The 58,506-nt window shown below is 44.3% G+C and overlaps 5 protein-coding genes across 9 annotated transcripts in view; 2 read left to right on the top strand and 3 right to left on the bottom strand.

Annotated features, from left to right (window-relative positions):
- Positions 1 to 7,536: 7,536 nt before the first annotated feature.
- On the bottom strand, positions 7,537 to 28,891 carry LOC311506479 (zinc finger protein 646). The gene is made up of 5 exons (XM_084570448.1): positions 28,749 to 28,891; positions 19,331 to 22,122; positions 17,697 to 18,806; positions 15,794 to 16,656; positions 7,537 to 10,541 (listed from the first exon to the last, which is right to left on the bottom strand). Exons 2-5 carry the CDS (start codon positions 21,895 to 21,897, stop codon positions 10,117 to 10,119), a joined length of 4,965 nt encoding a protein of 1,654 aa, XP_084426574.1. The 5' UTR covers positions 21,898 to 22,122; positions 28,749 to 28,891; the 3' UTR covers positions 7,537 to 10,116.
- A 1,642-nt stretch (positions 28,892 to 30,533) lies between these two features.
- thoc6 (THO complex 6) lies at positions 30,534 to 35,724 on the top strand. Its single transcript, XM_084570468.1, has 13 exons — positions 30,534 to 30,653; positions 31,332 to 31,423; positions 31,522 to 31,586; positions 32,155 to 32,258; positions 32,351 to 32,388; positions 32,473 to 32,521; positions 34,172 to 34,243; positions 34,409 to 34,511; positions 34,599 to 34,648; positions 34,755 to 34,817; positions 34,992 to 35,102; positions 35,205 to 35,333; positions 35,581 to 35,724. The coding sequence occupies exons 1-13, from the start codon at positions 30,639 to 30,641 to the stop codon at positions 35,659 to 35,661; spliced, it is 972 nt and encodes a 323-aa protein (XP_084426594.1). The 5' UTR covers positions 30,534 to 30,638; the 3' UTR covers positions 35,662 to 35,724.
- A 145-nt stretch (positions 35,725 to 35,869) lies between these two features.
- On the bottom strand, positions 35,870 to 47,988 carry med15 (mediator complex subunit 15). 5 transcript variants are annotated; one of them, XM_084570449.1, is made up of 18 exons: positions 47,836 to 47,988; positions 46,591 to 46,684; positions 46,204 to 46,255; positions 46,083 to 46,106; positions 45,754 to 45,918; positions 45,355 to 45,551; positions 44,691 to 45,254; positions 42,200 to 42,322; positions 41,515 to 41,631; positions 41,134 to 41,252; positions 40,872 to 40,999; positions 38,662 to 38,796; positions 38,362 to 38,425; positions 37,996 to 38,062; positions 37,720 to 37,877; positions 37,483 to 37,649; positions 37,081 to 37,179; positions 35,870 to 36,448 (listed from the first exon to the last, which is right to left on the bottom strand). In XM_084570449.1, exons 1-18 carry the CDS (start codon positions 47,901 to 47,903, stop codon positions 36,312 to 36,314), a joined length of 2,478 nt encoding a protein of 825 aa, XP_084426575.1. In that variant the 5' UTR covers positions 47,904 to 47,988; the 3' UTR covers positions 35,870 to 36,311. The 5 variants fall into 5 exon arrangements, with proteins under 5 accessions (XP_084426575.1, XP_084426577.1, XP_084426576.1 ...); XM_084570451.1 differs by having other exon boundaries at positions 41,515 to 41,610; XM_084570450.1 differs by having other exon boundaries at positions 45,355 to 45,548.
- A 304-nt stretch (positions 47,989 to 48,292) lies between these two features.
- Positions 48,293 to 52,309, bottom strand: LOC311506494 (mediator of RNA polymerase II transcription subunit 15-like). The gene is made up of 6 exons (XM_084570471.1): positions 52,179 to 52,309; positions 50,836 to 50,929; positions 50,316 to 50,367; positions 50,173 to 50,196; positions 49,884 to 50,009; positions 48,293 to 49,559 (listed from the first exon to the last, which is right to left on the bottom strand). The coding sequence occupies exons 1-6, from the start codon at positions 52,244 to 52,246 to the stop codon at positions 49,279 to 49,281; spliced, it is 645 nt and encodes a 214-aa protein (XP_084426597.1). The 5' UTR covers positions 52,247 to 52,309; the 3' UTR covers positions 48,293 to 49,278.
- Positions 52,310 to 53,323: 1,014 nt separating this feature from the next.
- nr1d1 (nuclear receptor subfamily 1, group d, member 1) overlaps positions 53,324 to 58,506 on the top strand; it is a 9,671-nt gene continuing 4,488 nt past the window's right edge. The window contains exon 1 of the mRNA XM_084570454.1: positions 53,324 to 53,598. Coding sequence (XP_084426580.1) covers positions 53,550 to 53,598 — 49 coding nt within the window. The 5' untranslated portion in view covers positions 53,324 to 53,549. The remainder of the gene's footprint in view (positions 53,599 to 58,506) is intronic.

The following is a 58,506-nucleotide window of genomic DNA, read 5'->3' as shown; positions in this document are numbered from 1 at the left end:
GAATGTTTAGTTTTGTTGATTATAATGAGGTCTGTGTTGAGAAGAAACTGGACACATGGCTGGGTTGAAAACTATCACACTGTAGCTTTAGAATGAGAAGGGTTTCGTCAGTGCTAAGGCTCTGTGATACGGAGGTTCGTCTTCTTCTGTTGAGGCCTACACGGGACGACAACAACCACAAACACCACTCCATGAGCTCACATTACACTCGGTGTCAAAGCAATAAGACAGAAAACGTGTAAGCTAGCTAGCTAGCTAGCTCACTCTGTCTGGATACAGCCTCCAGTTTAGCAGCTGTGCTTTCTCTGGTCATTTCTGCATGTTAATGTCCTTAGATTGTTTTTTTTTTTTTTTTTGGTTGGGTGACTAACAGTTGACTTTTTAATAAGTCGCTATGCAGCTCTGTTTCTCTAGAAGGCCACGCTCTGGCAAGAAGCTAACATGACGTGTTGTTGCTTGGTCGTGGCTAGTATGAGCGAACATGAGTACGTAGTCACTGCTTTGTGGAATCGTGTGTTTTCTCAGGAGTCGTAGTTGTTAGCGCCATTAGTTTTAGATGTCTGTGATGCTGTATAGATGAAAAAAGAGGATGTTTAACTTCTGGTGTGGAGAGGAGCTTTTGTTTTATTCTTTGGATTCCCAAAACCAAAACTTGACTTATGTGTTCGCCAAAGCTTCACAGATGCCCCCGACTCCTCGAAGCAGAAAACTCCAGCAGATGTCTGTTCAAATGAAGTTTCTGTAAACAATTTCTCTGCTGTTGTACTGTCAACATTTTCGGCTGCATTCTGCCGTTACAAGTGTTTTCCATCTGTTTTTTAGATTGGTGGTAGATTAAATATGCATTCTCCTTTAAATCAAACCAGTCTGCATGTTCTACCTACATCTCCACAACTCTTCTGACTTTTTAGAGTCAGTAACACACAATATTTAATCCAGCTTCATGTTCGCGATGGTCGATGGTTGTCCAGGTGGCGTCACAGTCGTCGCGGTAGTCTCGCAATGGTTCGGCGGTGGATAAAGATCAACAATGAGAGGATGCCGTCGTAGCACCAGCCAGTCTGTTGACACTGATATTGCTTTGCCGTGTGTGTGTGTGTGTGTGTGTGTGTTTTCTGTCAAGTTCCTGCTCCTGTCTTGTAGCTATCCATCAGGCCCTGCCACCATCCTCTTAAAAACAAAGACAAACATCACAAAACCACAGAGGCAGTAAGGCTAAATGGTTAAAAAAAACTGCTCGGTGAAGGTTCGATGGTTTGTCCAGGTGTTCGGCCCCCTGTCCTCTTGTCTTTCCTGTTCCTGTTGCGTTGTAGTTGTTTGGTACAAAAAGACGTCCTTGAGGGCCGGGAGTCTGCCAATCCCCTTCCCCTGCAGACCCCGCCCATCCTGCTGTGTGTAATAATTATAATAATAATAATAAAAAAAAAGGCATGCAAAAGCGTTGTGGAGTTTGCATGATGGTGTTTTTTGTACCCCACCCCACGCCCCGCCCTCCATGTCGTGCACTTTATCGCCCATGCAAACAATTTGGTTAGCACATCAGCTGTTACCGATGAAATACTTGTTCCTAACTACTCTGCATTTTTATGTAAAAGTCAATCACGTGTTATTTTAAAGACTGGATTCATATTTTAATGTGAAAGGCTACATTTTCAAACACCCCACCTTAACACACCTCCGAATCTCCCGCTAGGTTTCATACCACCATTATCCATTGACGTGTGTTTTCGCTGCTGCATTTGTGTTTTGTCAAAGAATTGTCTGAGCACTCCCTCCACCCAGCGTTGTGTGTGCAGCATGACTCCCTTCCTCTTCGGTGAAACAAGACGTCCAAATGTGTGCATGAGTGTGTGTGTGTGTGTGTGTGTGTTGGAGCAGCACAAGTTTGTTTAGATGTGCAAAGTGTCTGATCACAGGTCGACGGCTCGCAGGCCGTTTAAAAAATTCCACTATGATTTTTTTTTTTTTTTTAAATTGCGACAGAGGAGAGATCAGACATATTTAAGGACGCCATGATCACTGTTACTGTTGTATTTATTTCAATTCAAACCAAAGCGTTTTCGCCCCTCCCTCATGTGTTCTCAAAATGTTCGCCGCTACTTATCAAAGAGCACAACGCAAGTCAAGTTTACACTAAGATATTTGTAACGGTAATTTGTAATGGTGAAGTACTAACAAAATACAAAACCACTAATGCAATCACAACTACAAAAAAAACAAAAAGCCCAGCCCCCCCTCGCCCACCACCAGCCCTCACTGCATGTTGGTCTGTCCATTAATCAAACCCACAAACCTGACACTTATCTTATGCCACAACAACGATGTCTGCCTCCGCCCCTCCTTCTCTTTCCTTTCTGCCTGTAGCTGTTAGTTTAGTGGAAAAATATGATGCATATTCATAATCTTGTCTTTCACTTGAGGCACATGCGGAGACAATGGTGGTGCTTTCTTCTTCTATTTATTAATTGCTGTTATCCATGTTATTTTATTGTCATTATTTTCTTTAAGACCAGCCGTGTCAACACTTCAGGATCAACGGCTGCCTGCAGGTTTTAAGGCTCTGCTAGCTAGAACATGGCTGACTAGTCGACGCCAACCAATCAGATGATTGATCCTAAAACTGGGCGCTGACAAATCATCGTCATTTATTGTCCAGCACTTTCTAATTAACTAGCTGGCTGCCAAAAACCTACAGGGTGCATTTTCCTGGGTGAGAAACGGCTGCGGCCTTGTCTACTGAAGTCACATATATAGGCAAGAACATATATAAATCTTACACCAACATACTGCATTTCTCTACCTGTATGTATGTGGCTGTGTAGCCTTTACTGCTTCTGTTGGTTGTGTACAGTTCCTGTCAGAGCGGGGTGCAGAAAGCAGGAAAAAATCATCCGGAGAGAGTTTGAGTGCGACACCTAGACCCAAAGATTGATTTACCGTTAGCTGTTAGCCATTAGCCCAAGTTTGGAAGTAACGTGGCTTGTTGTTTCACACTGATATTGACTAGCGACTAAAGGCTGTCTCTGTGTGGAGGCAACATGCTCAGTCGTTATTTCCGCAAATGAACTTTTCAGACCAGCAGCGCAGCGTCTGCAGATGAGTGTCTGTCTTCCAGGTTTGTCGTCAACAGACACAGAGTTCAGACGGAGAGACAGGAGGTTTTTGTTCCTCCGCTGTCGGACAGTTAAACTCTTCTCTGCGATGATTTTTGTCTTCCTGAAACAATTTTCAAAAACCAAAAGCTGTTCAGCGTCCTGCTCTGGATCATGACAAAATGAAAATGTTTGTTTGTTTGTTGTGGCTTCAACCTGCTCTCGTCAGCAGTCGCAGCTGCAGCTTGATATTGACTGTTGTTTCTGATGATGATTTTGTTGATGTTCCGCCCAGACGTCTTTGTGCTCTCTTCATCGTAAAAACAGTATTTGGTTTGTATCAGTGTTTTTTTTCCCTAGTGGGAGGGGTGGGAGGAGTTATGGGAGGGGTCACATTGATAGGCCACACCCACGCAATCCCTGCCATAGCAAGTAGGAAAGACACTTAAATAACATAGTTATCATCATTATGATTATTGTTATTATTATTATTATTACTACCATAAATTACAAATAAAATGCAGTAAAACATTTGCAAAAACCCAGGAGGAATGAGAACGGCTTCACATGAAGAGATCTTTAAAAAAGGGAGGTCATGATGATTCTATAATAGCAATGATTTAAAGAAGTACAAACGGAGTTATGTTATCATAAATAATAGTAGTAATATTGAATATTGAATGCTCGCAATTTTGTCAAACTGAAACTGGATTCTTTGTGTTATGTAATTATTGTAAATAACTTCAAAGAGAGAAAAAATGACTTGCATGTCTATGTATAAATCTACTGAGATATCTATTCCCGTCAAAGTTGACAAGTAGTTCGATCTCTGTCCTTTTTTGTCACTCCCCCCCCTCCCCCTCGTCAACATCACCCGTCCTCACCCTGCCATCTGCACACTCCTTTTTATTCTTTAAATGTGGGAGGGAGACGACAGCAGGGAGACAGAGAGACATAGCTTCCAGCGTCGTCGTCACCCGCCACGCTTTCGTTCAGACGCTGTGCGAGAAAAGGTACAACGGTGTTTTCCGACGCACTGCTGGGCCTTTTCAAAACACTCTGATCATTTTTCTTTGCGTCTGGAACGACCTGGAGAGCTCCGGCTAGTTCAGACAGAAATGAAAAGACCTCCTTTATCGACAGGTGTTTGTGGAGTAAACGCAGACACAACCACACCTTCATCCATCACCCCAGTTCCAGAGGCTCCACCCACTGGCTCCTCTGATGAAAGTGCTTCCCTCCATATTAGGAAAATTAATCCCGCCTCCAGGGCTTTCCAGGGCACGCCCCCGATCACTTTGGAAGCCCTGTTAGCGGTTTCCGGACTCTCTCTCTCTCTCGCTGTTTGGCTGTCTCTCAACCGCAGCTAGCTAGCCGAACAACACACCGAAAACCTGGTCTCTCTTCCCGCCTGTTTTCCACAGAGATTAGCTCAGCCCAAAACAACGTACTTTCTCTGCCAGTTAGCAGCCATAGACAGCCTGAGTTACCATCAACCTGAGACAGAATATCAACGACAAAGTGTCGTAGTGCCATGTTGCTTATGCCCGTCAGATCAAAGCCACTAAATTGAGTTTCGCTATAAGTTGCTTATTGGTTTTAACACACGTCCATCACGCTGTTTCCCAAAGAGGTTTTGGTCTCCATATGTTTGATGAGATAGTTAGCCTTTGAATGCTTTTAGGAAAAGACCAGTTTTCTTTCCGCGTCTGCTAAACCGTCGTGACAAACCTCAGAATACTACTACAGTCTTCCTTCTACGTTTCTTTTTCCGTCTTTCAGTCCTCACCGAGTTCCTGGAGGAGATCTTAGCGCCATTTCCTCAAAGGTGTCCAAGCACAAGAGATCACTCAGAGGTCTGAGAGTCAGATTTAAGCTGCTTGTGTCTCTGGACAAAGGAAACCTTCTGGTTTTAGTTGCTCAGACGTCTGAGCGCATCTCAGCTTCACGCCTTTGACGGGTTTGAGGAACATAGGTCCTCCCAGAGTCGCCACCTAACTCGTGGCCCGGTCTCTTGCCTCACACAGGCCTATCGTAACAAAGCGTGCAATATTCAGAGAAACAAGGGCTTTCTTTATCATGCAGAGGCGATCAGGCCGGCCACAGAGCGCAGACCTCCTGCAGGAACCCCTTTAACCAATTTATATGATTTAGAAAATGGACCTAATGCAGCGTCCATAAGACCCTGGGCAAGTACGTTGTTTAGGGCAGAAATAACGAGAGGAGCTCTCTGGTTGAAAACGGCAGGCGAGAGACGGCGATGTGACGTTAGAAAGGAAATGTCCAAACTCTAAAAAAGCTACAGAAAGAGGACAGGGCCATCGCTCTGAAAACACAACTTTGACCGGAAATGCAACTTGTGTCCCGTTTTTTTTGTGTGTGTGTATGTGTGCGTAGCGTAATGTAAAAGCGATCTGTCCCCCCTCCCCTCCCTCCCCCTCTAAAAAAATGAAAAACACGCTCCGCCTCCCTCCCTTCTAGCCCTGTCTCCCCCTCCTCCCCCCTCTCTCGTACTGCTGTTGGCTGTTCTGTTTAGTTCATGTGACGTGCCAGTATTCCCCCTCCCCCCTTCTTTTCCTATTTGATCCGCCCCCTCCCCCCACTCTCCCCTTTCCTCTCTCTTGCCCCCCCTCCCTTCCCCTCCTCCCTCTCTCTTCATGGATCTTTAAGATGACAACTCTATGCAGATGCTGTCTTTTATAAGTGTGTCAAAATTTTAATTTAAAATAAAAACTTAAAAAAACAAACCCTGACAGACATATTGAAATGATAACAAAAAATGAATAAAGAAAAGGATTGTTCAGTGTACTCCTCTGATGTGACGGGATCTTTATTGCTTTGTGTCTTTCTGATCAATCTCTGTTCTCGCTTCAGTATCACGTCCATGTTTTTCTGTTGTTCATTTAAATCTGCGCTCTGATGAAACATTTAACCTTTTCTTAAATGTCTGACATGATGAGCTCATGTCTGTTTCCATCAGTACGAAGACATACGCTGCTTTCTCATCACTAGTTAACTGTTTTTATCCCACTTCCTTCAGATGAACACTTCCTGCAGATGTTTCAAATTAAAAGTACAACTTAATATTTTTTTGTTTTTTTTTGTTTTTTGCATTTCATAAAAACAATAAGGTTTTCAAGTAAATTAGATCATTTTATACTGAAATTTAAAGAATAGTCCGGCTCGTTATAAGTATGAGGAACATTGAATAAAGGAAGATGATGTGCTCACAACAAACACAAAATGTTTATAAAAAAAATAGCAATTGATAAGTAATTAATTTGCTGTAAGTTATTTGACTTTCACTTCAAAAAGTCAGTTCATGTGTGGGTCCCTCCTACGACTCGCTGGGACCTCTACAGTTAACAGGAAGTATTGCACAGTTGTGTCCACAACCATTTGATTCGATAGAAGACTAAAAGCTGGTCCACAAAGGAACAGACCAGCAGTGATGTGTTGACCAGAGACCATGAATGTTAATGAAATTCAGAGAATGGTAGAGATGATGAGGGAGAAAAAAAAATCTGGAGATGTCAGGAGGGCGGGGAGCAAGTTGAACTAATCTCAAGTTTGACGTGATGAACGGAAGCAATGGATATAGTTGACTGACAAACATGTACCTCAAGGAAACACCATTCACGACTTTGGTTTCCATACCACCAAATTCACAATGCTGATAGCGAGCTTGTCTCACTCAGAAACATTTGGGGGGAGGGATATACAAGAGGGTTACCCAGGAACGTCCAGGAACGTCCACCAGAGACAAACTGTCAATTTGAGAATAATCATTTCTGGTGGAGAATTTAAAAGATGGTAGTGAGGAGGTCAGGGTGCATCGATGTGTCATCCTTAAGGTTAAGGTGCTTAAGTGAAATTCAGATTTGAAATATTAAACAGTCTAACAATGTTTTGTTGACACATCAATCCACCCTGACCTCCTCACTATTCCCACTTGTGATATTTTAACTGCTTCACCAGAAATTATTACTCTCAAAATTAGACCAGAGCTGCAAGGGTTCTTTCTAAAACTAAAGTTATTGAGCAAATCCTGCTGTTGTGTTTGATCTGAAGAGGAAATAAAGTCAGCAAACCAGAAAGTACTGGTAAATACTCACTGCACTGAAGCATGTGTTGTTGTTGCTGCTGCTGCAGAGGGAGATCGGCAGGACCCAGCAGAGCTTTAACGGGCTGAACGAGCAGGTGAGTGAACTCACGTGAGAGGTGTGGTTCATTTCTGCTGATTGTGAGTGGTGCAGACTCAAACCAGCAGTGTGTGTCAGACTTCTTGAATCTCATGACATCTTCCAACTGTCTTTCTGGTTTTACAACATTCTTCTATGAAAAAAAAATCATTTTTGAAGCATAAACAACTTTGTTTATATATTTTATATATACTGTGTATATAGATATAGATATAAAAGGTGACACAGAGGTACAATAACAATACATCATCAAACCGGCACCAAGACTTTACTGCTACGCTTCTACTTGTAGCTTTCTACTGCACAATTTTGCATCCTCAGCTAAAGTAAACCAGATTATTCTGATCATGCTGCAGAGAGGCTACGTTTACATGGACTCTAATATTCCAATAACGATACCATGTACCCACCACAATCAGAATAGGAATTGTCCATCAAATTGAGAGGAGAGGTGTAAACCTTTGATAAGGTTTTCATCTCTGATTTTCATCTCTGATCTCAATAAAGGAATATTGTCCATGTAAGCGTAGTCAGTGGTACACATAAATCAGAACAAGCTGTCAAAAGTGCTTTAAATTTATATATGAATCTTTTTTCTTTCTCATAAATATAAAATAATATTTTTTTATGATTATATTATTGTAATTGTGGTTAAAAGCAAAACAAAAGCACTGATAAATATAAGAATAGAAGAATGTGTTTACTTTCTCTGTTGTTGAACGCATTGTGCCGCAGAAATAAGGGTTTGGTGAAGGGACCCAAAATGGCCGACACAATAACTGCAGTTGTCCGTCTGCCACAAATTATTTCATCCGATAAACCACATTAAACTCTAACCGACCACACCACATGTACGTGTGTTTCATCCACTTTTCGTGACAAAGTAGTGAAAACAGCTGCAGATTGTGGCTGAGTGAAAGCAGATGACGCACTATCATCATCATGGTTACTTTGAAGAGCCTACTTTTCACTAGTTTGTACCACAACCCTTTAATTATCTATATATGAGAGATATCAGGCACAGAGTCAGAAAATACAGGTGCCCAAAAACTACCTGACTACATTACAAACACTAGGTGATAAAGATGACAAAGGTTGCTCTTTGATGTTGCTGGTCTTCAGGCTGCTTCTTGATGAAGCCGAAGTCTGTTTTAGGGAGTTTCCTCAGAGACAAAACTGCATGGCTCCCGACATCAGCTTTGTCCTTGAAAGAAACCCACGACGAGAAAGAATTAGTGTTCAGAGGCCATCTTTAACTGTTGTTTGTAGAAACCCACTTCTGCCAAAAAACTTTCATCAATGTTCTGAGCTAGTGAGGAAACTGGCGGCAATACAAGCGAGGATGATGTTGAGGATACAGGTGAGAAAACAGATGAGGAAAGAGGTGAGAATGTATCAAGGGGTACAGGCGAGGAAACAGCTAAAAAAAAATGTTGACTTCACAGGTGATGATACAGGTGAGGATATGGGTGAGGATACAGGTGATGATACAGATAAAAATACAGGTGAGGATACTGGTTGGGACACAGGTGATGATAGAGATGGGAATACAGATGAGGATACATATGAGAATATAGGTGAGGATACAGGTGAGGATATGGTTGAGAATATAGATGAGGATCCAAGTGAGGATACACATAATGATACAGGTGAGAATACGGATGAGAATACCGGTGAGGATACAGGTGATACAGGTGATGATACAGTTAATGATACAGGTGAGAATACAGCTGGGAATATGGGTGAGGATACAGGTGATGATACAGCTGGGAATACAGGTAATGAAACAGGTGATGATACAGGTAATGATACAGGTGAGATTACAAATGGAAATATAGGTAATGAAACAGGTGAGGACACAAGTAATGATACAGGTGAGAATACAGGTGAGAATACAGGTGGGAATATAGGTAATGAAACAGGTGAGGATACAGGCGAAGAAATAGGCAAGCAAACTGTTAAAGAGAGGTGAAGGTAAAGGTGAGAACCCAGGTGAAGAAACTTGTTCAGGTCTTCAAACTAGTTCTCTATCAAACTGGTTGTCCAGCAGGAAAAAGAAAACAAGTCTGATTTTGACCTCAGACTAATTCAGAGGAAGAGGATGACGTCAGTAGTTCAACAAGTAGAGGTAACAAGAGTTAAAGGAATCGAGTGCATCTCATCTGTTGGCGCAGCGACACCAAGCAAAAACACGTGATCAGTGTCGACAGTAATCAAAGAGAAGATGATTCAGTTGTCATCTGCGGTATAAAAACTGAAATCCTGCAGTGGAAAAAAATACAAGACCTATAATCCTTCATGATCCAGAGTCTGTCAGTTAAGCTCAATCAAAACTGACCAAAGCTTCCAAACTCTGAAACCCATTGACTGTCCATGGGGGCAAGCAGAGGTCAATCTGTGGCAGAGAAAGTGTTTGTGGGTTTACTGTAGAAGCAGAAGAACACGAGGCTGAGAAACTCAGAGTACGTTTACCACCAATGGAGAGGAACTCGACAAACACAGCATTTCAGGTTGTGTGAAGGGAGTTTCAGTTTCCAGGTGGAGCTAGTTTGGAAATGCTGTCACATTTGATGTTACGTCAGTAATAAACTGAATACCTCAGTGTGAAATCTGACAATATTTTGTAGAATTAAAATGTTGACTAAATGTTCAAATTCTGCCTCAGATCTCAGCACGAAGGATTAAATTTCACAGTCAGCTATTCAGCTGATTGTAAGATGATTCAAGCTGCAGTCTTCCTCAGGAGACTATGTGGTCTGGGTCTGGTGTAGTTGTCTTTCCAGTCCAGACCAAAGTGTAGTTCAAACAGTGAAACCAGACATTCAGAAAGGTCTGGAGGGAACGGTGAGGAAGGCGGACGATGCTCCTCTGGATAGCGACGCTCCTCTCCAGTGCACCTTCATGTGGTGCCTCAGGTTGGACTTGGAGGAGAATCGCTTGTCACACTGCTGGCAGGAGAACGGCTTCTCCTTGGTGTGGATGCGGCGGTGGCAGACGAGTGCCGTGGACACCCTGAAAGACTTTCCACAGTCGGGGCACTGGTAGCGCTTGGGCTCGGTGTGGATGCGCCGGTGGTTCTTGAGGGACATCAGGTTAGGGAACTCCTTTTGGCAGGAGTTGCAGAAGTAGGTCCCTGTCTTGTGGCTGTTCTTGTGGTTGAGCAGCGAGCTGGCGTGGCGGTAGGAACGTCCACACTCACTGCAGACGAAGCTCTTGGAGCTGGTGCTCGAACCCACCGGACTCAGATCTGAGAGAAGAGAAACACCAGTTTCAATTCAGACAACCTCACAAAGGGAAAGTTATTGCAGATTCAGACTTTCTGTTAGATCAGAGATTCACTGTGTCAAAATAATATAGTCAGAAACTGATAACCAATCTGGCAAAGTGGGAAACCACACAGGAGTCCCAAATTTACTCCAACAAAATAATTTAACTGAATGTGTACGTTAGCTAACCATTTGACTGTTCGGCCTTTACTTTAGCTAACGATTTGACTGTTTGGCCTTAACCTTTAGCTAACTACTATTTGACTGTTCGTCCGTTACTTTAGCTAACTGACCGTTTGTTCTTTATTTTAGCTAACTACTATTTGACTGTTCGTCCGTTACTTTAGCTAACTGACCGTTTGTTCTTTATTTTAGCTAACTACTATTTGACTGTTTGGCCTGAACCTTTAGCGAACTACCATTTGACTGTTTGTCCTTTACATTAGCTAACTACTATTTGACTGTTCGTCCATTACTTTAGCTAACTACTATTTGACTGTTTGTCTGTTACTTTAGCTAACTATTTAAAATATTTGTCCTTTACTTCTAGCTAACTATATGACTGTTTGTCCAGTACTTTTAGGTTACTAAACAGTTTGAAGTTAACTATTTGTCCACTATTTTCAGTTAAGCTTTGTTAGTTTACCTAACATTTTCAAATGTTTTTCCATCACAGTAATTTTCTGTGTCACCATGTGGCTTTTAAGTGATACATTAGCTAGCTAGTGAGCTATTGTTTTAGGATTGAACTAATCAGTGTTTTCTATGGTTATTTTCCTCCAGAACATATACACATTTTATGCTTTTCGTCCGTTGCAGGAATACTTGAGTACAGGTAGCTCTGACTGAGCTGACCACTGATTTAAATCACAGCATGTCCTGTTTTTTCAGTCATGAAGTGAAGAGGGACAATGCAACATTCATTTATTGTCTTACCTAGAGACTGGGAGCTGGGATGCAGGATTTTAAAAACACTGAGCTCCAGAGATCAATACAATGCAGCCAGTAAAATATTCTCATCTTAATGGAGAAAAACAAAACCCTTTTTATTAAAGAGCCAAAGTGATGATCATCACTGCTGATTCTTTTCCAAATGTGATCAGTTTGTATATATTTCACTGAATGATACCATTCAGTCCTCCAAGAGCTGCCACTACAGCACTAAACAGGGATTAATCCACTGGTGAAAACAGTTCATTCTGTTTATGTCACAACAACCACAGAGACCTTTTGTATCTTTAAATGTCAGGGAACTGAACTGCATGATAGCGTCTGTGTTTGATCTTCTCAGGTTTCAGTCTGGCCATTATGAAGTTGTTGGTGGTACCACAGAGGAAGGCAAGAAATCAAACTTCGCTTTTAAATTCATGCAAAACCAGAACAGAATAATTAATATACAGTATTAAAGCTGGCTAACTGTATGTGTATAAACTACAGGCTGTTAACTTAAAACTTTAAATAACATGTGCCCCAGGAGATGCTTGTCCCTGAATGATCAAGATGTGATCCTGAAGGTTTGTCAGTTTATAAATCAGACGCTGGCTTCATTATACAATCAGACTCAAATAATATATATTTGGAGATGTTTTTAATATCCTTAATGGTTCTTGATCAAACGTCAGTGAATCAATTAGGTGGGCGATTCTAACTTCAGTCTAAATCGATTGGTAACTTGGACCAGAAAGAAGTAAATGATTTCTATAAATCTACATGGAACAAGCTAACTATGCTAACCTCTGATTATCTACACAAAGTGGCTTAAGTGTAGTTAAAACCTTATGGACATATAGACATAGGAATACATTAACTTAATGTATTAAAACATTCTCAGCACCAGCTCAACCTATAAAGCTCATTTATGGTCCAATAATTCTAATTGCCTTTCAGTTTTCACTAAATAATCCTGATGTAAATATTTTTAACTAAGAAGCATTTAAGACTTTTAATGCCAGATAAGGTATAGATTAGGAACCTGAAATGAGACCTGCAGATTTGAATATGAGCAGATTGAAAACACTGAGCTCCACTGTGTTTTTTCAGCTATTTATTTTCAGTACTCAGCAGTAAGGGTTATAGTATATGGACAAGTTTTTCTGTTAAGAAATGAATTATCAAAACATAGTTTATAAAAGTGTATAGTAAGCATTACATATATATGCATGGAAACAAAACGTTAGAACTTCAAACAAAAAGGGGTTATAGTTGTTCCAAACCAATCTTCTTCTTCTTCGTCTTCTCTAAAAACTACTTGAAATGCAGGCGGGAAAGTGTCCAAACAACGAAAACCAACCGTGGAGGAAGAAACCGGCAAAATAAAAATAGAGAATGTACAGTTATTATTTCTGTGTTCTAGATCACACGGACTCCTACAGCACTTGACGGTCACTGCACGGCTTTTCACTTTTAATCTTTTTTTTTTTAAACTAGCACCAGTGCTCCTGAAAACGCTGACAGACGGTGTTTTTTTTAAACACACAGAGGCTTCCAACAGTCCAAAAACAACGCAATTAAATAAAGAGGAAAAAAAAAAAAACACCAATAAATACAAGAGGTTACCATAAAGTGTAACATAAAAAAGGACTGAATGCACAGAGGCGTCCCTTTCAACGCAAGTTTGATTTCTGACAACGGGGGAGGAGGGGGGAAGAAGGGAGGGGGGAGTTCAGTCAAAGTCAACGAGAAGATAAATATGGAAGAAGAGGGGGATGATGGGAAGGCTCGGCTGAGAAAGACCATCACAACATCACTTTTATAAGAAGGCGAGAAGAACGTTGCGTCCTCAAGAGTCTCCGCGGAGTCTGTCAGTCCTTCAGCTCCACAGAACAGGGGCATTGTGGGTACAGGAGGGGGGGGGGTGTTTACATCAACACAGCTCTAAACTCACACATCCTAAAGACTAGCGCTGTCCATTACAAGTGTTAATAATAATAATAATCATATAAATAAATGCATTACTACACGATCTGTCGTCTTTTTTCCTTCTGCAGAGAAACAACGATTACATTACAGGAGCCGACTCAATCCTCGCGCCGTTCTTCTTTTCTTTCAGTCGAGTCAGAGGCCGACCGCGGCCCGTGGACTCGATCAGATGATCACTTCTTGTTCACACGTGTGGACTCAAAAACTGGACCAGAACAAACCTCCTCCACACCTGCAGGAGCGACTGTTGTTTCATTACTGATTAGTGGATTGATTTGTCTAGAAAACGCTGGAGAAGTAACAAGAGTTGCTGATTACTTTTGACAATTCAATAAAGGTTATTCAAAAGTAAAAAACAAACAAAAAAAAAAAAAACGCTTGCTGACAGAAAGAGAAGAAGGCAGCATTATTCTGTGCAGCTTTGACGCTTTAAAACTGTTCCAGTAAGAATTCTGAACAATTAATTGAATGTTTGTTTTTTTTTACGATATTCAAATGTGCTTCTCATATTTCCTGTTGAACTGAGGCTTATACCGAGTAATGAGAAAGTTACAACCATGAAACTGTATTTCTGACGAAACAAGGCATTTTAAAAACAGACCTGCAGACTGTGAATCTCTTATCGAAACGTTAACGGTTCAGTCTTTTCTCCTTCTTTGCAAATCAGGACCGACTGAGACATCCTGAAGTCAGTGAAGTCAATCTGCAAAATTTGACATCACCAGGAGGAAGGACGCTTTATCTTCTGTCCAACATCTAGAAGTTTAGATAAGTTGAGAGGGACGAGCGCTCGCTTACTGTTGTAACAACAGATTCCGTGACCTGCGACAGCGACAAGCAGCCTTCAGGAAAACACTGACCTCATTTCCACTGTGTAGCTTTTAGTTTTGCAGTCAAAGAGAGTCAGGACGACTGAATGTCCCGGTTCAACTTTGACAGTCAATCCCTGTAGATTCCGTCTGCTGATCAATCACCATTAAAACTGTTAAAGCTGATTCTTAAATATTAAGTTACATGTTTAGTTTCACAAAATGAAATCAATTTCACAAATAAACAGGTTAAAAAGGTTTGACGAAGGACTGAAACCTTCCCTAAATAAATAATCTTTTTTTTTCACTCAGACAAATGAGAACAGAACTCAAAACGCACTGCTCAAAAACCTCACCACTTGTCAATAACATGGTCTCAAACACAGGAACCTTAAAAACACTTCATACAAATGGTTTTCCTATTCATGAACAGCTGATCGCTGCTTCATCAAGCTTTCAGGAGCTACAGAAGAAAAAAAAAAACTTGAACATGAGAGAATGGCTCAGTGAGCGTTTCTGAGTCCACACGTGTGAACGAGATGTCTGAAGTGGTCGAAGCTACATCACACACACATACATACGTACGCACACACACACATACACGCACACATTTAAAGCAGCCCCCAGAGACCAAACCGTCCGTCTTTAGTCCTCAACGTTCCCACAAGCCATTGCTGCCTCCCGCCAAAACAATAAGGTACAAAAAAAAAACACTGATCCCACATGTTGGTGACAGAAACAGTTTAGACTGACTCAGTCTGAAAATGGTTTAAAAACACTGTGACAAAGGCCACGAGAACATTTCATCCGAACAAAACTCCCTAGAAACACCATCAGAAACAGGATGGAGGCAGGAAACAGAAAAAACAACTGCAACAGTGGACCAATCAGCTCCTGGGATCATAATGATTAGATGAAAACAAGCATCAGACTCCCTCACACCTTCAGTGGACCCTCAGAGCTCCAACAGTCCCCTGCACAGGACCCACCAGTCTCTCTAGCTGGGTTCTACAGTCTGGGTACAGCTCAGTCGCTGCAGCTGTGCGGGGTCTGGTCCACAACAAGAAGAGTTCAAAGAAGCTCAGTTTCACAGGGCAACATGCAGCAGGCAGTAAGGCAGGTGTAGTGAAGTCCTTCCAGTTCATAGAAACTACACTGTGTCTGTCTATAGTCCAGTCTGCTGTCAGTCAGTCTGTGGGGACAGCCGGACTGATCTACCAGGGCCTCATGGGAAAATCGGTGAGAGGGAGTGTGTGTGTGTGTGCGCGCACATCCTCCATTTTCAGTCTTGTGTGTGCAGCGTCCATGTAGTGTGTATGTTGTCAAGCAGCCTGTTCTCCACACACACCACAGACACACATGGATAATGAGAAAGAGGAGGGTGAGCAGGAGGAAGATTAGGCTACATTTTGGCACCTCGAGAAACCTTGGCAAGTGACTGCCCCCCACATCCCCCAAGCCCCACCCTCATCCCTTAGCTTATATGAAGGGGCCGCCGGGCATACCCAGGAAGTTGGGCGCACCCATAGCCATGGGAGGGGGCGCCGTCGAGCCGCTCCAGTGCACCTTCATGTGGTGCCTCAGGTTGGACTTGGAGGAGAAGCGCTTGTCACACTGCTGGCAGGAGAACGGCTTTTCCTTGGTGTGGATGCGGCGGTGGCAGATAAGTTGAGTGGAGACCCGGAAGGACTTTCCACAGTCGGGGCACTGGTAGCGCTTGGGCTCGGTGTGGATGCGCCGGTGGTTCTTGAGGGACATCAGGTTAGGGAACTCCTTTTGGCAGGAGTTGCAGAAGTAGGTCCCGGTCTTGTGGCTGTTCTTGTGGTTGAGCAAGGAGCTGGCGTGGCGGTAAGAACGTCCACACTGGTCACAGACATGGGACTTTATAATCTCACTGTTACCCCCTCTGCTGCGGGCTTTGGCCATACTGCTGGGGTCAAGTCCTTGCTCTTGCATCAAGGTGAGGTCCAGACCTGACCCCCAGCCCAGCTCCTGGGAGCCCCCTGGGCGGGGCTGCTGGGGTCTGGGCTGGCGGGGCTGCGGTGGCTGGCCGTGGGTGATTTCCATGTGAAGCCTGAAGCTGGCCTGTGTGGGAAAGGCCCGCTGGCAAGACCGGCAGGTCAGCTCCCGCTGCTTCTGGTGGACACGTCGGTGGTTGTAGAGCTGAGAGGAAACACGGAAGGCCTTCCCGCAGTCGTGGCAACGGTGGCGCCGCGTCTCGGAGTGGATACGGCGATGGTTCTTCAGGGCAAGAAGGTTGGAGTAGGTCTTGAGGCACACGGCACAGTGATAGATGCCAACAGTGTGAGTGTTCTTGTGGTTGAGGAGGGAGCTGGCGTGGCGGTAGGAACGGCCGCACTGATCACATCTGTGCAGATACAAACAAGGAAGAACACGGGGGAGGAACAAAGGGATAAAGGAGAGGGAATACAGAAAGAGAGAAAGGGGAAGGTTAGTAACTGACGATGGATGTTTTTCACTGTTCCAGCCAAATAAATCTCAGTTACCGGTTACCACTTTTTCTTTCAATTACTGAAATATACATAAGATGTTATGCATACAGGTATATGATCTGAAATCCGGCTTAAATCTTTTAAAGAAGACTACAAAGTGGTTTACCATTTAACGTTATGATTCCTAAATAGGTTATAGGGGAAAAGATTTCTTGGGGAGGAAAGGGACATGGGGAAAAACTACTGCTGGGATTTTTGTGGAAAGTGGGAGGCATCTGTTGCTTCCTGCACTGCACAAATCAAACAGCTTCATTCACAGTCTGAACAGATTCAAAAACCTTCTCTCTAAGCCTTCTTTGGGGTGATTTCTAAATTAGGAATGCAGTGATGAGAACTCAATCAAACATGCCCAAAGAACTTCCGTCCTGTCAGTTGTGACAGCGACTATACTGTAGTGAAGAAAACATTCACTTTGGACATGTGCAGTGCAGCTAGCTCCAAATACTTCCTACGCTTCCCTTTCAGACGTCAAAATACAACAGCCCCATCAAAAAAACTGCAGTTTCTAGTCTAATAACTGGCCAGTATCAAAACAATCACAAACAAATCAAAGACTACAATCAAAATCAGAACAAGAGCAAGGAACACACAACATCAATACTTCATCAAAACAAAGCATGTAAACAGTGCATCTAGACATGAAATATTTGCGATAACCTAAAAACTAAAGTGTGTGATATATGCTAACTGAAAGCAAACGGGGTTGACTTATCTGGTCTCTCCACTAATTCAATTTGTCCAAACTTCAGAAAAATCCGAATTCCGGCACGCGTATGGTCCCAAGGAAGCCGGATTGGAGATCATATACCTGTAATAGACATGTAGAGACCTAAATTTATCTTCACTATTTGTTTTTTCAACTTCGAAGAATCACAAACAACTGACGAGAACTCACGTGTACCGACACTCTTCGCCCTCTCCCGCGGGTGCAGTGGCCTTCCTCCTGACTTCCATGCCTACCTGGTTGTCCCCGCAGCGGTGCCTGGCCAGACCAGACCTCCCCTGGAAACTCTTCCCACAGGTGGGGCAGCCAAAGGGGGTAGCCCCCTCCTCGTGGACCTTCTGGTGGTTGCGGAGAAACCTGGCCAGCCGGAAGGCTTTCCCACATGTGTGGCAGATGTGCTTCTTCCGTTGTGTGTGGATGCGCATGTGGTTACGTAGCGCCATGTAGTTGGTATAGGGCTTGTCACAGAAGTTGCACCGGAAGTTGCCCGTCTTGTGGGTGTGCTTGTGGTTCAGCAAGGAGCTAGCATGTTTGTATGCGCAGCTGCATAAGTCACAGGCATAGGGTCTCTCATCAGAGTCCAAGTCCACAGAGCTTCTCTCCAAGCTAATATTGGTGGAGCTGTTGGTGGAGGAGGATGAAGGAAGGTGCTGGGCCGGGCAGTCATGAGCTGCAAGCTCATCAGCTGTGGCAAATCCTTCGCAGCAGCCATCACACTCAAAATCCATTTGAGCTCCAGGGCCCTGCGGACCTTTGCACAGGCCAGCTGTAGTGTGGGTAGCTAGTTGCCTCTGGGTGCGGAAGCCCTTGCCGCACTCTTGGCAGTTGTGCTTCTTCTGGGCAAAGTGGAGCCGAAGATGGTTTTTCATTGCCAGTCTATTGGGGTATGTAGAGTTGCATACGTTGCAGTGGTACTCCCCAATTTTGTGAAGGTTCTTGTGATTGGCCAGGCTGCCTGCATGACGGTAGGTCTTCCCACATTCTTCACAGGCAAAAGGCCGGCGTCCACTTTCAGCAGGGTCAAACTTTTGTGGCCTAGATGTGCCAGCTGAAGAGTAGGGCTTTTTGAAGCCTTGATGGCTGTATTTAACTCCCATTGCCTGGCTCTTTGATGCCTCTCCTCTCATAGTCTGCATTTGAGATGGACCAGGCTGCTGGAAGCGGGACCCATTTGGACCAGTCCGAACAAGACCTTTGGCCCGGTGTTCTTCATGGAGACGAAGGTGGTTGATCAGCTGCTTTTGGATTTTGAAGGCTTTGCCACATTCTTCACACTTGTGCCTGTAACAGGGACGGGCAGAGGTGAAGATAACACAAAATATCGAAACACATCTAATTAATACATTTCAACAAACAACAAGACCCTGTATAGGCTTCTGTTGTGGCCAAGAGTCAAATTCCTCATAAAGAGAGCAGTTTTGCAGCTATGCTGTTGTGGCTGACTAAAGTGCAACCAGTTTGGCAACATACTATCCATTCTTTGAAATAAAGCATAACACAAATACATAATGCAAAATCTCACCAGATCGGTTTCAAAGGTCACAAATTAACACTGATCCCAAACCTTACTAGCCACTCTAAACGCAGCAGTTATGCTTTGGCTGAACTGGCAATTGACCACTTTTCAACTGAACTAGAGCAACACAAGCGACACCATATGTAGCCATATATTGAATTTGGTAATTTTGGCACCAACTTTCGCTACCATTTGTTTCATAAATGTGTGTAAAAATATAATTTTATCTTAAAAGTCTCTGCACAATCTATCCAGACAAAATCAAAAATGGACAGGATGAGGGACCTACCTCTTCAAGTCAAAGTGTGTCCTTTGGTGATTCTTGAGAGCTAGCAGATTATAGTAGCGTTTCTGGCACACCAGACAACGGAAAACACCAGTCTTATGGGACTTCTTGTGGTTGAGGAGTGAGCAGGGGTGTCTGTAACCTCGCCCACATTGGTCACACTTGTGGGGCTTGTCACTTTGGTCAACCATTGGCCTGCGTCCATCACCACCAACATCACGACTTCCTCCCGCGACCCCACCACCAACACCATCTCCTCCAGACATTACTTTGGCTCCATTTAGGCCCGGCTTGCTCAATGAGCTTGCCCGGTTCTTTCCGGGGCACAAGTGAGTGATAAGGTGGTGGCGGTCAGCAAAGAACATCCCACAGTCAACACAAATGTGGTTGCGACCATCCATCTTCTCATTGCCATTTGCTGAACTACCTGCAATACCCTGTTGCTGTCCGTCTGGCCTTTGGGGTCCATGTACTAGCTGGTGATTCAAGAGGTCCTGCTTCCTGGAAAAGCTCTGTCCACAGGTGGAGCAGATCATCCTCCAGTCTTGATCCAGGTTGGATGGTCCCGGCCCTGTTGGATTATTGGCGTGGCTACGCAGGTGACTCCTGAGGGCTCTGAGGCTGGCATAATGGTTGCCACACACTGAGCACTGATACACTTCTCCATCATCATCGTCATCTTTGTCATTGCTGCCCATTCTCTTGCCTGCGCTCTGTGTGTATTGTCGTTGGCTACTACCTTCTTTCAGGCTGCTAGAATTTCCTGCGGGCAGGGAGGTTCCACCAGAACTGTGGTAATTCATGTTACCCATGAAACCATTAGACATGTTGCCCTGCTGCTGCTGTGGCTGCTGGCCACGACGGGGACACATGTGTGACTTAATGCCAGATACATCTCCATACATCTCACCACAGTCAGCGCACACATGTCTGTCAGCCTGCCGGTGAGCAGAGTTACTCTGGGAGAGTGAGCTGCCATCAAAGCGATCATGGAACTCAAGAGAGTCTAACCCACTACTGTGGCCCCCATCTGGTACAAAATGTGCAGCATCACCTAGGTTTCCTGGCAGTGAGATTGGAGTGGTGGCACCACTGCCTTCCTGGACGTAGCTCTGCTGGGAGTCCAGAGTTAGTGGCTCTGGAGATAGCCAATCATTGCTGTCATTACTGATAGGCTGGTTGGAGGGACGTCCCTTGTGGCTTCGTAGGTGGCTGTGTAGCGCTGCTAGGTGAGGGTACTGCTTACAGCAGATGGTACATTGGTAGTGACCTGTCTGGTGGCAGCGCTTGTGATTAACCAGGCTTCCTGCATGCCGGTAGCTTTTGCCGCACTCACCACATTTGAATCGCCGTTCTCCATCATCTGGAGAATTAGCTTGGGGCACACGGCCTCCTGAGGGAGAAGCCACAGAGCCCTGCGATCCAGAACTTAGAGTGTCCGAGTTGAGGATGGAGCTGTCCTGACTATGGGAGGCTGGATGAGGATCATGGGTTAGATAGTGGACTTTCAATGTCTCCAAATCTGGATGTCCTGCGCCACAGTATGCACATGTGTAGATGGGGTTGTTGACTGGAGGGCCCATTATGGGGTCATAAGGACCTCTTTTCTCAGTGGGCAGAGGCGGAAGGGGCAGAGGGTCCCCCAGGGCTGGGGTGTACGTTGGGGATCGAACCGCACTCAGATTGTGGGGCATGATGCCTGGGAAACTGCGTGGCAGGCCGAGAGAGGGCGAAGCAGCGTTGTGCAGCAGTATGTGCTCTTGGAAGTCCGCCTTGTTCGGCAGCGCTACCTGGCACAGGTGGCAAAAACAGGAGGTGGTGTCGTCACTCTGGGTGCCAGTAGTGCGCTCCGAGTCATGGAGACTGCTGCTGCTACTGCTGCTGCTCACCATGGATGCACCGGGGGTCTTGAACTTCGAGTGAGTTCTCTCGTGGCTGTTTAGGGCAGCCAGGTTGCTAAATTGTTTAAAACACACAGAACACTTAAAAGTTCCTTGCTGGTGACACTTCTTGTGGTTCACCAGGCTACCGTGATGCCGGTAGGTTCTGTCACACTGATCACACTTGAATGGTCTGTCCCAAGCGTCGTCTGACTCAGGGGAGCCTTTTTTTCCGTGGTCGTCTGTCTCGTGGCTTTGCAGGACACTATGTCCCATACCACTATTGTTTAAATGTGAGCGCCCAAACCCGTCCGAGAGGTCCTGGGCGAGACCGTAGTCCCTCTCGTCGTGGCCTGCTTCTTCGGGCACTTCCTCACTCTCTTCTTCTGTGTGTGCACTACTAGGGGACAAAGTATGGATCCGCAGGTGATTCTTCAAAGCTACTGCGTTGGGCAGTGTACGTGTACAAACAGGACACTGGAATGATCCCACTTCGTGGGATTTTTTATGATTGGCAAGGCTAGCTGCGTGCTTGTAAATTCTACCACACTGTTCACACTCAAAACGACCGGTCTCTTCTTGCTGATAATGTGCTTTCATATGTTCTAGAAGACTTGGAGTACTCGGACAAACCATATCACATTCTTTACAGGGGAAACCCTTGGCACGACTCATATCATGCATTGCCATAGTACTCTGACGCAAACTGGTTGGAGGGAATCACAGTTCACAGCATAGTAATGAACAGTGATGCTAGGGCGGTGGGGGGAGGAAACAGCAGGGCTTATCTCTTCAGCTGAGGGTGGCGCTGGCGGCCATCTTTTCCCCAAGAGCCGTCAGTGCAGGTTCAGCCAATCAGGGCCCACCCTGGGAGGTGGCGGGCCTCTGGGGGTCACACCAGCCAATGAGGTATCACTGTGGAAACAAGAAAAAAGAAATGAGGTTACTTAAAATGCAACTAACCAAGCCTCTTAAAACAATCACTTCGGTAATGGTAACACGGTTTAACTCATATTCATTTGATTTCACAGTATTTTGCCCCAACGCAAACACTATAACTGTCAATCTCAAATGTCCGATTATTTAACAACTAGTTCAAGCATTCACCTTTCTACTGCTTTTCCACATCATGCTTTACAAAGACTATTTGCTGTGTTTTGGGCCTCTGGGTTTTGTGAAGTACCACTTTGTTTGTGCTGGCATTATATATATATAAACCTGTATTGAACAGTGAACCTTTCAGAAATCACACAATCACAAAATGGACTGATTATTCAAGATGTGTTTGTTAACAGAAAAAGCAGGTGCTTGTATTTCTCCAATATGGACTCACTGCTGTTTGTTCCAGGTGCTACATGATAGTCTGAGCCGCACCTGCCACCAGGTGCACAACAAAACTACAACTTTCGACACACACCTGTCCTCAGACATTACAATGAACCATTTACAGTGTAGGTTGCACCCACAGTTTTTACATTACATTTAAGTGACTGGGGAATCTTTTTATTATATGGTTAATCCTTTGATGAATCAAAAGCAAAACCACAAACAAAAAACAAGAACGCATCATATCCTGGAGGCCACAGTGACATCGTCAAGTGTCTCATTATTTCCAATCAAAAATTCAGATTTTAGACACAGGAAAGCAACATCTTCTCATGTTTATGTTATTTAAGGTTTTCACTATTGTTATTCCATTTCATAATATTCTGTTGTCCAAAGACATTGGGAAACTGCAAGGAAACACAGCACCTTTGCATGAGCACAGCCTGCATACATACGTTATCTCTCTGACCAGTCAGTAATCAGATCAATACTTGCTTAAAGCTAGCGAGTGTCAGTTTTAACAGGCTGTTCTGTAATCTGCAGCAGATTACAGAACAGCCGTGATCATCTCGTTACAACCACCAGGATTCAAACTCTCGCTGTCGTTCAAGGACTTTGAATGACTTTCAAGGAAAGGGAAATCCTGCTGAGAAACAAGATCCGCATTTCCTGCCCGATTCAGATTAAAGATCAATTTGACACCACCTGATAATCCTGCACTGGTTTAACTCCTCATCCTGCCACAGCTGCTCATCAGTCAGCTGGCCTCTACCAAGAATTTCTTTTTTTTTAAACATCTGAAGGTCAGAGCTTTCAGGTTCAGTCATTATGAGAGGATTCATCAACAGAGGCAGTTTACTGTGGATGCAGAGAGGGAACTTATCTTTTCAAAACTACCTTTAACCCTTCATTTACTCACTGCAAACACACAGTCGCCTTCATTTACTGTCTACCAGCCATTATATTCTATTCTTACTTGAATCCAGTGAGCTACAAAGAAACCGCGCTGAAGTTAACAAGTATCTATAGAGAAATTTTAATCACATAAAATGTTCCATGCTGTCCAACTGTAAGAATTGTATTGTAGGTTAGCTGTAGTCCACAGCTCTTCCTGTTTAACAGCGCACAATTACAGGTGTGTTTGTTAACCCTCTGTACAGGCTGCACAGACTGTAAAATGAGCGCTCCTTCCATTCGTATAAAGAACAGTCTCCTCCCGCCTCTGATAATACGGACAGTCAACATGAAGCTGTTAAAATTCCTGAGTTGTTGTCAGTCGGCTCAGCCAGCTTGATTAATACACTAACAGTTCCTCTAACCGCCTCCATGTTTCCATAAACAAAAGAAAAAAAAACACTGGAAAATATTTGGTCTGCTCGGTCCAGCAACATTTGAACAGTCCTTTCAATCATGTTTACAGAAATCCAACAAAAAGTCAGTCCGTCTAATTAAGACGCATGGTGCGGGCCATGCTCTGTGGGGCTTAAAGGGCAGATGCCATCTTGAAATCTGGTATGAATCTTCTAATACACCCACGGAGCTGGATGCACTAACGAGCAGGTTCCACCTGAGCAGATGTTTCCAGCAGCTGGACAAACATTAACGACAGTATAATGGTTTGCAGAAACCATGAATGGATTCACCTAGGCCTGCAACAACCCGACAAAGTCATGTGTGGAGAACACATCAACTATTCGCAACCAGCAAGTTGACCACTTCCTAAAAACGAAACCGCCGACCACTGTAGCCGCCGAGAGTGAGCGCCTCAACAGAGAAGTGTAAAGAGTAGACCAACAAAACTAAATAATGCAGATTTCCATTAATGTTACACTCTAAGTGGACTCTAAGCAACCTTTTGCAGACAATAATAACAGTGTTTAGGAGTGGTCACATCAGGCGCTGGGCTCTTATTAGGCATGTCCCGATCAGTATCGAGTCTGATACAGTCGGAATCTGGCTCCAGCAAAACAGGATCTTTTGTCGTTATTTATTTCAGCTCTGCCATGAAGCAAAACCAAGTCCCTGCAGCGTCAGCAAGTCTTATTCCTCTTCGGTGGCTAGTGTCAAAGCTGCCAAAAAAGATTGTCTTTCAATATTAGCAACTTGATTTGACACTGGTGGAAGAAGAAAAGTCAGGCAAAGCCCGCACCGAAACAACACTGGACGCCGCATTTAATAAAGGAGAAACGTTTCATGGAGACAAAGTCAACACGAAAAATACTACAGAGAGGTTTTACGGAGTTAGACCATTTTTATTTATTAAGATCGGATCTGGACTCAGAACGGCCGATACTGAATATTATCAGATAGCATCAGATCGGAGGTAAAAAAAAACTTGATCTTGATATCTCTAGTTCTAACATCCTTGCTAGGGAACCATCTGCCTCCCTCTCAAATTTCATAGACGTGCATCTTTGGTTAATTGGGGATTCTAAATTAATTAATTAATGACAGAATATACTGTCAGTATCATTAGTTGAGAGGTAAAGCTCAAATCTTCAGTCACAGATTTCATAATAAAACATGTCTTGATTACGTTTTAATAAAAGTTTAAACATTTAATTGGGGAAATTGTTTATCATTTAGTGGTTAAACAAATGAAATGGGAAATAATTGATAGATCAGACAACTGAAAAAATAATAGTTTGTTGTCGCCCTAGATTAATCACTAACGGAAGAGATTTTAGAAAAATATACAGAGAGGAGAAAAAAAAAGACAAGCCAGCAGAGGAGAAAGAGTGGGGGGCGAATGGGGGAGGGGAGGTAGCCGGTGGCCTGTTCAGGTTGGAGAAAGGGATGAAGGAAGAAAAAAAAAAAACAGGAAAAAAAAAGGGAAGCGAGGAAAATAAAGGTGTGGAGGAGGATTTGATTGGCGGTAGAGGAAACCAGAGGAGGGAGGAAAGGGGGAGGATGGGGGGGGGGGAGGCAGAGCTCTGGAGGAGCTGTGGTCTGAAGGTAGAAAGGAAAACAAGAGCAGTGAAAACACATGAATGAATGAATGAATGATGAGAGAGAGAGGATAAACATTTTATTCCTCTTTACTGCGCACAGCGAACTAACACACCTCTCACACACATTTTTAGCTTCGTGTTTAATCTTCCGCCTTAAGTTCAGGGTTAATGTTCGTTCTGGTTTACTAGTTATTCAGTCAGTTTTACATAAACGAAACAAAACAAGAGTGAAAAAGCCTGTACAGCTGCTTTTTCTCTATAAAAGTCAAAATAAATGTCTATATCATTTCCTCTAGACGACGTCTTCACACGTGGTTTTATATAAATATTCAAACACATTCTGTTTCACATATTATCGGAAACAACTGGTGAAATGTCCTTTAAAAAAACTAAATAAAGAAAAACACTCCTATTACAAGGGACAGAGCTGTGCGGTCTCGTCTCACCGACACGAACGTGACACGTTTTTAATCTCAGGTATTTAACAGCTGGAGCCACGAGTTGCTTCGAGTAAATTATTCACCAGCTTTGAGTTTCACAGTAAACCGAGTTTTTTTTACAGAATAAATAATCCGATAATTGAGAAAAATAATGAGCAGCACATTAATAAATAAAAATAAACATAATTTCCAGCACTCTTTTGCAGTACTAACCTGAAATTATTATAGCTTTATAATCTACTGAATATCGTCTTGATTAACTGAGGGTTGATTTTTTCTTTTAGTTCTTAAAAACAGACTTTAATGTTTTGTTTTTAACCGAGCAATTCATCGATTAATCAGTAACAAAAAATAACTGTTCAGAGGCTGGTGAGACTTTGGGTGAACAGGGAGGAGGAGCAGAGCTGGTCCAGATGTTTGATGTAGATTTAACACTGATGGGCAGAAAGTAATCTGAAGGTCGCCTCCACCACCGCTACAAACAATAAAACTAATTATTTCATCTGTGAATAATCCATTAGCTGTTCTGGGACTTTTTCCGAGTGACGTCTCCAAAGATATTCAGTTACCGAGACAGGAGCTAATGAATGTTTCACAGACAACGCAGCGATTATACAATTAAAAGCAATAATCACTTAAACACGAGTCAAACTTTCTCCTCTTCACGTGTGAATATCGGGAGTCGTCCACGGTGATTTTAAAGCCGCGACAAATCACGGCTGCTCTTTTATTTTTAACCGAGTCCGTGTCTTTTATCAGCTTTGTGGGGACATATCAACGCCAACATACAGGCCTCTCGGCGGCGTATCAGTAACAGACGCTGTAACTGACGAAAACATGAACACACGAGGACTTTCGGGGGTGGGGGGCGGCTTCTGAACTGTCTCGCTTTGATTTCCAAATGAATTTCAGGAGGTTTGTTTGCATTCGTTTACTTCCTGTTTCAGCTGGTCTCGCCGAAAGTCTCTTTCAGATCAGATTAAAGTCCTGTCTGAACGATGAGATAAATGAAAGAGCCGCAGGAATATTTCCTTCCACCTCCCTCTGCGACGTTAATCCAGTCTGAATGAGGCTTTAGTAATCCGTTTCAACAAATTAGGATAATCTGCACATTAATTTATATTAAAATAAGCTCCCTAACACGTAAATATTTGATAGTTATTGTTTAGATTTGACTTATTAAGTGATCAAGCGACTGCTCTGATAATTGAAGCTTTTCTCTCTCACTTTGTTTTCAGATTTCTGGCCGAACAAAACCAGGTGTTTGAAGACATCACCTTCAACTCAGCAGCAATTTATAGATCTATAAATATTTTATCGCTGGAAAAATTAGCTGCATTTACAGCCCTTATGTTTTTGATGTACTCATCCAGATTCAGACCAGCGTCAGTCTCTTTCAGTGACTCCAAACTGAAGATCCGCTGCTTTTCTTTCACTATAAAAAAAAAAGTTTCTGGGACTTCTTTTCGATTAAAACAAGACGCCAGCTTCAGCTCTGACCTTTTATCAACCGAGCTAGTACTAATCTGCAGAAGAATTGGTCATCATCAGTCATTTCTGGCTCTGTAGGGCTGAGTTTATTTACATATCTTCTTGTCTTTCTGCTCTCTTGACACGCCTCCGTCTCTGTTTCAGGTGAAATGATCCACAGTGATTTCTCAGTCAGATCTGAATCCGAGCAGCAGCCAATCAAAACTTTCTTCATCATGTAAACAAACCGCTCCTGACTCATTAAACTTCATCCACTCCAGCCTCCACTCTCGTCGTTTAAAACCGTCTCCGGATGAAAACAATCCTCCCACATAACGTGCACGCACAAATCACCCGAGTCTGTTTTGTTTTTATTTCTCCCATCAGCTGCAGCTTTTCCCTCCACATTTTTTTTTTTAACACTTGACTTTTCATAGTAAAAGCAGATCAGACACAGGAGCACCCCCCCGTCGCGGCCGCAGCGGGAGGGGGCTCCCTGACCTTGGCCCGTCTCTCCTCGGTCGGGTTCAGCCTCGGATTGAATTTGTCGGGACAAAGCGGAGCATCCTCACCGCCGGGACTCCTGCGACATCTCCTTTCGGCAGGCTCCCCCCGACTTTAACCGGGTGACTGCCCGCTGGAGCCCGGCCGAGCAGGGAGCAGAGCCGGGTTTTAAGCCGGCGGAGGAGCCTCCGGTTGTGGCCGTGTGTTTGCGACGTGATGCTCCCGAGCAGAGCAGAGCAGGGACAACACCTTCAGCCATCAAGCCCGCTTTCACTGAGACCCCATTTCCATCGGAAAATGGCTTTCGAAGCAGCGAGCCATTTTCCCCCCCGAGCTAACGGGCTTAAATAGCCCCTTTTAAAACCACAAACACAACCTTTAGGAGAAGCAAGAGCAAAGCCCACTTAATAAAAACGTGGTTTGAAAATAACAGCAGAGTCGACCCCGTTTATTTACACGAAAAGCGCTCCGCGGGAGGAGACGTGAAAAGCACGGCCGAGCTAGCGTTAGCATCGGGGCCTGGCTAGTCGGTTAGCATCCCTCCGCGTTCACTGAAAACATCCGAAACGGAAGTTCAAAAACGAGCGAAACGGCAAAGCGGGGAAGCGCAGGCAGCCTCCGCGGCGCAGAGCTGCTCGCCCCGGCCGGCTTTCACTTTTTACACCAAATGCTCCGAGGCGGCGGTAAAGATAAAACGGACCGCCGCTTGCAAGGAGCTCGCGGAGGCTAGCGTCGGTAGCATTAGCAACCCGAGGCTAGCCCGGAGCTACACAAAGATCTCGACAAACACACCGCGGCCCCCCCTTTGATGGAAAACCGCGTTTTCGGCCGTTTAATGCAGCCCACTTACCCTCAAATGGCCTCCGCGCCCGAAAAGTCAACGATTCTCGGCGAGGGGGTGCAAAATGCGCCAGTTTCACGGATTAGGCATGGTTATTTTTTTCCTCCTATTTAACCAGCGACTTTTGGTTCTTGGCTCTGTCCCCCTCCCGCCGCTTCAGCAGCATACTTCCTGCCGCTGCCGCTGCTAGCCGAGCGGAGCGGAGCGCGGCGCAGAGCGGCGTGGCGCGGTCACGGCCGCGTCATCATGCGCAGAATAAAATTTCGGGGGGCCGCTAAAACATCGCGTTGGGCTTCTAAACACACCTGTCGGGACGTCCGACGGGACCGAGTCAGGTGAATCTGTGTCAGTTTTGACGGTGACCCGCTGGAGAGCAGAGCTGAGCCGAGCCGAGCCGAGTCGGGCCGGGCTGCTGCGGGGCCAGATGACACTCCGAGGTCATTAATGAGCTCAGAACGCTGCAGACGAGCACACCTGGACATCACATCCACAGGTGTGACTGTCTGCAGCTAATATTCATCATACATTCATCTGCCACTGTCACTGATTAGCTCGGCTGATCATTTATGCCTGTTGAGGGGCCCCAGAGAACACGTGGCACCATTAGCCTAACTGAAGGGGCCTCAGAGACCCAGACCCAGAGACCCTGATCCAGGGACCAGAAGGTGCAAAAGCTCAGGGGGTCATTGAGCAGCAGACAACCGGACAAACTAAAATGAGAAATAAGAGACTAAACATATGAAACAATAACAACACAGAGATAAATCTTCTCCTGCAGGTTTGTTTGTGTGATTTTTCAGAAGTTAGAAACTTTAAGTGTGATACCTCTCTGTTGTTTACAGTCAGTGAGCTCCCAATGAGGAAGAGAGAGTCAGTGGTTTCTGTCTGAAAACTGTCTGTTTTTGTTTATGGCAGCACATCCTCGAATAAACGGAAAAACACGCTTGTTTCTGCAGTAGCTAGCACTCGGATGTAAACAGAGTAAAATGAGCTTCGCTATCTGGGCTCTGATGCAGTCCTTCATTAAAGTTACAGAGCAGGAAAAATAAACCGTCTCTGGCTGTGTGACATTAAAGCAACAACCATGCTGATCTGACATGGTGTGAAGTCACTGGGTAAATATTAAGTAGCTGCTGATATAAAACTCAAATAATCATTTAACAGATTAAAAAAAATAATTAAAAAATTGACAAAATAATGTGCAGATGTATCTATAGAGAAAATGCACGTTAGTTATTTTCATTTTTATCCTTCGTTAAACTATTTAAACCAAAACATTTCTAGAAATAACTGTTTCTGGCCGAACAAAACTGTTTTCTGTAAAATTTGGATTATTTAAATATTATATTTTAATATATTTGTGTATTCATTTTGTGCAAAGCGACCCATCTCCATAAGTTAAGACATAAAAACAGACAAGAAGATATATAATAATTATTTCATGTTTTCTTAACCTTGTGTGTCTTCTACTAACAGTTATGATTTCACAAATTGGTGAAACCCTGCTGTGAGATGAGTCTGTGTAAGAAACTACAACACACCTGATAAACACATTAAAAACAAAACATTTTCTTATACTCATATGTACACAAACAACTATTGTATACTATTATTAATATAAAAATAAAGTTAAAAACAAACGGATAATAAATATAACGTTTTTAAGTTATTTATTTTCATTAGTTGTATCTTATATTTGTGAAATACATGATTTCCCCTGTTCAATTTATTCAAAAATCCTGCTGCGTGGTTGGATACTACATGTCCCAGAATGCCGTGCGTGAAAACGGACGTCATATTCCGTCGCCTCCACTCGTCCCTTTCCCATCATTGAGCGGGCACCGCTGTGTTTCTGTGTTGTCTGGGTTTTGGAGAGTCCTCGGAGTGTTTGTGAGCAGGATGGGTCCCGTAGAGGTGAACTTTATTAACTTTTTTTATTTAAACTGAAGCATTGAACAAAAAAATAAAGGAACTAAAATGTAAAACGAACTCAAATCCGCCGCTGAGCTCCAGTCGTGCTTCGTGCTGTTGTTCTCAGAGATGTAGCTACTGACGGTATCTAAAATATACTTGTTTGATGGTTAATTGGGAAACTCACTGCAAATCAGTAGATCTTTTTTATTTATTTATTATTATTATTATTATTATTATTATTATTACCAGCTGAGTTCGTCTTTATAGGGAGATCTACTCAAACGAAACTCCGTTTAAAATTCTGCTAAATTTATATTTGCTTCCGTATTTGTTGAAGCACACTCAATGAATAACACATTTTTAAAAAAAAAATCATATTAAGGTGAGCCTCTTGTTTAATTCGGAGTATAGTTGGTGGACTTATTAATTATTAATCGGTTAGAGCTGTTGATTGATCCAAGTGACTATTTCCCATCAAGACTGTAGAAAAAGGGTTGAGCTGATCTGTGTCAGTGTCAGACAGAAGTCTGTTTACACTCAACCAGTGATGCTCATCTGTTTAATACATGTTTAATCTTTTATTGATGGGAAGTGTTGGCTTCAGACCAGGTGAGTTTCTCTGTCTGCTAATAGAAGAAAGAGTAATGAAGTCTAATGTAATGACGTTTGTGTTTGCAGCTCCTCCACATGTCGGTGTTCTCGCAGAGCTTCTCTCCCTGCGGTCGATTCCTGGCAGCCGGAAACAACTACGGAGAGATCGCACTGTTCAGGTGGGACGCATCAAACGCACCTGATCGAATTCACATTTCATCAGTGTGGTGGCTCAAATGTATAAATCATCATCATCATCATCATCACCTTGTTTCAGTTTGTCTGCGGCTCTGAGTCCAGACGCCACCGAAGTCAACAAGAAACCAGTTCTGACGTTCACCGGTGAGTTTCCCTTTAGTCCTCCTGGTTATGAACAGAGTTCTTCTTCTGTGGTGGATTAAAAGGTTCAATTTGAAGGATTGATATCAGTGTCGTCTGTCAGACTGAGGTAAAGTCTAGAGGAAACAAGCACACTGATTCGTGTGGATCAATATGTTCGGAAGTGGACGTGTTTGTGTGTTTCTCAGAATGAAGTACGGTTTGTTAGTTACAAATAAATAAAGTCATTTCTGTGAACAGACAGAAAAACAAATCACAGGGACTGATCACGTTAAAAAAGAGACTTTAAGTTTCAGAAGCTATTGACACCAACACTGTAAATTTCCATGCATCTTTACTGTGATACTGAGCACTGCCTTATAGCTCCCTGAACATTGTTATAAACTTATCAACATGATTAGTCAAATAATTGCAGCTAGGCATTTAAATTATTACTGACACATTAACAGGATTCATGTGTTGTAGATTTGCTTTAGCACCTGTTTGAGCCACCAGGTGGCGCCTCTCACTGAGTTATTCAGCCTGAGCTCATCCAGAGGACTCACATTCATCACCCTGTGTTTCGTCTCAGCTCACGAGGGTCCGGTGTTTTCCCTTCTCACCACCGACTGTCAGCTCCTGAGCGCGGGGAACGGAGAGGTCAGCGCGTGGAACTGGAACGAGCTCATCAAGAAGGTAAGGCTCGCTTCGAAACCTCAAACAAAAAAAAAGAAAGAGGTGTCGATCTGTGGACGTCTTATCTGACGCCTGACTCCGTGTCTCCTCAGAACGTCAAACCTTTGTGGACGAAGAGGCCAAACTACAAGTGAGGACGACTCGTGAGACTTCCCGTGTGTCCTGTATTGCTGCAGTCCGCTCACTCTGCTCTCTGTTGTTTGTCTGTCTGCAGGTCCAGTCTGGAGATCCCTGAGATCAACTCTATGATCATCAACCCACGGGTGAGGATGGCAGCCGATGGCCAACACATTTAAAGAACAAACCAGTTATTGTAGCTAACGTTAAGTTAATCAGTTTAACGCAAGGAAACTGACCTGAGGCAACTTTAAAGACACAAACTTCACTTTGTTCTTGTTGCACTAAAGTTCACTGTAGATGGCTAGCCTGGTCGTTACCATCCTACGTTTCCGCCCGAAATTTGATTTCGGTCTGACACGGAGTCTGGCCAAATTGCACTTCCGCGGTTCGCGTGTAACTGCGCCAATCAGCGAACAGTTGAGTGATGACGTGGAACTTGCATGCCGAGTTGCTTGTAGTCCAGCGAAGCTTGTAGTTCAACAGAATAGCAACAATGGCGACGGAGGAAGAGACGCTAGAAGCCATCCGCGAAGTTGTTTCAACTCTCGAGAGCATCACGGAATTAAAACCAGAACAAGAGGCTTGTCTTGTCAATTTTATAAATGGCAAGGACGTCGTAGCTCTCCTTCCAACTGGCTTTGGGAAAAGTTTGATTTATTTAACTGGAAGCGGAAGTGGTAAGCGTAAGAGCCTGAACTCCGGTGCACAATATACGTCATTACCAAACGTTGCTGATTGGTGAAGGGAACTCCAATCATTTTAAACCTCAAAATAAGCATCCGCCCATTACGGAGACAGATTCCTATTACATTGGGCCAGACTCCGTGCCAGACCGAAATCAAATGTCGGGCGGAAACGTAGGATGGTAACGACCAGGCTAGTAGATGGCAGCGACTGTACAGATATTAAAGGGGAACTGTTTTTTACAACCTGGACCTTATTTCTGGCATAAATTACGATCGTTTACTCACCTATATAACTTTTGTGTAATTTGTAGTCAATCGGGAGATATTTAGATCCGCGTATATCCATATAGTAGGAGTGAATGGGGCACCGAAACGCAGCATCTAAATAACCCATTATTTGCCTCGAAACTCGTTCATTTCACCAATATTTTGTTATCGTACGCTAGTGTTATATCCCGTTGAGTCCGGAGTTACCTGAATTCATCATCCAGGGTCTGTAGATTGACCTACTAACCTCTGACCTGGATGATGTCATCTCTGAGTCTCACGGGCACCGCGGTGGTCGACTTGTTTACCTGTAATTTGCTACTGCTATGGTTCGTCCACAACCTCAGAATCGGAAAAATATTCAGCCATGTTGCAAAAAACTAGCAGTAGCAAATTACAGGTAAACAAGCTGACCGCCGCGGGTGCGTGCGGCGCTCAGAGATGACATCATCCAGACAGAAAACCTGGATGATGATAACAGGTAACTCCGGACTCAACGGGGAATAGCACTAGCGTATCATAACAAAATATTGGTGAAATTAACGAGTTTCGCGGCAGATTATGTGTTATTTAGAGGCTGCGTTTCGGTGCCCCATTCACTTCCACTATATTAATATACACAGATCTAAATATCTCCCGACTGACTGCAAATTACACAAAAGTTATAAGGGCGAGTAAACGATCGTATTTTTTGCCAGAAATAAGATCCAGGTTGTGTTAAAAAAAACAAATAAATAAACACTAGTTCCCCTTTAAAGCCTCTGATGCTGATTTTTAAGTCTCCATTTCTACTGACAGTCATTCAGATGTGTTTGTTAAACAAATGTCTCTGTGTGTCAGGACAACACTCTGGTCCTCGGAGGAGGAGACAACAACATCCACATCCTGGACCTGGAACACGGAGTCTTCAAGGTGATTCTCTTCACAGGAATCTTTTTTCCATGACGGCATGTCTCATCACTTGCTTCCTTCTTACCGGTACCAAGAATGAACGTGGTTGACACTCATGTAACAGGAGCGATCCGTCCTTCAGCAGTTGCGCGTCTCTTGACAGTTGTGTGTGTGTTGTCTGTTCAGTCGGTGCTTCAGGGTCACTCCGACTACGTCCACTGCGTGAGCGTGAGAGAGAGGGAGGCCGAGATCCTGTCGGGAGGGGAGGACGGAGCTGTGAGGATATGGGGTGAGTACCGGCAGCCGTGTTGGCCAGACGTCTGTCAGCTGACCGATGATTGATGATGATGGTGATGTGATGTTTTTTGTTATTCAGACAGCAGGACGGCTCAGTGCGTCCACTGCATCGAAGTCTACAAATACGAGGTGAGACCAAGTCTTTGTGTGAACATCTGTAGCCAGCTTTTATTTTTTTTTTACGTACACCGTCCTTGAAAACACAGAAAAATGAACAGTGTCTGGTGTGTTTCAGAGCTGTGCACGGCCTCAGTACGGGAAATGGATCAGCTGCGTGACCACCGACTCTGACTGGATGGTGAGTAAACATGCGTGATGCTTTCAAGTCCTCCTGGGAGATCATGTTGCAAAAAAAAAAACACCTTTATGACATTTTAATGTCCAGGAAACTGCCACGATCCCCCACAAATCCAGACATTAGACGGTGTCCTCTGTTCATGGCCTGTTAACAACGTATGATGTTTGTGTCCAGCTGTGCGGTGGAGGTCCGTCTCTGTCTCTGTGGCACCTCCGCTCTCTGTCCCCGACCTCCATCTTCCCTCTGAGGGGCTGCCAGCGCCAGGCCACCTTCCACCAGGACAAGGTGAGGGCATGTCACCTTTTTCTTTTTTTTTTAAAAAGTTCCGTCACAGGTCGAACGGACGCTGACACTGTGTTTGTGCTGCGTTCACTTGCCGCCGCGTAGATCCTGGCGGTGGGCGAAGGAGCGTTTGTGTCCCACTGTCTGCTGGGCGGAGAAGTCAAGGCTCAGATCCCCTGCACCCCGCAGAGCCTCAACACGCTGGAGCTCAACACCAACAGCACCGAGAACCGGGTAAGACCTTGAACGCAACATGTCTTCTGTTCAACACGCACTGTTCCCTGAATGCCACATTTCTGTTGTCAAATGAATGAATTAAGTGATAGAATATATTTTGATTGACTATTTAGTGAAAGCATTATTGATTATGTTTTTCTTTTCATTAATCTTGAAGAATTAGTGAATATAAATGTCCAGCCCAGACGGCAGGACACGTGTTTTTGACGTGTTAAGTGTCTCAGTGAACATGTTTGTGTTGCAGGTGCTGACAGTAGGAGGCAGCAGCAACCACATCGACGTGTTCACCAACATGTCCTACAGAGCATTTTCATTCAGCTTCTGATCACCTTTCCTATACATCTTTTTTTTTTTTTTATCCTATTTCATATTAAACTTTCATTTGTTAATAAAATGATCTGAATGTGTCTTCTTCTCTTTTAGTCAGCTGTCGTTAATCTGACAGGTCTATTCAGCTTTCCTCTTGAAGGTATAACAACCAGAGGAAGTGTCGGTGTCGATTCAGTCACAAACTAATTCACGGGTTGAAAAACTGAAACTGAACAGATTTTATTAATGATAGAAAAACATTTACATAGCAGACAAACCTGTGAGTTTCACTTCATGTCTGCAGAGCTGAAACCGGTTCCCTCTAACCTAACGGGAAACGCGCTCGTGATGCATTCAGGGAGCGGAATATAAGCTGTGTCAGAAACATGCATGTCTACATATCAGATCTGCTGTCTGTCAAATGGACCTCTGAATGCAGCGGGCGCAGTCTCCGACCGACGACTCAAGTGAGCAGCAGGTTAGAAAACGAGGCAAAAAAATTACCCAGAATGCACGAGGAATAAAGTCGTACGCAAGTGATACAGTTTCCTCTTCAACGGTCCTTACGCAGGACTGCGTATAGATTGAAGCGCCGTCAATCTGTAGTGTCCATGGAAACAGTTTGACAGTTACTGTGGCTGCAGGTGAGCTCAGCGGGACGGGGCTTCAGGCTGCGGACAGGCAGGCCTGGCGGACGCTCTGAGCCCAGGTGTTGAGGAGCTCCGTCACCGAGTGTTTGTCTGGCAGCTGCAGCAGTTTGGACGTCATGTTTCTGTGGACCGTCTGCAGGAAACTGTTCGCACCTAAAGGAGACAAACACACATTTTACAACACACGAGTTTAAGTACAAACCAAACCAAACCGACCAGATATTTATCTTGTGCAGGTCACGGTTAATTCATTCTAAAATGTTTTTATCTGTCACTCGAAACAATTGATTTTTAAATTAAATGGCATTTCTGATTATCTGAACTCTTGAGGTTTATTTTATTGGTGTTGGTCCATAAACATCCACAGTCTGCTTAGTCTTGGTTACCAGAGCATAAAGACTGATCAAGTTGAACTGCTGCTGTTTAGTCAGCGTCATTATTAAACTACACTTTGAAAGACTTTCAGGTTTTCATTTGGGCCACTAAGTCTGAGTAACTTTAACGACCAGTAATTCATACAGATAAAAGAAGAGTTGATCTGTTGCAGCTGCTGCATTAGATCATGTTTATTGATGAGTTTTATTGGTTTGGCCTTGTACAGTTGATAACAGTCTGTAGCGATAGAAGAAGCTGATCTCATTAGAAATGTTTACAGGTTTTGCTGTTTCAGTCTGAAACAACGGACAGACAAATTTTATATAAAACCATAACTGATGTGTTGTTTTTTTTTTTTAAGTACAGTATAAATGGAGCAGTGGTCTGAGTGCAAAGCAGAGGTTTCTCACCGTACTGCTCTCCGTCGTCAGCCCAGTACGGACTCTGATCGGGATAGTCAGCAGGAACGCTGAGCTGCAGAGGAGGAACGCTGGGCAGGTTTTTATCGTCTGAAACGGAACAAATAACAACAGTTCAGCATCCCGCCGCCACAATCTGACTGATCGATCGAAGCGCGTCTATTTCAGCAAAGAAACATTTACTTAGAAAAATGGGAACATCCAATATATAGTTGCTCCTCTGTGTTTCCTTTGTATTTTATGAGTTTATTTTAACCTGCTGCATTTGATCTATTTATGGCATCACTACATAATTAACACGGAAGAACAGGTGTTAAACTAAAAGCTATAGTTATTAGTCATATTTGTCAGCATGTTTCCTTAATGTGATCGGTCAGAGCTCTGCAGTCTCACCAAGTTTACAGACAAGGTGCACGGTGCCATTGTTGCTGCAGAATGAAGGGTCCAGGTTGACCAGGAACTTGACATCGAGGCGAGCCACCTCTCCCTGCAGGATGTTGGGGATGGTCTGCCGCTCGTCGTCCTCGTGCTTCCTCTTCCGGCCGGAAACATTGGGTCCCCTGAAGAGGAGATCAATACATCAAGCACTGAGATAGAAAACAGTCGGCTTTAATCTGAGGGAAAACCTACGTGATGGGCGGTCCGTGGATGGCGCTCATGGCGGGGGCGAAGGTTCGGTACAGAGAGTGGTTGAAGACTGGAGAGCGGATGTTGGCCATGACGGCGTCCAGCAGCGGTTGGCATAGATACTGCTGCTTGGTGGGAACTGGAGGGGGTGGGGGGGTCGGCTGAAACAACAACACAACACAAGACTCTTTTAAAAGATGCCTTCACCTGAAACAACAGCTTTTTAAATAATATGAAACGGTTAAAAAGAAGACTGAGGAAACATGAGAAAACTTGTACCACGGCCATGTCGTTCTTTAACTTCTCTAAAGCAATTTCACATTTCTGCAACGTCTTCAGAGGACACCTGCAGGACAGAGGACAGTTACAGAAATGATCAGAGGAAGTGTTGAACAAACAGCTGCTCTGGATTTGAGACGATCATGTCTAACAACATGTAGTCACAATGTGTACACATCCTGGTGTTATCTTGTTTATGCAACTTTAATATGTTAAAGCTAATTTTAGCGAGTTTTAGGATTATGATTTTAAAAGCAGCAGAAAAAGCCGTTTTTTAATTTACTTGATGTCAATTGTTTTGAACATGTGAAACTTTACATTACAAAATAATCAACAAAAGTAACTGTGGGGAGGACAGGGTTTTACCTGGTGGTTGGATCAGTCAGGATGTTCAGAAGACTCTTCATTTTACTCAGGTCCTTCTTCCTGTCTGAAAACAACAAAACATCCGTTTTTATTCAAAATCCAGTGTCCATCTTTGGCCTTCAATACGTCTTGTAAGTTATATAAATATATAACTAATACTGCACAAGATGAAGACAGAAAAGATCAGGACTCGATCGTGACCACTTCCTCAGAGAACTATCTTCAGTTTGTACAAATGCAATGATGTATTTAAAAATTGGTTGATGTAAGAAGGCCATGTGAGCAGGACGCGTGACCCACCTTCATTTTTGTCAATCTTGTTGATCATCCGCCGCAGCGGCTCAATGTATTTGGAGAGCTGTTTGAGTTTCTCCATGTACTGCTGGTCCTCCAGAGATGAGGCTCCAGCCGGACTCATCACTGAGTTGGGGTTACCTGAGGGCAGCAGGAGAAGTATTGTTGGTGTGTTACCTGTAATATTACTGGTGTGTTACCTGGAGTGTCGTTGGTGTGTTACCTGGTGTGTTGCTGGTATGTTACATGGAGTGTCATTGGTGTGTTACATGGAGTGTCGTTGGTGTGTTGTCGGTGTGTTACCTGGTGTGTTGCTGGTATGTTACATGGAGTGTCGTTGGTGTGTTACCTGGTGTGTTGCTGGTATGTTACATGGAGTGTTGTTGGTGTGTTGTTGGTGTGTTACATGAAGTGTCGTTGGTGTGTTACATGGAGTGTCGTTGGTGTGTTACCTGGAGTGCTGTCGGTGTGTTACCTGGTGTGTTGCTGGTATGTTACATGGAGTGTCATTGGTGTGTTACATGGAGTGTCGTTGGTGTGTCGTTGGTGTGTTACCTGGAGTGTTGTCGGTGTGTTACCTGTAATATTACTGGTGTGTTACATGGAGTGTCGTTGGTGTGTTACCTGGAGTGTTGTCGGTGTGTTACCTGTAATATTACTGGTGTGTTACATGGAGTGTCGTTGGTGTGTTACCTGGAGTGTTGTCGGTGTGTAACCTGGTGTGTTGCTGGTATGTTACATGGAGTGTCATTGGTGTGTTACATGGAGTGTCGTTGGTGTGTTGTTGGTGTGTTACCTGGTGTGTTGCTGGTATGTTACATGGAGTGTTGTTGGTGTGTTGTTGGTGTGTTACATGAAGTGTTGTTGGTGTGTTACATGGAGTGTCATTGGTGTGTTACATGGAGTGTCGTTGGTGTGTTACCTGGAGTGTTGTCGGTGTGTTACCTGGTGTGTTGCTGGTATGTTACATGGAGTGTCGTTGGTGTGTTACCTGCTGTGTTGTCGGTGTGTTACATGGAGCGTTGTTGGTGTGTTACATGGACTGTTGTTGGTGTGTTACATGGACTGTTGTTGGTGTGTTGTTGCTGTGTTACATGGACTGTTGTTGGTGTGTTACATGGACTGTTGTTGGTGTGTTGTTGGTGTGTTATATGGACTGTTGATGGTGTGTTACATGGAGTGTTGTCGGTGTGTTACCTGGTGTGTTGCTGGTATGTTACATGGAGTGTCATTGGTGTGTTGTTGCTGTGTTACATGAAGTGTTGTCGGTGTGTTACCTGGAGTGTTGTCGGTGTGTTACCTGTAATATTACTGGTGTGTTACATGGAGTGTCGTTGGTGTGTTACCTGGAGTGTTGTCGGTGTGTTACCTGTAATATTACTGGTGTGTTACCTGGAGTGTTGTCGGTGTGTAACCTGGTGTGTTGCTGGTATGTTACATGGAGTGTCATTGGTGTGTTACATGGAGTGTCGTTGGTGTGTTGTTGGTGTGTTACCTGGTGTGTTGCTGGTATGTTACATGGAGTGTTGTTGGTGTGTTGTTGGTGTGTTACATGAAGTGTTGTTGGTGTGTTACATGGAGTGTCATTGGTGTGTTACATGGAGTGTCGTTGGTGTGTTACCTGGAGTGTTGTCGGTGTGTTACCTGGTGTGTTGCTGGTATGTTACATGGAGTGTCGTTGGTGTGTTACCTGGAGTGTTGTTGGTGTGTTACCTGCTGTGTTGTCGGTGTGTTACATGGAGTGTTGTTGGTGTGTTACATGGACTGTTGTTGGTGTGTTACATGGACTGTTGTTGGTGTGTTGTTGCTGTGTTACATGGACTGTTGTTGGTGTGTTACATGGACTGTTGTTGGTGTGTTGTTGGTGTGTTATATGGACTGTTGATGGTGTGTCGTTGGTGTGTTACATGGAGTGTTGTCGGTGTGTTACCTGGTGTGTTGCTGGTATGTTACATGGAGTGTCATTGGTGTGTTGTTGCTGTGTTACATGAAGTGTTGTCGGTGTGTTACATGGAGTGTTGTCGGTGTGTTACATGGAGTGTCATTGGTGTGTTACATCGAGTGTCGTTGGTGTGTTACCTGGAGTGTTGTCGGTGTGTTGTTGGTGTGTTATATGGACTGTTGTTGGTGTGTTACATGGACTGTTGTTGGTGTGTTGTTGGTGTGTTACATGGACTGTTGTTGGTGTGTTACCTGCTGTGTTGTTTGTGTGTTACCTGGAGTGTTGAGCGGTCCAGGTGAGGGGACTCCATAATTCTGGGGGGTTCTGGAGGTGGCGGAGCCCGGTGAGGGCTGAGGGGACGGGCTGGGCTGAAAGCCTCCTGGAGACGGAGTGGGACCAGAGCTGGAGACAGAAAACAGCAGATGGTTTAAACATCAGTGGAAGGACAAGCCCAGTTTCTGGTGGACGGTGAGGACAATTTTCTAGACAGAAGGAGTCAATACTGGCGGTCAAGAGAGGGATCTTTTCTGTCGTACCTGGCTGAGTTGGGCTGTGAGGTCGGGGGCTGGGGTGATGGCTGAGGAGGAGGCAGCATCGACTGTGGTGTCTGGACCTGACCAGGTGAGGGTGAGGACATCATGGTATGTTGTTGTACCTGTGAGGAAGACAAATGAGCCAATCAGAGGCAAAGTACAGCTCCTGTAAGGGCAGGCAGGAAGTTTGCAGTCTGGACTTTCTACAATACACAATCAACTACTTAAGACTTCTACACTGTAGGAAATCTCACTAATAAAACTCTCCTGACTGCTACAGGGTTTTTTTTCCAGAGCACATAGGACGATACGATGGAAAGCTGCTGACAGACAGAAGCACAGCGTGGACAGGTGGAGGTCAGAGGCCAGACTGGAAATCAATACCTGCTGTGGCATCGTCTGTCCTCCGACCACAGCAGCAGCAACGTTTGAAGTAGGTATAGAAGGGTTCGGGGCAGCTCGAGGCGGCCGGGCGGGAATCTGCATCACAGGACGAACCAGCTTCAGACGAGGACACACAGCAGAGACACAAGATGACACGTGAGCAGAGAGGACGCAGACAAGACACCGCAGAACACACCTGGATTCATTAAGCTACGACACTAACAGGTTTCTGCTTTTTCAGTTCAAGGAAATCATCATTTAGTGATGGAAACCCAACAGAGATGATTTAACCTACAATGATTTATTATTTCCAAACAGTCGAGCAGTTCAGGAAAGAAACTGGGAAACTATTCTGATGATCGATGAACCAGTTTTGGATTTAAGAATCATTTTTGCATCCTGGTTTGGCAAATTTCTCTGATTAAAATGTCATGGTGTGGATGGTTTTATTATTTACAACGACTATTATTTAAAAACATGTTGTAGATACATGAAGAATAAATATATGGTTACAAATATATGTAAACCAATCAAGCACCCTGATCAAATAAAATATCCACCCTAACCCTAACCTCCACACGGCCGGTCATCTCCTGGTTAACCGGTGAACCGAGCAACGATGTTTGATGTGTGCTTTGATTTAGAGCTGACGCACACAAAGCACCCGAGTCTGCGGTGGTCTCACCTGTCCAGGTACAGCGCCGGCCGCTGCTGCAGCGGCTGCATTGAGCTGCGCCTGAGCGGCGGCCTGCTGCGCCGCTTGCTGCGCCTGCTGCTGCTGCTGCTGCTGCTGCAGGGCTGCACGAGCCTGCTCACACACAGACACACACACACACACACACACACAGGAAGGCAAAGCATGCAAGCAGAAGGAAAGGTGAGGATGTGTTTCGGTCTCTGAACCAGTAAAAAGAGGCTCCGTGCTGCTAACCATCACAAATAACAAAAGGCTGAATCGCAGTGACATTTTCTACTAAATAAAAAACACTATTAGGATCATAATGCTAACTCTAGTTCTTGATGAGATGTTGAAACCTTCTTGTTGGCTTCATTTATCACTTCCTTTCATTCATGCTGCCAATCTCCTGAGGGTGCTTTACTGGATTCAGATCAGATGGATAGAGAGGACCAGTTTGTCTTTGGTACCAATCTTCCGTTGTCCAGTGTTACAGAGCCCGTGTCCACTGCAGTCTCATATTTCTGGCCTTTATGCCGTTGGAGTCCGTCCACCTCCAAGTTGTTGAGTCTGAGCTACAGTAGCCGTGCTGACGTGGAGGAGATACAAGGCAAACGCTTAGCTGCTGTCGAACCGATATACGATAGCACTCTTTGTTTCTTCTCCACCACTACAGAGGCCCTCTTGTCAGCTTTTACTTGATCCAATAAGTATGCCTTTATCCCATTCTCTTCATCACGAGTTGACATCTTCATCAGGAGTTGACATCTTCATCAGCGTGGCCGTCTCCTTCTTCTCGTCATCCTTGTTCTTTCCTGAAGGAGTTTCAGTTTCCTCCAGTTTCATTTCCTCTGGGCCTTAATCGCAGATCTGAGAAACACTCTCAGACAGATTTGCGATCGCTTCATTTAACACTGCACATCATCTAAGAATGAGTTTGGTTTTTTTTAAAGCGCGGGTTGAGGATAGCAGCTACATGCATGCACATGATGCCTTCAGGTCTCCCTGTCAGATCCCAACTACGTCCAAACTCTGCAGTGAGCTTGGCCTTTAGTGCTTCAGTGGCTGCTCTCAGTCTGGCGTGAGTTCATATTGAGGATCAAAGGCAGAGAGGCAGTGCTGCCTTGAGACAGTAACTCTGTCAAGAGTGACCGTGGGCTTCAAAACTGAAACAAGATCTTCTGTGACTCTCCACCGAGCTGCTGTTAAAGGACAATTCCGGCGCAAAATGAACCTGGGGTTAATAACACATGTGTACCGAGTTCGACCGTTCTCTGGTATTTGTTTTCATGCTAGTCAAATGTGACCAGTTTTCTTGCAAACTCTTGAAGTCGAAGCTCATTTTAACCAATCATATTCGAGGTCTATGAGCATGAACAACCCAGCATGCATCACGTCAAGTCAGATCTGCGCAGATCTGCATGAAGTCGAACACGCCTAATCATATTTCACGTGTACAACGCCTCTTCCGGCAACAAAGTTTCACGCGAGATTCAGGTTCACGTCCCAGACAGTTCAGTTTCCCCAAGATGGCGCCCGCCTGGATATGCGAGCCAGACATGAACGGTACTGTGTTCCTTTTTTAATAAACTGCCTGTATACTTGCAAAGTTCTCAATGCTTCGGTTTACATGTAGAGACCCTGGTTATGCTACCGTGTAAGTGTGGTGATATTGTGAGCCTTGTTAGTGGCATAGAAATAGCGATTTCTTTTTATGTGTCGGTGTGCCCCGAAGGCTAGCGTTATACGCTAAATAGCGGTTTGCAAGAAAACTGGTCACATTTGACTAACAAAACAAATACATGAAAACAAATACCAGAGAACGGTCGAACTCGGTACACATGTGTTATTAACCCCAGGTTCATTTTGCGCCGGAGTTGTCCTTTAAGTCTAAGTCTTGGTCAGCCATCTTGTTTGCAGACAACTCTGACAGCACTGAGGTAATGGACCACACGCCGTTCAAGCATGATGAACGGGAGTCGGCACACCCTGGATCAGTCTGTGTTCGGTCGCTTCCTGTTGGAGCTGCTGTTCGTTGAGGGCTGCTGAGGCTTCGACGCTTTCTGTGATGCGTCCCAGCTGCTGCTCACGGTGTGACAGACCAACTCTTCCTTAAGCACTCCCTCGATGCGTAACTGCAGAGCGTGTCCGGTGCAAAATACTCCTAGCGCTCTTCTCCAGGATGGAATCCTGGTCAACGTGTCTGAACACAACAGCAGCTCACTTGTCTCCTGGGACAGCATTCAACAATAATTACACACTGATCTTTCACCTATAGTCCAAAGCCAACTGGACACCTGCTGTGGTTAGAATACACTTTGGAGGCATTTGTATCAAATTTTTGTTCTATTGGAGACATTGAAGATCAGAAACACAATGCTAATCAGAGTTACAGAGCCTCTGATCATTATAAAAGAAAGTAAATCATTTAGCCACACCCACTCCTCCTTTAAAGCTGCACCTATTCAAACATGGACATATGCAGTGACGTCTGTCTCACCTGGAAATTGTAATTATTCAGCGCCGGCTGCTTCTGCTGCTGCTGGCTAAGTTGGTTGATGGAAACGTGCTGGGCCGATGACATCTGTCCAGCTAGAGACTGAGGCACCAAGCCGGGTAGCTGCTGCTGTTGCGAGTGTGGAGGCAACTGACCCTGAGGCTGACCCTGAACCTGCTGCACTTGCACCATGTGCTGAATGGACTGGGCTTGGGCCTGAGCCTGAGCCTGGGCCTGGGCTTGAGCTTGAGCCTGAGCCTGAGCTTGAGCCTGCGCTTGAGCCTGCGCTTGAGCCTGAGCCTGCGCTTGGGCCTGGGCCTGGGCCTGGGCTTGAGCCTGAGCTTGAGCTTGAGCTTGGGCTTGGGCTTGCGCCTGAGCCTGTGCTTGGGCCTGCGCTTGAGCTTGCGCCTGGGCCTGAGCTTGCGCCTGGGCCTGAGCTTGCGCCTGGGCCTGAGCCTGTGCTTGGGCTTGTGCTTGGGCCTGCGCTTGAGCTTGCGCCTGGGCCTGAGCTTGGGCCTGAGCCTGAGCATGTTGCTGCTGGAGCTGCAGCATCCTTGTCTGATGCATCTGCAGGCACAGAAAGCAAAGACTGGATTAGATTGAACTGTGAGTTCAATGAGTGTCAAGATAAGATGAGTGTCAGAACGGTGCTATCAGGGCATCATACCTGATTCGGCTGCTGCTGGTTCTGGGCCTGCTGCTGCTGCTGCTGCTGAAGCTGCAGCTGTTGCGCCCTCAACTGCTGCTGCACCTGAAACTGTTGCTGCAAGGCGTTCTGCTGCTGTTGCTGCTGCTGGAACTGCTGGAACTGCTGCTGCTGCTGCTGGACCATCTGCTGCATGGGCATCTGACCTGGACCCCCTACTGCAGAATCAGAGAGAAGGAGCTGAAGGACTGACTGAGTGCACCGCCCAGAAACCAGCCTCGCCTCAAACTCACAACATGCCAAAGCAGAGACCGAAAATAAGACCAACTCTGACGCCATAATATGTCATTAAGACGCAGCCAGCATCCACGGAAGATGTGCATTTACAGCAAACACACCACATGGAGGAAACACACTCACTGGCTTGTGGGTTTCCAGCCACCCCTGCCATGGCATGCTGGCCTATCTGCATCTGCCCCATGGCCCCCATGCCACCTACTGGAGCCCCGGTGGGGCGGGGCCCCATGCCAATGGTGCCTGGGCCCCCTCCAACCCCTGTCAGGTTAGTCAGGGCATTCATGGGATCTGGCAGAAGGGTAGACAACAGACAATATTAAGCAGCTCCAACATGCACAGCAGAAACCGTGAACGCCATGAGTTTGGTAGTGACAGATCCAGCAGAGGACAGAACACCGCAAAGAAAACCCAAAATAAAAAGAAGAGCAAACAGGGACAAAACACTGACTCACCTGGACCTCCCAGAGCCTTCTTATCTGGAAAGAAGACACAGTGATCAATAAGTCTGATCCTCACTCAAAATACAACATAATCAAAGTTCATATTATGTATTATATGAGAGAATTAACTTACGGATGTCTCTGAAGTGAATGATCAGCCTTGCCACCAGAGATAAATAATCCTCCTGGAAAACAGAGAATGTACATTAAATTGTCTGTTGTCTGTGTCAATATCTCCGTAATATTATAATGACACAATAGTTATAATAATCAGCCTTGTAATATACATAATCAACATGATCTTGACACATGTGCCATTACAAAACAGACGTCTGAACTCGCCCTGAACTTTTAATGTGTGAAAGAAGAGTCAGATGAAACTGAAATTGATGGATACATCCATAAGTAAAGAATTAATCAGATGGTTCCTGTTTTTTGGCAAAATCACGAAGACTTCTTAAAGCATCTTTGACCTGCCATCAGTCTGGTTACACTCGTCTTCGCTGCCGTCAGTACTCACTCTAGTTTTGGCTTTGACATAAACGTGGTTCTCCATGTCCGTGCTGGACTTGTGCGTGGTGTTTGCAGTTCCGGCCTTTCTCATCGCTTCTTCACTGGAGGAAAACACAAGAAGTCACACACATAGGAAATACAGTCTAATAACTTCAATTCACGACGCTGCATTTAATTTTATACAAACGACTTCAGAGATTGTCTGGTTGTGAAAAACTGCAGCACATTTAAGAAGTTTTAGCTTCTAAAGAATGAATATAATTGTACAAATCAATATCTTCCTTTGGATGTTTGGACAGTTGATCTTCTGTGGCCCCAAAACAAATCAATAATCAAGATTAATGATAACGAACATGTTTTACACATCTGTAGTAAACAATGTAAAGCCACATTTTTGCTTTGACACTTTTGTCACATCTTTACAATCACACATGACAAATGTATAAAAACCGTAGCATGTCTATGTCTGTATTTTATTGTTAGCGAATAAAACTAATGTTTAAATTTCTATTAACACACGACTACAAAAAAACGTTAGTGACTAAATATCGCGATAGTTGGCTGCATCAACAAAATTTGTGTAATTCATTTTGTACAATTAATTTAGGTCGTATAGGCATAAATTATAGTAATAAACATGATTACAGAATACAAATTTACATTTGTCAAGTGTATATTTTATAATGAATTAATGGCAAACACGTATATTTAAGATGTATAATTATTGTTTAAGCATATAACTAAATCTGGAGCTAGAACATGAAGCATCCTTGTTTAAATGAGTGTGAAAACAGTAGTAGCCTATAACGTTACCTCGTTTTTATATATATAAAAAAATATATTACAGTGCAGTTATTTCACTTATGTATACAGCGTTAACAACATTTATATTAAAATATAATCACGGGAACGCCAATCAATTAAAGCGAGCGTTAACTCTAACGGCAGGTTGAACTGATTAGCACTAGCAACTAAAAAAGAAACTTGACAGAGAAGTTATTTTCAATTTGGCCTGAGCCGTTTTATAACCTGGATGGAGACCTTTCGCGCTATGTGCTCTGACATGTTCGCACACCCGTGACAAATTTGCTTTTGACAACTTGTTGTTAATTTCCCCGTTTTTTGTTTAACCAACGGCTAGACGTGTCGCTCCTGGACGCCGAGCTAACGTTCGCCTAGCTCGCGAGGCCAACGGAAACTGACACACTGATTTATCTTTAAAGAAAACAGACAAAGAACTAAAATTTCTCACATCTGAGCCACGACTTTTTGTCGGAACTGTGGGCTCCTCCAGTCGCTGTCCGGACCGGGGACGTCCATGGCAGAGGTTGTTTTTTTTTTTTTTAGAGGATTTTAGTTGTAAGAGTTGAATGTTTTCTCTCTGCTCTTCCTTCTTCCGCTCAGAGGATAATGGCGGCTGCTGTGCTGCTCTCTGTTAACAACCGCTACCGCCTCCTGCTGGACGGAACGGCCAAACACGCTGCGGCAGCTGCAAACCAGAGACACTCTGGACGTCCCGAGGGACCCCGACAGAAGGGGCCCCCGACTACACACAGACTGAAATAGACACAAACTCATGACAACTAATGTTGTGGATGTATTTTGCACCTACTCAAGTTCCCTGTTGTCTCTTCTTTGCTGTGTTAATCTTGGTGCTGTTTTTGTTATTTTGTGCCTCTTTGTGGTTGTTTTGCATCCCATCATCTTAACTCATCATACCATCCAACAGAGGTGGAAAAAGTACTAAAATATCGTACTCAAGTAAAAGTACCAATACTTGGATGAAATATTAGTCAAGTACAAATGAAATTACCCATCTGAAAAATTACTCAAGTAAAAGTAATAAGTAGCTAATTTAAAATGTATTTTAAGTAAAAGTTACTTAGTTACATTTAAAAAAAAAAACCTGTAGAACGGGGCGGGGGATCTCTCCCATGTAGTGAAAATAGGACAAGGGGTCATACATCCAAAACTGTTTAGTTTTTAATTAAAGAACAATCTATACAAATGTATAAAATTCTATACAAATGTATACACATGTAATGACAACATAACACATGTCACACATGACATGTAAGACCCTTAGAAAGGTATAATGTGCAATTTTAGTTCTGACCCTCCCATAAAACTTTTTCAAATAATCAACTGTCAATCAAACTGTCTCTGAACCGTCGTCGCTCTTCTGATCCACCTCCATCTCGTTCTCAATCTCCTACAGAAAGACTTGGCGCTTGGTAGTGGTAGCCTACATGCTGACCATACGTCACTCACTACGTGGTTCCGGGCGCGATTTTTTTTTCGGTTTTCGTTAGTCAACGTTTTTTTTTTTACTCAGTAACGGATGGGATTTGTAATGTACCGAAATACAATACTTCACTCAAAACGTAATCAAGTAAAATTTAAATTACCGATTTTAAAAACTACTTGAAAAATACAAAATACACAAAAAAACTACTCAATGCAGTAACGTGAGTAAATGTATTTCGTTACTTTCCACCTCTGCCATCCAATATTTGATATTTTAATGCAGAAAATTGCAGTAATGGAGTAATTTCAGTTTATTCTATTAATGCAGGAACTGTGTTCTTTAGCTGAAGTAATAAGATACAAAGCATTAAAAAGAAAAATCAAACGCATAAACTCATTATTGTTCAAATATATTCTGGCGGTGCTGCTGCCGATGGTTCTGGTGGTGCTATTGCTGCAGCTGTTGCGCCCCCAGCTGCTGCTGCGGCTGCTGCACCTGAAACTGTTGCTGCATGCCGTTCTGCTGCTGTTGCTGTTTCTGGGACTGCTGGAACTGCTGGAACTGCTGCTGGAACTGCTGGAACTGCTGGAACTGCTGGAACTGCTGGAACTGCTGGAACTGCTGCTGGAACTGTTGGAACTGCTGTTGGAACTGTTGGAACTGCTGTTGGAACTGTTGGAACTGCTGCTGAACCATGGGCTGCATGGGCATCTGGCCTGGACCTCTTACTGCAGAATCAAAGAGAAGGAGCTGAAGGACTGACTGAGTGCACCGCCCAGAACCAGCCTGAAAAGACTCTGAAGTCTCAAACACACAACATACCGAAGCAGTGACTGAAAATAAGACCAACTCTGACGCCAAAATATGTCATTCAGCATCCACGGAAGATGCGCATTTACAGCGAAGACATACGATACGATACGATACAACTTTATTTGTCAGTTTGTGCTGAAATTCTTTTTGCATCCCTGGGCAGCTCATTTAAGGATAAAAGGGCATAAACAATACATACATGTAAGACATATAGCATCACGTGGAGGAAACACACTCACTGTCTTGCGGTTTTCCAGCCACCCCAGCCATCTGCCCCATGGTTCCCATGCCACCTACTGGAGCCCCGGTGGGGCGAGGCCCCATGCCAATGGTGCCTGGTCCCCTGGTCAGGGCATTCATGGGATCTAGCAGAAGGGTAGACAACAGACAATATTAAGCAGCTCCAACATGCACAGCAGAAATCATGAACGCCATGAGTTTGGTAGTGACAGATCCAGCAGAGGACAGAACACCGCAAAGAAAACCCAAATAAAAAGAAGAGCAAACAGGGACAAAACACTGACTCACCTGGACCTCCCAGAGCCTTCTTATCTGGAAAGAAGACACAGTGATCAATAAGTCTGATCCTCACTCAAAATACAACATAAGCAAAGTTCATATTATGTGTTATATTTGTTATTTATACCATTGAACTGAGAGAATTAACTTACGGATGTCTCTGAAGTGAATGATCAGCCTTGCCACCAGAGATAAATAATCCTCCTGGAAAAGAGAGAATGTACATTAAATTGTCTGTTGTCTGTGTCAATATCTCTGTAATATTATAATGACACAATAGTTATAATAATCACCCTTGTAATATACATAATCAACATGATCTTGACACATGTGCCATTACAAAACAGATATTTGAACTCGCCCTGAACTTTTGATGTGTGAAAGAAGAATGAAGACTGTTTTATTTTTATTTTTTTAAATCAACAAAGGTCAGTTAGACAAGCACAGAGAAGAACAAAATGACAACACAGATTCATACACTGTAATATATCTTTTAACAGAGTGAGATCAAATATATCCATAAGTAAAGAATTAATCAGATGGTTCCTGTTTTTGCAAAAGTGGCTTAGTGGCATTGTGAGTGGCTTCGTTTTCTATCAGGAAGACTTCTTAAAGCATTTTTGACCTGCCATCAGTCTAGTTACATTCGTCTTCGCTGCCGTCAGTACTCACTCTAGTTTTGGCTTTGACATAAATGTCGTTCTCCATGTCAGTGCCGGATTTGTGCGCGGTGTTTGCAGTTCCGGCCTTCCTCTTCGCTTCTTCACTGGAGGAAAACACAAGAGTCACACGCATTATGTTTACATAGGAAATACAGTCTAATAACTTCAATTCATTTCCCTCTGTAATTACTGTGCAGGACTTTAACTGTCAACAAAGTAGCACTTTGTGTTAGTAGCGCTGCATTTAATTTTATATAAACGACTTCAGAGATTGTCTGGTTGTAAAAACTGCAGCACATTTAAGAAGTTTTAGCTTCTAAAGAATGAATATAATTGTACAAATCAATATCTTCCTTTGGATGTTTGGACAGTTAGCCTGGGATGAGAATTTTCTGATCTTCTGTGGCCCCAAAACAAATCAATAATCAAGATTATTGATAATGAACATGGCAGCTGTCAGTCATGTTTTACACATCTGTAGTAAACAACGTAAAGCCACATTTTTGCTTTGACACTTTTGTCACATCACACATCATCATGTCACACATGACAAATGTATAAAAACAGCATGTCTACATGTATTTTATTGTTACTGAATAAAACTAATGTTTAAATTTCTATAAACACACGACTACAAAAAACGTTAGTGACTAAATAACGCGATAGTTGGCTGCATCAACGGATTAGATTGAATAGCTAATAATGCTACTAACAAAATGTATGTAATTCATTTTGTACAATTCATTTAGGTCGTATAGGCATAAATTATAGTAATAAACCTGATTACAGAATACACATTTTGAGTTGTGTATGTTATAATGAATTAATGGCGAACACGTATTTAAGTATAGGCCTATATATATATAATAGGCTATATATAAGTAAAAAAATATATTTTTTTAAGCATATAACTAAATCTGAAGCTTGAACATGAAGCAGCCTTGTTTCAATGAGTGTGAAAACAGTAGTATAACGTTACCTCGTTTTATATAAAAAATACAGTGCAGTTATTTCACTTATAGGTACAGCGTTAACATTCAAATATAATTACGGGGACGTCAATCAATTAAAACGAGAGCTAACTCTAACGGCAGGTTGAACTAATCAGCACTAACAACAAAAAAAGAAACTTGACAGAGTTATATTTAATTCGGCCTGAGCCGTTTTATAACCTGGATGGAGACCTTTCGTACCATGTTTGCGCAGGACAAGCGGTTACAGAAGATGAATGAATGAACTTGTTTGTCGATCTTGGCCGCCGAACTAACGGTCGCCTATAGATCGCGAGGCTAACGGAAACTGACACACTGAATTCTCTTTAAAGAGAACAGACAAAGAACTAAAATTTCTCACATCTGAGCCACGACTTTTTGTCGGAACTGTGGGCTCCTCCAGTCGCAGTCCGGACCGGGGACGTCCATGGCAGAGGTTGTTTTCTTTTTTGGGAGGAATCCTTTAACCAGAGAACGTCTACTGTAAGAGTTGAACGTTTTCTCTCTGCTCTTCCTTCTTCCGCTCAGAGTTTAATGGGCGGATCGATCCGAATGTAACGAATTCCATTCTTAAGTTTCACTTTCTCTCGTTTCATTAAAGATTCGACATGACTGTGTTTGTCTCTGCTGTCACAGAGGAGAGCAGGCTCACTTCGCCCCCCACCGTGTATTTGTTGTAGCTACTGGCCAGCAGCAGCGCACACTACACACAGCGCAGAGGTGGAGCAGGAGAACGGCAGAGAGAAAGAGTAGGGCTGTTTGGTTGTATTTTCAGGCCGAAAACTAAACGACAGCAAGTTGTACTATTTGTAAAAAGGCTGTAAGATACAGTGATGGTGACACAACAAACTTGTATAAGCATATGGAAATCCCCCGCTACCTGGCCCCGACAAAAAAACAAAAAACAAAAAAAAAACCCGAAAATAAGAAAAAAAGTGCACTAAAAGGGAGAAATGTTGTGTTATTTTTGTATTGTATTGTATTTTCTAAACACTTCCTTACATTATTTATAATATTTGTTGTGGAGTGATAATTTTGTAGACCAGTAGACCAGATAGATAGATAGATAGATAGATAGGAAAACAAAAAACTATATTTTTAAATACACAGTATTTACAAAAAAAAATAAAAAAAAAATAATATGTTTAAATACTTATAACGTTTTGCTGATTCATTTGTAAAAAAAAAAAAAAAAAAAAAAAACATTAGACAAAGTTAAAATAGTGTACAACATCTTCCTCTTTTCTGCTGGACTACAAAGTAAGTGCTTCGCCTACATTTCCCACAATCCCCAGTGGAGAGCATCGGCGGCTCCACGTGCTCGGAGATTTAAACGGGTGTCTGCAGCACAGAGGAGGGCGGGAAAGTGTGTCACTGGGGCACGAGGCTCTCCCCGCGGTCACATGGTCCCGTTTTCTGCCGCGTGCGGGCATTCAACATCGGCGTCATCGCCATCGTCGCCCTGCCTGCGCGCGCGCCCTGTTTGAAAGGGGGAAAAAAAAAAAATACAGAGCGGGGCGCATGCAGCAGATGACAAGCTCCTCGTGCAGCAGCAGACACGTACGTCGTTTGAATTCAGAGCGAGAAGAAACAGAACCATGAGACTCTTCTTGTTCGGCGGTGCTCAGTCCTCCCGTTGACTTCTTTCTGGACTGTGATGCGGACGGAGCGGCAGACATCTGGGATTTGTACTACTAAACGCTCCGCTTCCTGAATCTGTTGGAGCTCAGCAATGACGACCACTGCCATGGACACAAATAACAACAACAACAACAACACAGGTAAACAAACATCTCTCTTCTCTAAATCAAAGCCAAGTGACGCCGGATAAGTTTAAAGGGGCCTATATGTGAGTGTGAAGGTCGATGCAGAGTTTAGAGGGTCTGACAGGTTGACATTTTTCAGGTGTGTTTTTTATTTTTTATTTTATTTTTTAAAACAAGATTTTTAAGATTTTAAAAGGGTCAAAATATTTTATTCCGAGTTTTACAGAAGGGCGTCAGGACGCAGGTGAGAGTGAAGCGTCAAAACGCGCTAGCGGCAGAAGTTGTTGTGTCAGATTCTACTGTTACAGCTTTTTAAAGTCACTTATACCTGAAGCTGGAATATTTTACATTTATCAATAACTTAATTGATAAATAAACCTGTTGTCGCTGCGGTAAACACCAAAACAAAGCGGGACGCTGGCGTGCCGCATCAACTGCTTTTTGACGCGCGGCATGCCGCTCGGCTCATGAAGCGCAGGTTAGAAACAATCAATCGATTTAGTAAAAGTTCAGATCCAGCAGCTTCAGTCTGGTCCCTCACTGGCCTCATTAAATTGCAAATAGGGGACAGTAACCCAGCTGCGGTGGAGGGTGGGTGGATTGGGGGGGGGGGGTCTCAGAGGAAGAAGACGTCTCGGTCCGCACATGTCTGAGTCGGATCATCACGGGGACCGTCACCGTGCGTTTCGGGGAACTGGGTCACGATGGCAAGCGCTGGGTCGGTGGGTCGCTCGGTGTCAGGTGGACGACGAGCGGTGGGGATGCGTACGTGGTGTGTAGCCTACGTGTGTGCGAGAGCGTGCGCCACCACAACGTCCGTTGCCGGTTCACATGGAGCAGCAAACCGAGCCATGTGCGCTTTGTTTTCACGGAGCTCCCCGCGCTGTGATTGGCTGCTGCTCAGACCGAGCTCATTGCATAATTCTCCTCCTCCTCTTGCTGCTGCTGCTGCTGCTCAGCGTGTGTTTGGGTTCCTCTCGCACGCTTTCATACGAGCTGAGATCGATGAGGAGCCATTGATTTTAGAGAGAAATCACCTAAATCTGAAGGTTCATCACCACAAAAACACACAGAGCAAAATATTTGTGTGTGTGTGTACAGCTTAGCAGCAATAAAATAAAAGCTATGGCAACAACATACAAGAAAATCTCTAATATATATAAATACAGTGTATATATACAGTTAGTAACAGTGGTGAATTAAAGTGAAACTGATTTAGGATAGTAAACTGTCATAGCACCAGTGTAATAACAGTGTAATAACATTGTAATAACAGTGTAATAACAGGATAATAACAGTGTAATAACAGGATAATATAGGCCTGTCCATTTCTTTTTCCTTTTGGTATGACTGTTGATCATATCACGTGTCATTCCAGCAGATAGCTATAGCCTATCAGTGCACTGCGCGAGTACATTTGGAGGTGACGGGACGTCTGAAGGCGCGACCTTGACATTTTTTTGTCCTTCAGCCGGAGACATGAACCGGCGGTTCTGTTCGCAAGCAGTAAAACAAATACGGAGCACCGCTTAGAAACGGCGAAGGCAAAATGAGTTCAGGTGGTCCCGCGCTAACTACGTTACCCATGAGCCTTAGCCGCTGTTGCTGTGCAGAAGGATTCCCGCAGACCTGTCTCCATGGTTACCAAGTTCACCCCAAACTGCTCTTGTCTTATCAGGTCTCCACAGCCGTCCAAGTCTCAGCTGTCCCTCAGGTTTGATGTTTTTAATGGGGTTCTTGTAGATTGGACTTCTCCATACGGTTCTACTCGGGAGTCCGGTTCTCACTGAGAACCAACCTGAACAAGAACCGACCCAGTTTCAGTCAAAATGCCCAGATATTTGCTTGTGTGTGACAGCAAAGAGTCCGCAGGAGGTCAGGGTGTATGGAGGGAAGACGGTGTCCAGAGACCAGGCTCACGTCCACACTCATCATTTTGTTTTCATGATGTTTCCTTTAAAATATATCTGTTGTGGTAGTGTAGTTGTGTAGAAATATGATTTCTAGGAGGCGTGAAGCTTGTTCGGCCGCCGCACAGTTTGTTTTCGCTGTGTTGCAGTTGAACTCGGTCCATGTGCGCGTCCCCGTCTGAATGTGTGTGAAATGAATGGAGGGAACGTGAGAGCGCATGGGGGGGCGGCGGATGTGGGTGGGTCGGTCTCGTTGTGGAGCCGGCTGTGAGGAGGAGGCACGTGGCTCGAGGGCGTGACGAACTGAGAACACACGAGCCTCCCACCGAGTATACACGAGGGAGGCAGGCAGGGAGGGAGGGAGGGAGGTAGAGGGAGGAGGGTGAGGGAGGGTGAGAGATCTGTGACAGCAGCAGGTTGATCAACACAGATCTCGTTTCTGTTCCTGCCGAATGTCTGCCTCTCCCACCGGAGAATTTATATTCCGTAATCTCTGTCATTGTGATGTGAGGTCTGCTCAGTCCAGAGTTGTTTTGATTTGATCTTCTTTAGTGTCTCCAGGCTCCGTTTTGTCCTCTTTCATCGGCCCCGGAGCCTCGAGGTGATCCGGCTCCTCTGGTTTTTGTGTGCCTCTTTGTGGCGTCTGAGTGTGGAGCTGGTGAAAGGTGTCTTGTGTCTCTGACCCAAATCCTCATTATGTAATGTCTGATCAGACTCAGGACACTGAACAGGACTACTCTTCTGCCCTCATCCTCAGTTTTAAACCCGCTGTCTGTTAAAGTTTCTTTTGAATCCATGCGGAGAACATTCGGGCTCCTGAATGGACTGATGGCAACCACAGTGCATGACGTGTAACGGCTGATTCTGTTGTGTTATTGACTCAAACCTGTAAAAAGCTGAGATGCCGCCGTGTCCTCAACGTGACGCTCACTTACGAGCGAACGACGATGAACCAACCGTCATCGTTTAAAGAGCTGATTCATGTTTGTGCGTACAGCCGCACGTTATAGAGAGACACAAAACGAGCTAAGAGAGGCGCTAAACGACTGCAAAGAGACAAAACAACACAAGTTTAGACGGGCAAAATGGCCACAAAGATATACAGATGACACAAAAAAACGCAGAACATGACCTCCGATGACGCACACGGACGCAAAACAACCCAGAGGTGGCACAAAATAGCCGCAAAGGGGCGCTAAACGACAGATATAGATGGACAAAATGACCACAAGAGACGCAGTGACACAGTGATGTCCACCGTAGCCCGTTGTGTCATAGTTCCTGAGCAGCAGATGACTGATAATTAACAAAAAACTGATTAGGTACAAACATTTTTAGTCAACAAGCCTCCTGTCAGGCGAGCCCTAACCATGACCCAAGTTGTAACTAGTGTTTCTGCCGTTTCAGGACCGTTTGTAGACGTTTAAGATTTGTTGTTATTGAGGGAGTTTGACGCGCGTCTCGTCGAGTCACCGAACGTGACGGCGGGCAGAAAAACACGGAGAACTCATCTCCCGGACTGATGAACATCCAGGTGTTAGAAACCTCCACGGGGCTGAGGAGCACGTGATGGGATGGTCTGCATCATTTTAGGCGTGTGTGTGTGTGTGTGTGTTTTTTTTTTTCTGCCTTGCTTCCTGAACGTGTGAAGACAGAGTATGTGTCATTCAGACAAAAGGAGGCGTCACGTGCGGCTCCGACACGTGCAGACGGCGGACAGACACCAGCAACACATGAACAAATCCCGTCATGATACAGCGGCGTGGTGCCCGAGTCCTCTTCTTCTTCTTCTTCTTCTTCTTCTTCTGCAGTCGTAGCTTTTTGTTTATTTCACACAGTCTCATCCAGCAGTGGAAGCTCTAATTCTTAATTTCTAATGAACCTCCGCAGCGGAGGGGACTCCTGACGCAACTTAGAGACGTTGAACATGTTAGCAACATTTATAAACTAAAGATTTTCGTTGGTGGAGACCAAAAACAGAGCTAAACAAAAACCCAGAAACCGACTCTAGACGTTCCCCTGTAGCTGCCGGATGTGGAAATATGCGCGTAACCTCACAGCTAAAAACGTTCAGAGACCGCAACGTCTCGATACGGTCCCCATCCCGTCGTCCGCCCTCGGCATCCTGTCCTCCTATCCTCCCTCTCTCTGAACATTTCCTGCCAGTCTGCGCCGCGGTCATCGACTCGAACATGAAGACGTCCCGCTGTCTGAGTGTAGGCAGCAAAAAACCCGCAGCTTCCATCTGCTCATCGGTCTGTTTCTGCGACCGAGGCTCACGTGGAGCCGCCAATCATCCACCCATCCATCCATCCATCCATCCATCCTCGACTCATCCGACCTCCATCAGTCATCTGTCCATCCATTCATCCACCATCTATTTTGGTCCCTTAATCTGCATTTTTTGATTTCCTTGTCCTCCAGTGCTTTTCAGCAGCGCTGCATGGACAGGTCAAGTTGGACAACTAATTAATTATATATATTTTATTTAACAATTAACAATAAAACAGTCAATTTGAATTAATAACTGTTGCTCTAAATGTTAAATTAATTATGTTTGACTGAACTCCATCGACCAGCGAGCCAAAGGTCTGAGAAACATGTGTCTCATGTTCAGTGTCCCTCTGCCTCGTTTGCTCCATTAGAGGAGGAGGAGGAGGAGGAGGAGGGGGGAGTCCCTCGTCCCTCCTTCCTCTGTTCCTGAAATTCCTAGAAAGTCTCTTTGTTTTGAACATGTACTACAGACCCTCCCCACGCTCCCCGTCCCCCTTATGTCACCACGGTTACAGGAAAGCAGCCACAAATACCACTTCCTCCTCCTCCCCCCTTCACAGATGGCTCCGCCCCCTCAGGCCGAGCTGCGTGTGGTTGTTGAACTGATCTGGGAGCAGCTGAAATCTTGTAGTTGCTGTGTGAGTGAGTTTTTTTGGATACTGTATTGATCCCACAAGGGGAAATTATCTCTCTTGCGCTTTTGACCCATCCAGTCTTTCACACACAGCAGTGTTTACAG

This window comes from Chelon labrosus, assembly GCF_963514085.1.
Source record: "Chelon labrosus genome assembly, chromosome: 21".
Classification (NCBI taxonomy): domain Eukaryota; kingdom Metazoa; phylum Chordata; class Actinopteri; order Mugiliformes; family Mugilidae; genus Chelon; species Chelon labrosus.
Note: the sequence above shows the minus strand (reverse complement) of the source record. Positions and strands in the feature narration are given on the sequence as shown.

Bases quoted from the DNA above. Each gene is read 5' to 3' on its own strand.
- LOC311506479 (XM_084570448.1), bottom strand. From the start codon at position 21,897: ATGGCAATGCATGATATGAGTCGTGCCAAGGGTTTCCCCTGTAAAGAA. The intron at 18,807-19,330 runs GTAGGTCCCTCA...TCCCTGTTACAG, and splicing joins ACACACTTTGACTTGAAGAG to GCACAAGTGTGAAGAATGTG. The intron at 16,657-17,696 runs GTGAGTTCTCGT...GTATCTGCACAG, and splicing joins GGCGAAGAGTGTCGGTACAC to ATGTGATCAGTGCGGCCGTT.
- thoc6 (XM_084570468.1), top strand. The intron at 32,259-32,350 runs GTAAGGCTCGCT...GTGTCTCCTCAG, and splicing joins GGAACGAGCTCATCAAGAAG to AACGTCAAACCTTTGTGGAC. The intron at 35,334-35,580 runs GTAAGACCTTGA...TTTGTGTTGCAG, and splicing joins CCAACAGCACCGAGAACCGG to GTGCTGACAGTAGGAGGCAG.
- med15 (XM_084570449.1), bottom strand. From the start codon at position 47,903: ATGGACGTCCCCGGTCCGGACAGCGACTGGAGGAGCCCACAGTTCCGA. The intron at 45,552-45,753 runs GTGAGTGTGTTT...CTGATTCTGCAG, and splicing joins GGCTGGAAACCCACAAGCCA to TAGGGGGTCCAGGTCAGATG. The intron at 41,000-41,133 runs GTACGACAGAAA...TTCTGTCTCCAG, and splicing joins TCACAGCCCAACTCAGCCAG to CTCTGGTCCCACTCCGTCTC.
- LOC311506494 (XM_084570471.1), bottom strand. From the start codon at position 52,246: ATGGACGTCCCCGGTCCGGACTGCGACTGGAGGAGCCCACAGTTCCGA. The intron at 50,368-50,835 runs GTGAGTACTGAC...TCTCTTTTCCAG, and splicing joins ATGTCAAAGCCAAAACTAGA to GAGGATTATTTATCTCTGGT. The intron at 49,560-49,883 runs GTGAGTGTGTTT...TTGATTCTGCAG, and splicing joins GGCTGGAAAACCGCAAGACA to TAAGAGGTCCAGGCCAGATG.